The sequence below is a fragment of the Leptodactylus fuscus genome, unplaced genomic scaffold (genome assembly GCF_031893055.1).
Source record: "Leptodactylus fuscus isolate aLepFus1 unplaced genomic scaffold, aLepFus1.hap2 HAP2_SCAFFOLD_476, whole genome shotgun sequence".
NCBI classification, from domain to species: domain Eukaryota; kingdom Metazoa; phylum Chordata; class Amphibia; order Anura; family Leptodactylidae; genus Leptodactylus; species Leptodactylus fuscus.
The window spans coordinates 4,590-76,678 of record NW_027440502.1 but is presented as its reverse complement, the minus strand read 5'-3'; the positions used below and the strand labels follow the sequence as shown (position 1 = coordinate 76,678).

At 47.0% G+C, this 72,089-nt stretch overlaps 1 long non-coding RNA gene across 1 annotated transcript; it reads right to left on the bottom strand.

Annotated features, from left to right (window-relative positions):
- Positions 1–41,454: 41,454 nt before the first annotated feature.
- LOC142188548 (uncharacterized) lies at positions 41,455–48,389 on the bottom strand. The gene is made up of 3 exons (XR_012712988.1): positions 48,310–48,389; positions 47,706–47,733; positions 41,455–41,498 (listed from the first exon to the last, which is right to left on the bottom strand). It is a non-coding gene; the product is annotated as an uncharacterized LOC142188548 (long non-coding RNA).
- Positions 48,390–72,089: the final 23,700 nt, after the last annotated feature.

Sequence of the window (72,089 nt, the reverse complement as noted above, 5' to 3'; positions counted from 1 at the left end):
CATGTATAAGTGCAGGAGCGGCGAGCTCCACCCCCTATATAGATGTACCCCAGGACTCAGCAGCGCCATCTACCTGCTGTCTGGTACATGTATGAGTACAGGAGCGGCGAGCTCCACCCCCTATATAGATGTACCCCAGGACGCAGCAGCGCCATCTACCTGCTGACTGTCTGGTACATGTATGAGTACAGGAGCGGCGAGCTCCACCCCCTATATAGATGTACCCCAGGACTCAGCAGCGCCATCTACCTGCTGACTGTCTGGTACATGTATGAGTACAGGAGCTCCACCCCCTATATAGATGTACCCCAGGACGCAGCAGCGCCATCTACCTGCTGCCTGTCTGGTACATGTATGAGTACAGGAGCGGCGAGCTCCACCCCCTATATAGATGTACCCCAGGACTCAGCAGCGCCCCCTACCTGCTGACTGTCTGGTACATGTATGAGTGCAGGAGCTCCACCCCCTATATAGATGTGCCCCAGGACTCAGCAGCGCCATCTACCTGCTGACTGTCTGGGACATGTATGAGTACAGGAGCGGCGAGCTCCACCCCCTATATAGATGTGCCCCAGGACTCAGCAGCGCCATCTACCTGCTGACTGTCTGCTACATGTATGAGTACAGGAGCTCCACCCCCTATATAGATGTGCCCCAGGACCCAGCAGCGCCCCCTACCTGCTGACTGTCTGGTACATGTATGAGTGCAGGAGCTCCACCCCCTATATAGATGTACCCCAGGACCCAGCAGCGCCATCTACCTGCTGACTGTCTGGTACATGTATGAGTGCAGGAGCGGGAGCTCCACCCCCTATATAGATGTACCCCAGGACTCAGCAGCGCCATCTACCTGCTGACTGTCTGGTACATGTATGAGTGCAGGAGCTCCACCCCCTATATAGATGTACCCCAGGACTCAGCAGCGCCATCTACCTGCTGACTGTCTGGTACATGTATGAGTGCAGGAGCGGCGAGCTCCACCCCCTATATAGATGTACCCCAGGACTCAGCAGCGCCATCTACCTGCTGACTGTCTGGTACATGTATGAGTACAGGAGCGGCGAGCTCCACCCCCTATATAGATGTACCCCAGGACTCAGCAGCGCCATCTACCTGCTGACTGTCTGGTACATGTATGAGTGCAGGAGCGGCGAGCTCCACCCCCTATATAGATGTACCCCAGGACTCAGCAGCGCCATCTACCTGCTGACTGTCTGGTACATGTATGAGTGCAGGAGCGGCGAGCTCCACCCCCTATATAGATGTACCCCAGGACTCAGCAGCGCCATCTACCTGCTGACTGTCTGGTACATGTATGAGTGCAGGAGCGGGAGCTCCACCCCCTATATAGATGTACCCCAGGACTCAGCAGCGCCCCCTACCTGCTGACTGTCTGGTACATGTATGAGTACAGGAGCTCCACCCCCTATATAGATGTACCCCAGGACTCAGCAGCGCCCCCTACCTGCTGACTGTCTGGTACATGTATGAGTACAGGAGCTCCACCCCCTATATAGATGTACCCCAGGACTCAGCAGCGCCCCCTACCTGCTGACTGTCTGGTACATGTATGAGTGCAGGAGCTCCACCCCCTATATAGATGTACCCCAGGACTCAGCAGCGCCATCTACCTGCTGACTTTCTGGTACATGTATGAGTGCAGGAGCGGCGAGCTCCACCCCCTATATAGATGTACCCCAGGACTCAGCAGCGCCATCTACCTGCTGACTGTCTGGTGCATGTATGAGTGCAGGTGCTCCACCCCCTATATAGATGTACCCCAGGACTCAGCAGCGCCATCTACCTGCTGCCTGTCTGGTACATGTATGAGTACAGGTGCTCCACCCCCTATATAGATGTACCCCAGGACTCAGCAGCGCCATCTACCTGCTGACTGTCTGGTACATGTATGAGTACAGGAGCGGCGAGCTCCCCCCCCCCCCTATATAGATGTACCCCAGGACTCAGCAGCGCCATCTACCTGCTGACTGTCTGGTACATGTATGAGTACAGGAGCTCCACCCCCTATATAGATGTACCCCAAGACTCAGCAGCGCCATCTACCTGCTGACTGTCTGGTACATGTATGAGTGCAGGAGCGGCGAGCTCCACCCCCTATATAGATGTACCCCAGGACTCAGCAGCGCCATCTACCTGCTGACTGTCTGGTACATGTATGAGTACAGGAGCGGCGAGCTCCACCCCCTATATAGATGTACCCCAGGACTCAGCAGCGCCATCTACCTACTGACTATCTGGTACATGTATGAGTGCAGGAGCGGCGAGCTCCACCCCCTATATAGATGTACCCCAGGACTCAGCAGCGCCATCTACCTGCTGACTGTCTGGTACATGTATGAGTACAGGAGCGGCGAGCTCCACCACCTATATAGATGTACCCCAGGACTCAGCAGCGCCCCCTACCTGCTGCATGTCTGGTACATGTATGAGTGCAGGAGCGGCGAGCTCCACCCCCTATATAGATGTACCCCAGGACTCAGCAGCGCCATCTACCTGCTGACATGTATGAGTACAGGAGCGGCGAGCTCCACCCCCTATATAGATGTACCCCAGGACTCAGCAGCGCCCCCTACCTGCTGACTGTCTGGGACATGTATGAGTGCAGGAGCGGCGAGCTCCACCCCCTATATAGATGTACCCCAGGACTCAGCAGCGCCCCCTACCTGCTGACTGTCTGGGACATGTATGAGTGCAGGAGCGGCGAGCTACACCCCCTATATAGATGTACCCCAGGACTCAGCAGCGCCCCCTACCTGCTGACTGTCTGGTACATGTATAAGTACAGGAGCGGCGAGCTCCACCCCCTATATAGATGTACCCCAGGACTCAGCAGCGCCATCTACCTGCTGACTGTCTGGTACATGTATAAGTACAGGAGCGGCGAGCTCCACCCCCTATATAGATGTACCCCAGGACTCAGCAGCGCCATCTACCTGCTGACTGTCTGGTACATGTATGAGTGCAGGAGCGGGAGCTCCACCCCCTATATAGATGTACCCCAGGACTCAGCAGCGCCATCTACCTGCTGACTGTCTGGTACATGTATAAGTACAGGAGCGGCGAGCTCCACCCCCTATATAGATGTACCCCAGGACTCAGCAGCGCCATCTACCTGCTGACTGTCTGGTACATGTATAAGTACAGGAGCGGCGAGCTCCACCCCCTATATAGATGTACCCCAGGACTCAGCAGCGCCATCTACCTGCTGACTGTCTGGTACATGTATGAGTACAGGAGCGGCGAGCTCCACCCCCTATATAGATGTACCCCAGGACTCAGCAGCGCCCCCTACCTGCTGACTGTCTGGTACATGTATGAGTGCAGGAGCGGCGAGCTCCACCCCCTATATAGATGTACCCCAGGACTCAGCAGCGCCATCTACCTGCTGACTGTCTGGTACATGTATGAGTGCAGGAGCTCCACCCCCTATATAGATGTACCCCAGGACTCAGCAGCGCCCCCTACCTGCTAACTGTCTGGTACATGTATGAGTACAGGAGCGGCGAGCTCCACCCCCTATATAGATGTACCCCAGGGCTCAGCAGCGCCATCTACCTGCTGACTGTCTGGGACATGTATAAGTACAGGAGCGGCGAGCTCCACCCCCTATATAGATGTACCCCAGGACTCAGCAGCGCCATCTACCTGCTGACTGTCTGGTACATGTATGAGTGCAGGAGCTCCACCCCCTATATAGATGTGCCCCAGGACTCAGCAGCGCCATCTACCTGCTGACTGTCTGGTACATGTATGAGTACAGGAGCGGCGAGCTCCACCCCCTATATAGATGTACCCCAGGACTCAGCAGCGCCATCTACCTGCTGACTGTCTGGTACATGTATGAGTACAGGAGCGGCGAGCTCCACCCCCTATATAGATGTACCCCAGGACTCAGCAGCGCCATCTACCTGCTGACTGTCTGGTACATGTATGAGTGCAGGAGCGGTGAGCTCCACCCCCTATATAGATGTACCCCAGGACTCAGCAGCGCCATCTACCTGCTGACTGTCTGGTACATGTATGAGTGCAGGAGCGGGAGCTCCACCCCCTATATAGATGTACCCTAGGACTCAGCAGCGCCATCTACCTGCTGACTGTCTGGTACATGTATGAGTACAGGAGCTCCACCCCCTATATAGATGTACCCCAGGACTCAGCAGCGCCCCCTACCTGCTGACTGTCTGGTACATGTATGAGTGCAGGAGCGGGAGCTCCACCCCCTATATAGATGTACCCCAGGACTCAGCAGCGCCCCCTACCTGCTGACTGTCTGGTACATGTATGAGTACAGGAGCGGCGAGCTCCACCCCCTATATAGATGTACCCCAGGACTCAGCAGCGCCATCTACCTGCTGACTGTCTGGTACATGTATGAGTGCAGGAGCTCCACCCCCTATATAGATGTACCCCAGGACTCAGCAGCGCCATCTACCTGCTGACTGTCTGGTACATGTATGAGTACAGGAGCTCCATCCCCTATATAGATGTACCCCAGGACTCAGCAGCGCCATCTACCTGCTGACTGTCTGGTACATGTATGAGTGCAGGAGCTCCACCCCCTATATAGATGTGCCCCAGGACCCAGCAGCGCCATCTACCTGCTGACTGTCTGGTACATGTATGAGTGCAGGAGCTCCACCCCCCTATATAGATGTGCCCCAGGACTCAGCAGCGCCATCTACCTGCTGACTGTCTGGTACATGTATGAGTGCAGGAGCGGCGAGCTCCACCCCCTATATAGATGTACCCCAGGACTCAGCAGCGCCCTCTACCTGCTGACTGTCTGGTACATGTATGAGTGCAGGAGCGGCGAGCTCCACCCCCTATATAGATGTACCCCAGGACTCAGCAGCGCCCCCTACCTGCTGACTGTCTGGTACATGTATGAGTACAGGAGCGGCGAGCTCCACCCCCTATATAGATGTGCCCCAGGACTCAGCAGCGCCATCTACCTGATGACTGTCTGGTACATGTATGAGTACAGGAGCGGCGAGCTCCACCCCCTATATAGATGTGCCCCAGGACTCAGCAGTGCCCCCTACCTGCTGACTGTCTGGTACATGTATGAGTACAGGAGCGGCGAGCTCCACCCCCTATATAGATGTACCCCAGGACGCAGCAGCGCCATCTATCTGCTGACTGTCTGGTACATGTATGAGTGCAGGAGCGGCGAGCTCCACCCCCTATATAGATGTGCCCCAGGACTCAGCAGCGCCCCCTACCTGCTGACTGTCTGGTACATGTATGAGTGCAGGAGCTCCACCCCCTATATAGATGTACCCCAGGACTCAGCAGCGCCCCCTACCTGCTGACTGTCTGGTACATGTATGAGTACAGGAGCTCCACCCCTATATACATGTACCCCAGGACTCAGCAGCGCCATCTACCTGCTGACTGTCTGGTACATGTATGAGTACAGGAGCAGCGAGCTCCACCCCCTATATAGATGTACCCCAGGACTCAGCAGCACCATCTACCTGCTGACTGTCTGGTACATGTATGAGTGCAGGAGCGGCGAGCTCCACCCCCTATATAGATGTACCCCAGGACTCAGCAGCGCCATCTACCTGCTGACTGTCTGGTGCATGTATGAGTACAGGTGCTCCACCCCCTATATAGATGTACCCCAGGACTCAGCAGCGCCATCTACATGCTGACTGTCTGGTACATGTATGAGTACAGGAGCGGCGAGCTCCCCCCCCCCTATATAGATGTACCCCAGGACTCAGCAGCGCCCCCTACCTGCTGACTGTCTGGTACATGTATGAGTACAGGAGCGGTGAGCTCCACCCCCTATATAGATGTACCCCAGGACTCAGCAGCGCCATCTACCTGCTGACTGTCTGGTACATGTATGAGTGCAGGAGCGGCGAGCTCCACCCCCTATATAGATGTACCCCAGGACTCAGCAGCGCCATCTACCTGCTGACTGTCTGGTACATGTATGAGTGCAGGAGCTCCACCCCCTATATAGATGTACCCCAGGACTCAGCAGCGCTATCTACCTGCTGACTGTCTGGTACATGTATGAGTACAGGAGCGGCGAGCTCCACCCCCTATATAGATGTACCCCAGGACTCAGCAGCGCCATCTACCTGCTGACTGTCTGGTACATGTATGAGTACAGGAGCGGTGAGCTCCACCCCCTATATAGATGTACCCCAGGACTCAGCAGCGCCATCTACCTGCTGACTGTCTGGTACATGTATGAGTACAGGAGCGGCGAGCTCCACCCCCTATATAGATGTACCCCAGGACTCAGCAGCGCCATCTACCTGCTGACTGTCTGGTACATGTATGAGTACAGGAGCTCCACCCCCTATATAGATGTACCCCAGGACTCAGCAGCGCCCCCTACCTGCTGCCTGTCTGGTACATGTATGAGTACAGGAGCTCCACCCCCTATATAGATGTACCCCAGGACTCAGCAGCGCCATCTACCTGCTGACTGTCTGGTACATGTATGAGTACAGGAGCTCCACCCCCTATATAGATGTACCCCAGGACTCAGCAGCGCCATCTACCTGCTGACTGTCTGGTACATGTATGAGTACAGGAGCGGCGAGCTCCACCCCCTATATAGATGTACCCCAGGACTCAGCAGCGCCATCTACCTGCTGACTGTCTGGTACATGTATGAGTACAGGAGCTCCACCCCCTATATAGATGTGCCCCAGGACTCAGCAGCGCCATCTACCTGCTGACTGTCTGGTACATGTATGAGTACAGGAGCTCCACCCCCTATATAGATGTACCCCAGGACTCAGCAGCGCCATCTACCTGCTGACTGTCTGGTACATGTATGAGTGCAGGAGCGGCGAGCTCCACCCCCTATATAGATGTGCCCCAGGACTCAGCAGCGCCATCTACCTGCTGACTGTCTGGTACATGTATGAGTACAGGAGCTCCACCCCCTATATAGATGTACCCCAGGACTCAGCAGCGCCATCTACCTGCTGACTGTCTGGTACATGTATGAGTGCAGGAGCTCCACCCCCTATATAGATGTGCCCCAGGACTCAGCAGCGCCATCTACCTGCTGACTGTCTGGTACATGTATGAGTACAGGAGCTCCACCCCCTATATAGATGTACCCCAGGACTCAGCAGCGCCCCCTACCTGCTGCCTGTCTGGTACATGTATGAGTACAGGAGCTCCACCCCCTATATAGATGTACCCCAGGACTCAGCAGCGCCATCTACCTGCTGACTGTCTGGTACATGTATGAGTACAGGAGCTCCACCCCCTATATAGATGTACCCCAGGACTCAGCAGCGCCATCTACCTGCTGACTGTCTGGTACATGTATGAGTACAGGAGCGGCGAGCTCCACCCCCTATATAGATGTACCCCAGGACTCAGCAGCGCCATCTACCTGCTGACTGTCTGGTACATGTATGAGTGCAGGAGCTCCACCCTCTATATAGATGTACCCCAGGACTCAGCAGCGCCATCTACCTGCTGACTGTCTGGTACATGTATGAGTGCAGGAGCTCCACCCCCTATATAGATGTACCCCGGGACTCAGCAGCGCCATCTACCTGCTGACTGTCTGGTACATGTATGAGTGCAGGAGCGGCGAGCTCCACCCCCTATATAGATGTGCCCCAGGACTCAGCAGCGCCATCTACCTGCTGACTGTCTGGTACATGTATGAGTACAGGAGCTCCACCCCCTATATAGATGTGCCCCAGGACTCAGCAGCGCCATCTACCTGCTGACTGTCTGGTACATTCTCATCTTGGCAGTCCTGGGAATACCGAGGACTCAGAGGACATCTGTCAGGGGGATTTCTCCAACTGGATCCATCTGTGGAGGCACAAAGTGATACATTGATTGTATGGCATGAGGAGATGATGGGAGTTGTAGTATCTGGAGGACCCTCAGACCCTCCTTACACTGCTGATCAGTCCAGGAATCCGTCTCCTCTTCTGCTTCATCTATAACCTCAATCTTAATGTCCATCAGATCTTCATTCTAAATAGAGGAGAAATAATGTGAAATGGTCTTTGTTTCGGTGACTTTATGGTCAGGGTTTGGTGAGACTTTAGCGCCCCCTACCTGCTGACTGTCTGGGACATTCTCCTCCGGGCAGTCCTGGGAATACAGAAGACTCAGGGGACATCTCTCGGGGGGATTTCTCCTACTGGATCCATCTGTGGAGACACAAACACACAGTGACGGAATACATGAGCTGCTCTAGATCTACTACCTGCACAGCTGTGCCGCATTGTCCTCCAGTGGCCTGGAAAGAAAGTTCTAGAATAGAAGGTCTAGCAGGACCATTTGGGATGTGGAGGCGGCTCTACCTGTACCTGTAATCTTGTTCACACCTAATACTAATAAAGCGAGGTCCATCAGAGATCAAAATGTGCCAGAGCTCCGATCGCGCTGACCGCTGACTACCTCACATTACAATGTTGAACCTAGAGAGAGTCAAGCAGCAGAGGTGCCGATGTAGATGAAGGTGGTAGTTGTCTCCCTGGGGCACACCCTGGTGTAGGTCTTCTGGTAGATGGAGATTGAAGTGCCCTTAATGTTCGATATGGGAAGAATATGCAAATCTGTCTTCCATGATGTAATTAGGAAACCAATAGAGGGCGCTCACTGGAATGTGCAAGCCTGTCTTCCCTGATGTAGTTGGGAAGACAGAATTCCAGTGAAATAACCCAATAGCGGCTGCTCCCTTTTGCGTCATGCCCAACCTTCCAAGAGGCCTTTGTTTTGCAATGACGCTGGGATTATTACCAGGTATAGGCTCTCAATCGAGGACAGCTGTTTCGATGTACTTGCATCTCTTCAGCTCAATGTAGAGAGGACTATAACCTAGTAGAGGTGAGAGGCTTAGACAGGGTTCGGGGGATATTGTCACTCCTTAAGGAGAGACCACCATATAGGTGTGTGGAGACTCATTAAGCCTTTAGCACTCCACTTCGCAAAGGACCATGGGAAGAATATGCAAATCTGTCTTCCACGATGTAATTGGGAAGTCAGATGCTGCCTCTGTTAATGTTCGATACAAAGAGTCCCCTGACCCTCAGCCCCTCCTCTAGTCCCCTGACCCTCGGCCCCTCCTCTAGTCCCCTGACCCTCGGCCCCTCCTCTAGTCCCCTGACCCTCGGCCCCTCCTCTAGTCTCCTGACCCTCGGCCCCTCCTCTAGTCTCCTGACCCTCGGCCCCTCCTCTAGTCTCCTGACCCTCGGCCCCTCCTCTAGTCTCCTGACCCTCGGCCCCTCCTCTAGTCTCCTTACCCTCGGCCCCTCCTCTAGTCTCCTTACCCTCGGCCCCTCCTCTAGTCCCCTGACCCTCGTCCCCTCCTCTAGTCCCCTGACCCTCGGCCCCTCCTCTAGTCCCCTGACCCTCGGCCCCTCCTCTAGTCCCTTGACCCTCGGCCCCTCCTCTAGTCTCCTTACCCTCGGCCCCTCCTCTAGTCTCCTTACCCTCGGAACCTCCTCTAGTCTCCTTACCCTCGGCCCCTCCTCTAGTCTCCTTACCCTCAGCCCCTCCTCTAGTCTCCTGACCCTCAGCCTCTCCTCTAGTCCCCTGACCCTCGGCCCCTCCTCTAGTCCCCTGACCCTCGGCCCCTCCTCTAGTCCCCTGACCCTCAGCCCCTCCTCTAGTCTCCTGACCCTCAGCCCCTCCTCTAGTCCCCTGACCCTCGGCCCCTCCTCTAGTCCCCTGACCCTCGGCCCCTCCTCTAGTCCCCTGACCCTCGGCCCCTCCTCTAGTCCCCTGACCCTCGGCCCCTCCTCTAGTCCCCTGACCCTCAGCCCCTCCTCTAGTCCCCTGACCCTCAGCCCCTCCTCTAGTCCCCTGACCCTCAGTCCCTCCTCTAGTCCCCTGACCCTCAGTCCCTCCTCTAGTCCCCTGACCCTCGGCCCCTCCTCTAGTCTCCTGACCCTCAGCCCCTCCTCTAGTCCCCTGACCCTCAGTCCCTCCTCTAGTCTCCTTACCCTCGGCCCCTCCTCTAGTCCCCTGACCTTCAGCCCCTCTTCTAGTCTCCTTACCCTCGGCCCCTCCTCTAGTCTCCTTACCCTCGGCCCCTCCTCTAGTCTCCTGACCCTCGGCCCCTCCTCTAGTCTCCTTACCCTCGGCCCCTCCTCTAGTCCCCTGACCTTCAGTGTCTCCTCTAGTCTCCAGACCCTCAGTGTCTCCTCTAGTCTCCTTACCCTCGGCCCCTCCTCTAGTCTCCTTACCCTCGGCCCCTCCTCTAGTCTCCTTACCCTCGGCCCCTCCTCTAGTCTCCTTACCCTCGGCCCCTCCTCTAGTCCCCTGACCTTCAGCCCCTCTTCTAGTCTCCTTACCCTCGGCCCCTCCTCTAGTCTCCTTACCCTCGGCCCCTCCTCTAGTCTCCTGACCCTCGGCCCCTCCTCTAGTCTCCTTACCCTCGGCCCCTCCTCTAGTCCCCTGACCTTCAGTGTCTCCTCTAGTCTCCAGACCCTCAGTGTCTCCTCTAGTCTCCTTACCCTCGGCCCCTCCTCTAGTCTCCTTACCCTCGGCCCCTCCTCTAGTCTCCTGACCCTCGGCCCCTCCTCTAGTCTCCTTACCCTCGGCCCCTCCTCTAGTCCCCTGACCCTCGGCCCCTCCTCTAGTCCCCTGACCTTCAGTGTCTCCTCTAGTCTCCAGACCCTCAGTGTCTCCTCTAGTCTCCTGACCCTCAGCCCCTCCTCTAGTCTTCTGACCCTTAGCCCCTCCTCTAGACTCTTGACCCTCAGCCCCTCCTCTAGTCCCTTGACCCTCAGCCCCTCCTCTAGTCTCCTGACCCTCGGCCCCTCCTCTACTCTCATGACCCTCAGTCCCTCCTCTAGTCCCCTGACCCTCAGTCCCTCCTCTAGTTTCCTGACCCTCGGCCCCTCCTCTAGTCCCCTGACCCTCAGCCCCTCCTCTAGTCTCATAACCCTCAGTCCCTCCTCTAGTCCCCTGACCCTCGGCCCCTCCTCTAGTCTCCTGACCCTTGGCCCCTCCTCTAGTCCCCTGACCCTCGGCCCCTCCTCTAGTCTCCTGACCCTCAGCCCCTCCTCTAGTCTCCTTACCCTCTGCCCCTCCTCTAGTCCCCTGACCCTCGGCCCCTGACCCTCGGCCCCTCCTCTAGTCTCCTTACCCTCAGCCCCTCCTCTAGTCCCCTGACCCTCAGGCCCTCCTCTAGTCTCTTGACCCTCAGTGTCTCCTCTAGTCTCCTGACCCTCAGCCCCTCCTCTAGTCTTCTGACCCTCAGCCCCTCCTCTAGTCCCCTGACCCTCAGCCCCTCCTCTAGTCCCCTGACCCTCAGCCCCTCCTCTAGTCTCTTGACCCTCAGTGTCTCCTCTAGTCCCCTGACCCTCGGCCCCTCCTCTAGTCCCCTGACCCTCGGCCCCCTCCTCTAGTCTCATGACCCTCAGCCTCTCCTCTAGTCCCCTGACCCTCGGCCCCTCCTAAAGTCCCCTGACCCTCAGCCCCTCCTCTAGTCCCCTGACCCTCAGCCCCTCCTCTAGTCCCCTGACCCTCAGCCCCTCCTCTAGTCCCCTGACCCTCAGCCCCTCCTCTAGTCCCCTGACCCTCAGCCCCTCCTCTAGTCCCCTGACCCTCAGCCTCTCCTCTAGTCTCCTGGCCCTCAGCCCCTCCTCTAGTCCCCTGACCCTCAGTCCCTCCTCTAGTCCCCTGACCCTCAGCCCCTCCTCTAGTCCCCTGACCCTCAGCCCCTCCTCTAGTCTCCTGGCCCTCAGCCCCTCCTCTAGTCCCCTGACCCTCGGCCCTCCTCTATTCTCCTGGCCCTCAGCCCCTCCTCTAGTCCCCTGACCCTCGGCCCCCTCCTCTAGTCCCCTGACCCTCGGCCCTCCTCTAGTCTCATGACCCTCGGCCCCTCCTCTAGTCCCCTGACCCTCGGCCCCTCCTCTAGTCCCCTGACCCTCGGCCCCTCCTCTAGTCCCCTGACCCTCAGTGTCTCCTCTAGTCTCCAGACCCTCAGTGTCTCCTCTAGTCTCCTGACCCTCAGCCCCTCCTCTAGTCTTCTGACCCTTAGCCCCTCCTCTAGACTCTTGACCCTCAGCCCCTCCTCTAGTCCCCTGACCCTCAGCCCCTCCTCTAGTCTCCTGACCCTCGGCCCCTCCTCTACTCTCATGACCCTCAGTCCCTCCTCTAGTCCCCTGACCCTCAGTCCCTCCTCTAGTTTCCTGACCCTCGGCCCCTCCTCTAGTCCCCTGACCCTCAGCCCCTCCTCTAGTCTCATAACCCTCAGTCCCTCCTCTAGTCCCCTGACCCTCGGCCCCTCCTCTAGTCTCCTGACCCTCGGCCCCTCCTCTAGTCCCCTGACCCTCAGCCCCTCCTCTAGTCTCCTGACCCTCTGCCCCTCCTCTAGTCCCCTGACCCTCGGCCCCTCCTCTAGTCTCCTTACCCTCAGCCCCTCCTCTAGTCCCCTGACCCTCAGGCCCTCCTCTAGTCTCTTGACCCTCAGTGTCTCCTCTAGTCTCCTGACCCTCAGCCCCTCCTCTAGTCTTCTGACCCTCAGCCCCTCCTCTAGTCCCCTGACCCTCGGCCCCTCCTCTAGTCCCCTGACCCTCGGCCCCTCCTCTAGTCTCCTTACCCTCGGCCCCTCCTCTAGTCTCCTTACCCTCGGCCCCTCCTCTAGTCTCCTTACCCTCGGCCCCTCCTCTAGTCTCCTGACCCTCGGCCCCTCCTCTAGTCTCCTTACCCTCGGCCCCTCCTCTAGTCTCCTGACCCTCGGCCCCTCCTCTTGTCTCCTGACCCTCGGCCCCTCCTCTAGTCTCCTTACCCTCGGCCCCTCCTCTAGTCTCCTTACCCTCGGCCCCTCCTCTAGTCCCTACCCGTCGCCCTCGGCCCCTCCTCTAGTCCCCTGACCCTCGGCCCCTCCTCTAGTCCCCTGACCCTCGGCCCCTCCTCTAGTCCCCTGACCCTCGGCCCCTCCTCTAGTCCCCTGACCCTAGGCCCCTCCTCTAGTCCCCTGACCCTCGGCCCCTCCTCTAGTCCCTTGACCCTCGGCCCCTGACCCTCGGCCCCTCCTCTAGTCTCCTTACCCTCAGCCCCTCCTCTAGTCCCCTGACCCTCAGGCCCTCCTCTAGTCTCTTGACCCTCAGTGTCTCCTCTAGTCTCCTGACCCTCAGCCCCTCCTCTAGTCTTCTGACCCTCAGCCCCTCCTCTAGTCCCCTGACCCTCAGCCCCTCCTCTAGTCCCCTGACCCTCAGCCCCTCCTCTAGTCTCTTGACCCTCAGTGTCTCCTCTAGTCCCCTGACCCTCGGCCCCTCCTCTAGTCCCCTGACCCTCGGCCCCTCCTCTAGTCTCCTGACCCTCAGCCCCTCCTCTAGTCCCCTGACCCTCAGTCCCTCCTCTAGTCTCCTTACCCTCGGCCCCTCCTCTAGTCCCCTGACCTTCAGCCCCTCTTCTAGTCTCCTTACCCTCGGCCCCTCCTCTAGTCTCCTTACCCTCGGCCCCTCCTCTAGTCTCCTGACCCTCGGCCCCTCCTCTAGTCTCCTTACCCTCGGCCCCTCCTCTAGTCCCCTGACCCTCGGCCCCTCCTCTAGTCCCCTGACCTTCAGTGTCTCCTCTAGTCTCCAGACCCTCAGTGTCTCCTCTAGTCTCCTTACCCTCGGCCCCTCCTCTAGTCTCCTTACCCTCGGCCCCTCCTCTAGTCTCCTGACCCTCGGCCCCTCCTCTAGTCTCCTTACCCTCGGCCCCTCCTCTAGTCCCCTGACCCTCGGCCCCTCCTCTAGTCCCCTGACCTTCAGTGTCTCCTCTAGTCTCCAGACCCTCAGTGTCTCCTCTAGTCTCCTGACCCTCAGCCCCTCCTCTAGTCTTCTGACCCTTAGCCCCTCCTCTAGACTCTTGACCCTCAGCCCCTCCTCTAGTCCCTTGACCCTCAGCCCCTCCTCTAGTCTCCTGACCCTCGGCCCCTCCTCTACTCTCATGACCCTCAGTCCCTCCTCTAGTCCCCTGACCCTCAGTCCCTCCTCTAGTCCCCTGACCCTCGGCCCCTCCTCTAGTCTCCTTACCCTCGGCCCCTCCTCTAGTCTCCTTACCCTCGGCCCCTCCTCTAGTCCCCTGACCCTCGGCCCCTCCTCTAGTCCCCTGACCCTCGGCCCCTCCTCTAGTCCCCTGACCCTCGGCCCCTCCTCTAGTCCCCTGACCCTCGGCCCCTCCTCTAGTCTCCTGACCCTCGGCCCCTCCTCTAGTCCCCTGACCCTCGGCCCCTCCTCTAGTCCCCTGACCCTCGGCCCCTCCTCTAGTCCCCTGACCCTAGGCCCCTCCTCTAGTCCCCTGACCCTAGGCCCCTCCTCTAGTCCCCTGACCCTCGGCCCCTCCTCTAGTCCCTTGACCCTCGGCCCCTGACCCTCGGCCCCTCCTCTAGTCTCCTTACCCTCAGCCCCTCCTCTAGTCCCCTGACCCTCAGGCCCTCCTCTAGTCTCTTGACCCTCAGTGTCTCCTCTAGTCTCCTGACCCTCAGCCCCTCCTCTAGTCTTCTGACCCTCAGCCCCTCCTCTAGTCCCCTGACCCTCAGCCCCTCCTCTAGTCCCCTGACCCTCAGCCCCTCCTCTAGTCTCTTGACCCTCAGTGTCTCCTCTAGTCCCCTGACCCTCGGCCCCTCCTCTAGTCCCCTGACCCTCGGCCCCTCCTCTAGTCTCATGACCCTCAGCCTCTCCTCTAGTCCCCTGACCCTCGGCCCCTCCTAAAGTCCCCTGACCCTCGGCCCCTCCTAAAGTCCCCTGACCCTCAGCCCCTCCTCTAGTCCCCTGACCCTCAGCCCCTCCTCTAGTCCCCTGACCCTCAGCCCCTCCTCTAGTCCCCTGACCCTCAGCCTCTCCTCTAGTCTCCTGGCCCTCAGCCCCTCCTCTAGTCCCCTGACCCTCAGTCCCTCCTCTAGTCCCCTGACCCTCAGCCCCTCCTCTAGTCCCCTGACCCTCAGCCCCTCCTCTAGTCTCCTGGCCCTCGGCCCCTCCTCTAGTCCCCTGACCCTCGGCCCCTCCTCTAGTCCCCTGACCCTCGGCCCTCCTCTAGTCTCATGACCCTCGGCCCCTCCTCTAGTCCCCTGACCCTCGGCCCTCCTCTAGTCTCATGACCCTCAGCCCCTCCTCTAGTCCCCTGACCCTCAGCCCCTCCTCTAGTCCCCTGACTCTCAGTGTCTCCTCTAGTCTCCTGACCCTCAGCCCCTCCTCTAGTCCCCTGACCCTCAGCCCCTCCTCTAGTCCCCTGACCCTCAGCCCCTCCTCTAGTCCCCTGACCCTCAGTCCCTCCTCTAGTCCCCTGACCCTCAGCCCCTCCTCTAGTCCCCTGACCCTCGGCCCCTCCTCTAGTCCCCTGACCCTCGGCCCCTCCTCTAGTCCCCTGACCCTCGGCCCTCCTCTAGTCTCATGACCCTCAGCCCCTCCTCTAGTCTCATGACCCTCAGCCCCTCCTCTAGTCCCCTGACCCTCAGCCCCTCCTCTAGTCCCCTGATCCTCAGCCCCTCCTCTAGTCCCCTGATCCTCGGCCCCTCCTCTAGTCCCCTGACCCTCGGCCCTCCTCTAGTCTCATGACCCTCAGCCCCTCCTCTAGTCTCATGACCCTCAGCCCCTCCTCTAGTCCCCTGACCCTCAGCCCCTCCTCTAGTCCCCTGACCCTCAGCCCCTCCTCTAGTCCCCTGATCCTCAGCCCCTCCTCTAGTCCCCTGATCCTCGGCCCCTCCTCTAGTCCCCTGACCCTCGGCCCTCCTCTAGTCTCATGACCCTCAGCCCCTCCTCTAGTCTCATGACCCTCAGCCCCTCCTCTAGTCCCCTGACCCTCAGCCCCTCCTCTAGTCCCCTGACTCTCAGTGTCTCCTCTAGTCTCCTGACCCTCAGCCCCTCCTCTAGTCCCCTGACCCTCAGCCCCTCCTCTAGTCTCCTTACCCTCAGCCCCTCCTCTAGTCCCCTGACCCTCAGCCCCTCCTCTAGTCCCCTGACCCTCAGCCTCTCCTCTAGTCTCCTGGCCCTCAGCCCCTCCTCTAGTCCCCTGACCCTCAGTCCCTCCTCTAGTCCCCTGACCCTCAGCCCCTCCTCTAGTCCCCTGACCCTCAGCCCCTCCTCTAGTCTCCTGGCCCTCAGCCCCTCCTCTAGTCCCCTGACCCTCGGCCCTCCTCTATTCTCCTGGCCCTCAGCCCCTCCTCTAGTCCCCTGACCCTCGGCCCCTCCTCTAGTCCCCTGACCCTCGGCCCTCCTCTAGTCTCATGACCCTCGGCCCCTCCTCTAGTCCCCTGACCCTCGGCCCCTCCTCTAGTCCCCTGACCCTCAGCGTCTCCTCTAGTCTCCAGACCCTCAGTGTCTCCTCTAGTCTCCTGACCCTCAGCCCCTCCTCTAGTCTTCTGACCCTTAGCCCCTCCTCTAGTCCCCTGACCCTCAGCCCCTCCTCTAGTCTCCTGACCCTCGGCCCCTCCTCTACTCTCATGACCCTCAGTCCCTCCTCTAGTCCCCTGACCCTCAGTCCCTCCTCTAGTTTCCTGACCCTCGGCCCCTCCTCTAGTCCCCTGACCCTCAGCCCCTCCTCTAGTCTCATAACCCTCAGTCCCTCCTCTAGTCCCCTGACCCTCGGCCCCTCCTCTAGTCTCCTGACCCTCGGCCCCTCCTCTAGTCTCCTTACCCTCGGCCCCTCCTCTAGTCTCCTTACCCTCGGCCCCTCCTCTAGTCTCCTTACCCTCGGCCCCTCCTCTAGTCCCCTGACCCTCGGCCCCTCCTCTAGTCCCCTGACCCTCGGCCCCTCCTCTAGTCCCCTGACCCTCGGCCCCTCCTCTAGTCCCCTGACCCTCGGCCCCTCCTCTAGTCCCCTGACCCTAGGCCCCTCCTCTAGTCCCCTGACCCTCGGCCCCTCCTCTAGTCCCTTGACCCTCGGCCCCTGACCCTCGGCACCTGACCCTCGGCCCCTCCTCTAGTCTCCTTACCCTCAGCCCCTCCTCTAGTCCCCTGACCCTCAGGCCCTCCTCTAGTCTCTTGACCCTCAGTGTCTCCTCTAGTCTCCTGACCCTCAGCCCCTCCTCTAGTCTTCTGACCCTCAGCCCCTCCTCTAGTCCCCTGACCCTCAGCCCCTCCTCTAGTCCCCTGACCCTCAGCCCCTCCTCTAGTCTCTTGACCCTCAGTGTCTCCTCTAGTCCCCTGACCCTCGGCCCCTCCTCTAGTCCCCTGACCCTCGGCCCCTCCTCTAGTCTCCTGACCCTCAGCCCCTCCTCTAGTCCCCTGACCCTCAGTCCCTCCTCTAGTCTCCTTACCCTCGGCCCCTCCTCTAGTCCCCTGACCTTCAGCCCTCTCTTCTAGTCTCCTTACCCTCGGCCCCTCCTCTAGTCTCCTTACCCTCGGCCCCTCCTCTAGTCTCCTGACCCTCGGCCCCTCCTCTAGTCTCCTTACCCTCGGCCCCTCCTCTAGTCCCCTGACCCTCGGCCCCTCCTCTAGTCCCCTGACCCTCGGCCCCTCCTCTAGTCCCCTGACCTTCAGTGTCTCCTCTAGTCTCCAGACCCTCAGTGTCTCCTCTAGTCTCCTTACCCTCGGCCCCTCCTCTAGTCTCCTTACCCTCGGCCCCTCCTCTAGTCTCCTGACCCTCGGCCCCTCCTCTAGTCTCCTTACCCTCGGCCCCTCCTCTAGTCCCCTGACCCTCGGCCCCTCCTCTAGTCCCCTGACCTTCAGTGTCTCCTCTAGTCTCCAGACCCTCAGTGTCTCCTCTAGTCTCCTGACCCTCAGCCCCTCCTCTAGTCTTCTGACCCTTAGCCCCTCCTCTAGACTCTTGACCCTCAGCCCCTCCTCTAGTCCCTTGACCCTCAGCCCCTCCTCTAGTCTCCTGACCCTCGGCCCCTCCTCTACTCTCATGACCCTCAGTCCCTCCTCTAGTCCCCTGACCCTCAGTCCCTCCTCTAGTCCCCTGACCCTTGGCCCCTCCTCTAGTCTCCTTACCCTCGGCCCCTCCTCTAGTCTCCTTACCCTCGGCCCCTCCTCTAGTCCCCTGACCCTCGGCCCCTCCTCTAGTCCCCTGACCCTCGGCCCCTCCTCTAGTCCCCTGACCCTCGGCCCCTCCTCTAGTCCCCTGACCCTCGGCCCCTCCTCTAGTCCCCTGACCCTCGGCCCCTCCTCTAGTCCCCTGACCCTCGGCCCCTCCTCTAGTCCCCTGACCCTCGGCCCCTCCTCTAGTCTTCTGACCCTCAGCCCCTCCTCTAGTCCCCTGACCCTCAGCCCCTCCTCTAGTCCCCTGACCCTCAGCCCCTCCTCTAGTCCCCTGACCCTCAGCCCCTCCTCTAGTCCCCTGACCCTCAGCCCCTCCTCTAGTCTTCTGACCCTCAGCCCCTCCTCTAGTCCCCTGACCCTCAGCCCCTCCTCTAGTCCCCTGACCCTCAGCCCCTCCTCTAGTCTCTTGACCCTCAGTGTCTCCTCTAGTCTCCTGACCCTCAGCCCCTCCTCTAGTCTTCTGACCCTCAGCCCCTCCTCTAGTCCCCTGACCCTCAGCCCCTCCTCTAGTCCCCTGACCCTCAGCCCCTCCTCTAGTCTCTTGACCCTCAGTGTCTCCTCTAGTCCCCTGACCCTCGGCCCCTCCTCTAGTCCCCTGACCCTCGGCCCCTCCTCTAGTCTCTTGACCCTCAGTGTCTCCTCTAGTCTCCTGACCCTCAGCCCCTCCTCTAGTCTTCTGACCCTCAGCCCCTCCTCTAGTCCCCTGACCCTCAGCCCCTCCTCTAGTCCCCTGACCCTCAGCCCCTCCTCTAGTCTCTTGACCCTCAGCGTCTCCTCTAGTCCCCTGACCCTCGGCCCCTCCTCTAGTCCCCTGACCCTCGGCCCCTCCTCTAGTCTCATGACCCTCAGCCTCTCCTCTAGTCCCCTGACCCTCGGCCCCTCCTAAAGTCCCCTGACCCTCGGCCCCTCCTAAAGTCCCCTGACCCTCAGCCCCTCCTCTAGTCACCTGACCCTCAGCCCCTCCTCTAGTCCCCTGACCCTCAGCCCCTCCTCTAGTCCCCTGACCCTCAGCCCCTCCTCTAGTCCCCTGACCCTCAGCCTCTCCTCTAGTCTCCTGGCCCTCAGCCCCTCCTCTAGTCCCCTGACCCTCAGTCCCTCCTCTAGTCCCCTGACCCTCAGCCCCTCCTCTAGTCCCCTGACCCTCAGCCCCTCCTCTAGTCTCCTGGCCCTCGGCCCCTCCTCTAGTCCCCTGACCCTCGGCCCCTCCTCTAGTCCCCTGACCCTCGGCCCTCCTCTAGTCTCATGACCCTCGGCCCCTCCTCTAGTCCCCTGACCCTCGGCCCTCCTCTAGTCTCATGACCCTCAGCCCCTCCTCTAGTCCCCTGACCCTCAGCCCCTCCTCTAGTCCCCTGACTCTCAGTGTCTCCTCTAGTCTCCTGACCCTCAGCCCCTCCTCTAGTCCCCTGACCCTCAGCCCCTCCTCTAGTCCCCTGACCCTCAGCCCCTCCTCTAGTCCCCTGACCCTCAGCCCCTCCTCTAGTCCCCTGACCCTCAGCCCCTCCTCTAGTCCCCTGACCCTCGGCCCCTCCTCTAGTCCCCTGACCCTCGGCCCCTCCTCTAGTCCCCTGACCCTCGGCCCTCCTCTAGTCTCATGACCCTCAGCCCCTCCTCTAGTCTCATGACCCTCAGCCCCTCCTCTAGTCCCCTGACCCTCAGCCCCTCCTCTAGTCCCCTGATCCTCAGCCCCTCCTCTAGTCCCCTGATCCTCGGCCCCTCCTCTAGTCCCCTGACCCTCGGCCCTCCTCTAGTCTCATGACCCTCAGCCCCTCCTCTAGTCTCATGACCCTCAGCCCCTCCTCTAGTCCCCTGACCCTCAGCCCCTCCTCTAGTCCCCTGACTCTCAGTGTCTCCTCTAGTCTCCTGACCCTCAGCCCCTCCTCTAGTCCCCTGACCCTCAGCCCCTCCTCTAGTCTCCTTACCCTCAGCCCCTCCTCTAGTCCCCTGACCCTCAGCCCCTCCTCTAGTCCCCTGACCCTCAGCCTCTCCTCTAGTCTCCTGGCCCTCAGCCCCTCCTCTAGTCCCCTGACCCTCAGTCCCTCCTCTAGTCCCCTGACCCTCAGCCCCTCCTCTAGTCCCCTGACCCTCAGCCCCTCCTCTAGTCTCCTGGCCCTCAGCCCCTCCTCTAGTCCCCTGACCCTCGGCCCTCCTCTATTCTCCTGGCCCTCGGCCCCTCCTCTAGTCCCCTGACCCTCGGCCCCTCCTCTAGTCCCCTGACCCTCGGCCCTCCTCTAGTCTCATGACCCTCGGCCCCTCCTCTAGTCCCCTGACCCTCGGCCCCTCCTCTAGTCCCCTGACCCTCGGCCCCTCCTCTAGTCCCCTGACCCTCGGCCCTCCTCTATTCTCCTGGCCCTCAGCCCCTCCTCTAGTCCCCTGACCCTCGGCCCCTCCTCTAGTCCCCTGACCCTCGGCCCTCCTCTAGTCTCATGACCCTCGGCCCCTCCTCTAGTCCCCTGACCCTCGGCCCCTCCTCTAGTCCCCTGACCCTCGGCCCCTCCTCTAGTCCCCTGACCCTCAGTGTCTCCTCTAGTCTCCAGACCCTCAGTGTCTCCTCTAGTCTCCTGACCCTCAGCCCCTCCTCTAGTCTTCTGACCCTTAGCCCCTCCTCTAGACTCTTGACCCTCAGCCCCTCCTCTAGTCCCCTGACCCTCAGCCCCTCCTCTAGTCTCCTGACCCTCGGCCCCTCCTCTACTCTCATGACCCTCAGTCCCTCCTCTAGTCCCCTGACCCTCAGTCCCTCCTCTAGTTTCCTGACCCTCGGCCCCTCCTCTAGTCCCCTGACCCTCAGCCCCTCCTCTAGTCTCATAACCCTCAGTCCCTCCTCTAGTCCCCTGACCCTCGGCCCCTCCTCTAGTCTCCTGACCCTCGGCCCCTCCTCTAGTCCCCTGACCCTCAGCCCCTCCTCTAGTCTCCTGACCCTCTGCCCCTCCTCTAGTCCCCTGACCCTCGGCCCCTGACCCTCGGCCCCTCCTCTAGTCTCCTTACCCTCAGCCCCTCCTCTAGTCCCCTGACCCTCAGGCCCTCCTCTAGTCTCTTGACCCTCAGTGTCTCCTCTAGTCTCCTGACCCTCAGCCCCTCCTCTAGTCTTCTGACCCTCAGCCCCTCCTCTAGTCCCCTGACCCTCGGCCCCTCCTCTAGTCCCTTGACCCTCGGCCCCTCCTCTAGTCTCCTTACCCTCGGCCCCTCCTCTAGTCTCCTTACCCTCGGCCCCTCCTCTAGTCTCCTTACCCTCGGCCCCTCATCTAGTCTCCTGACCCTCGGCCCCTCCTCTTGTCTCCTTACCCTCGGCCCCTCCTCTAGTCTCCTGACCCTCGGCCCCTCCTCTAGTCTCCTGACCCTCGGCCCCTCCTCTAGTCTCCTTACCCTCGGCCCCTCCTCTAGTCCCCTGACCCTCGGCCCCTCCTCTAGTCCCCTGACCCTCGGCCCCTCCTCTAGTCCCCTGACCCTCGGCCCCTCCTCTAGTCCCCTGACCCTCGGCCCCTCCTCTAGTCCCCTGACCCTAGGCCCCTCCTCTAGTCCCCTGACCCTCGGCCCCTCCTCTAGTCCCTTGACCCTCGGCCCCTGACCCTCGGCCCCTCCTCTAGTCTCCTTACCCTCAGCCCCTCCTCTAGTCCCCTGACCCTCAGGCCCTCCTCTAGTCTCTTGACCCTCAGTGTCTCCTCTAGTCTCCTGACCCTCAGCCCCTCCTCTAGTCTTCTGACCCTCAGCCCCTCCTCTAGTCCCCTGACCCTCAGCCCCTCCTCTAGTCCCCTGACCCTCAGCCCCTCCTCTAGTCTCTTGACCCTCAGTGTCTCCTCTAGTCCCCTGACCCTCGGCCCCTCCTCTAGTCCCCTGACCCTCGGCCCCTCCTCTAGTCTCCTGACCCTCAGCCCCTCCTCTAGTCCCCTGACCCTCAGTCCCTCCTCTAGTCTCCTTACCCTCGGCCCCTCCTCTAGTCCCCTGACCTTCAGCCCCTCTTCTAGTCTCCTTACCCTCGGCCCCTCCTCTAGTCTCCTTACCCTCGGCCCCTCCTCTAGTCTCCTGACCCTCGGCCCCTCCTCTAGTCTCCTTACCCTCGGCCCCTCCTCTAGTCCCCTGACCCTCGGCCCCTCCTCTAGTCCCCTGACCTTCAGTGTCTCCTCTAGTCTCCAGACCCTCAGTGTCTCCTCTAGTCTCCTTACCCTCGGCCCCTCCTCTAGTCTCCTTACCCTCGGCCCCTCCTCTAGTCTCCTGACCCTCGGCCCCTCCTCTAGTCTCCTTACCCTCGGCCCCTCCTCTAGTCCCCTGACCCTCGGCCCCTCCTCTAGTCCCCTGACCTTCAGTGTCTCCTCTAGTCTCCAGACCCTCAGTGTCTCCTCTAGTCTCCTGACCCTCAGCCCCTCCTCTAGTCTTCTGACCCTTAGCCCCTCCTCTAGACTCTTGACCCTCAGCCCCTCCTCTAGTCCCTTGACCCTCAGCCCCTCCTCTAGTCTCCTGACCCTCGGCCCCTCCTCTACTCTCATGACCCTCGGTCCCTCCTCTAGTCCCCTGACCCTCAGTCCCTCCTCTAGTCCCCTGACCCTCGGCCCCTCCTCTAGTCTCCTTACCCTCGGCCCCTCCTCTAGTCTCCTTACCCTCGGCCCCTCCTCTAGTCCCCTGACCCTCGGCCCCTCCTCTAGTCCCCTGACCCTCGGCCCCTCCTCTAGTCCCCTGACCCTCGGCCCCTCCTCTAGTCCCCTGACCCTCGGCCCCTCCTCTAGTCCCCTGACCCTCGGCCCCTCCTCTAGTCCCCTGACCCTCGGCCCCTCCTCTAGTCCCCTGACCCTCGGCCCCTCCTCTAGTCCCCTGACCCTAGGCCCCTCCTCTAGTCCCCTGACCCTCGGCCCCTCCTCTAGTCCCTTGACCCTCGGCCCCTGACCCTCGGCCCCTCCTCTAGTCTCCTTACCCTCAGCCCCTCCTCTAGTCCCCTGACCCTCAGGCCCTCCTCTAGTCTCTTGACCCTCAGTGTCTCCTCTAGTCTCCTGACCCTCAGCCCCTCCTCTAGTCTTCTGACCCTCAGCCCCTCCTCTAGTCCCCTGACCCTCAGCCCCTCCTCTAGTCCCCTGACCCTCAGCCCCTCCTCTAGTCTCTTGACCCTCAGTGTCTCCTCTAGTCCCCTGACCCTCGGCCCCTCCTCTAGTCCCCTGACCCTCGGCCCCTCCTCTAGTCTCATGACCCTCAGCCTCTCCTCTAGTCCCCTGACCCTCGGCCCCTCCTAAAGTCCCCTGACCCTCAGCCCCTCCTCTAGTCCCCTGACCCTCAGCCCCTCCTCTAGTCCCCTGACCCTCAGCCCCTCCTCTAGTCCCCTGACCCTCAGCCCCTCCTCTAGTCCCCTGACCCTCAGCCTCTCCTCTAGTCTCCTGGCCCTCAGCCCCTCCTCTAGTCCCCTGACCCTCAGTCCCTCCTCTAGTCCCCTGACCCTCAGCCCCTCCTCTAGTCCCCTGACCCTCAGCCCCTCCTCTAGTCTCCTGGCCCTCAGCCCCTCCTCTAGTCCCCTGACCCTCGGCCCCTCCTCTAGTCCCCTGACCCTCGGCCCTCCTCTAGTCTCATGACCCTCGGCCCCTCCTCTAGTCCCCTGACCCTCGGCCCTCCTCTAGTCTCATGACCCTCAGCCCCTCCTCTAGTCCCCTGACCCTCAGCCCCTCCTCTAGTCCCCTGACTCTCAGTGTCTCCTCTAGTCTCCTGACCCTCAGCCCCTCCTCTAGTCCCCTGACCCTCAGCCCCTCCTCTAGTCCCCTGACCCTCAGCCCCTCCTCTAGTCCCCTGACCCTCAGCCCCTCCTCTAGTCCCCTGACCCTCAGCCCCTCCTCTAGTCTCCTGGCCCTCAGCCCCTCCTCTAGTCCCCTGACCCTCGGCCCCTCCTCTAGTCCCCTGACCCTCGGCCCTCCTCTAGTCTCATGACCCTCGGCCCCTCCTCTAGTCCCCTGACCCTCGGCCCTCCTCTAGTCTCATGACCCTCAGCCCCTCCTCTAGTCTCCTGACCCTCAGCCCCTCCTCTAGTCCCCTGACCCTCAGCCCCTCCTCTAGTCCCCTGACCCTCAGCCCCTCCTCTAGTCCCCTGACCCTCAGTCCCTCCTCTAGTCCCCTGACCCTCGGCCCCTCCTCTAGTCCCCTGACCCTCGGCCCCTCCTCTAGTCCCCTGACCCTCGGCCCCTCCTCTAGTCCCCTGACCCTCGGCCCCTCCTCTAGTCCCCTGACCCTCGGCCCTCCTCTAGTCTCATGACCCTCAGCCCCTCCTCTAGTCTCATGACCCTCAGCCCCTCCTCTAGTCCCCTGACCCTCAGCCCCTCCTCTAGTCCCCTGATCCTCAGCCTCTCCTCTAGTCCCCTGACCCTCGGCCCTCCTCTAGTCTCATGACCCTCAGCCCCTCCTCTAGTCTCATGACCCTCAGCCCCTCCTCTAGTCCCCTGACCCTCAGCCCCTCCTCTAGTCCCCTGACCCTCAACCCCTCCTCTAGTCTCCTGACCCTCAGCCCCTCCTCTAGTCTCATGACCCTCAGCCCCTCCTCTAGTCCCCTGACCCTCAACCCCTCCTCTAGTCTCCTGACCCTCAGCCTCTCCTCTAGTCTCCTGACCCTCAGCCCCTCCTCTAGTCCCCTGACCCTCAGCCCCTCCTCTAGTCCCCTGACCCTCAGCCCCTCCTCTAGTCCCCTGACCCTCAGCCCCTCCTCTAGTCCCCTGACCCTCAGCCCCTCCTCTAGTCCCCTGACCCTCAGCCCCTCCTCTAGTCCCCTGACCCTCAGCCCCTCCTCTAGTCCCCTGACCCTCAGTCCCTCCTCTAGTCCCCTGACCCTCAGCCCCTCCTCTAGTCCCCTGACCCTCAGCCCCTCCTCTAGTCCCCTGACCCTCAGCCCCTCCTCTAGTCCCCTGACCCTCAGTCCCTCCTCTAGTCCCCTGACCCTCGGCCCCTCCTCTAGTCCTCGTGTGATATTGTGATATTGGATATGATGAGACCATGTACAGAAATAACCAGTAGAATGGCCGCTCTCCTTAGTGGGTTGTGAATCGGTCACAAAACCGGCCGGATTTGTCTATGTCTCGTCGGTGTGTTATGTCCATGTAATATCAGAAATTATTTTTTCAATTTTGAATATGCTCGTGTCTTGTGTTGTCAAAGAACTTTTTATGGATACGATGGTTTATTATAAAAGGCTAAGTTTTATACAGAAAATAAAATACTTGTTGGATGAAAACTTTGTTCTTGTGCATAGTTACTTCGTCTTTACCCAGTGGCCCGTGCATGTGTATATATGGGAGTAGTGGCTGTGAACTGCATTCTGGGTGTTTGCCTATATGGTAATGCCCAGACGTCACGTGGTCCGGTATATTACCACATAGGCCTGAAGCCTGCTAGGATTAAAGAGGATCACTCATGGGTTTGGGCAAAGGCAGTGTTATATACCGCTGGAGAGCAGACCGTGCGCTGAATTCAGTATTGGCATTCCTGATCTGTTCCCCGAGTGAAGAGCTATAAGTGCCGGAACCGAAACTCTACACAGGAACGTCCTTCTGCCAAGCAGCGCCTATCGCACTATAACCTGTAGATAGGACACTATATACAATCTGCTGCTCTATAACCTGTAGATAGGACACTATATACAATCTGCTCCTCTATAACCTGTAGATAGGACACTATATACAATCTGCTCCTCTATAACCTGTAGATAGGACACTATATACAATCTGCTCCTCTATAACCTGTAGATAGGACACTATATACAATCTGCTCCTCTATAACCTGTAGATAGGACACTATATACAATCTGCTCCTCTATACCCTGTAGATAGGACACTATATACAATCTGCTCTATAACCTGTAGATAGGACACTATATACAATCTGCCCCTCTATAACCTGTAGATAGGACACTATATACAATCTGCTCTATAACCTGTAGATAGGACACTAAATACAATCTGCCCCTCTATAACCTGTAGATAGGACACTATATACAATCTGCTCCTCTATAACCTGTAGATAGGACACTATATACAATCTGCTGCTCTATAACCTGTAGATAGGACACTATATACAATCTGCTCCTCTATAACCTGTAGATAGGACACTATATACAATCTGCTCCTCTATAACCTGTAGATAGGACACTATATACAATCTCCTCTATAACCTGTAGATAGGACACTATATACAATCTGCTCTATAACCTGTAGATAGGACACTATATACAATCTGCCCCTCTATAACCTGTAGATAGGACACTATATACAATCTGCTCCTCTATAACCTGTAGATAGGACACTATATACAATCTGCTCCTGTATAACCTGTAGATAGGGCACTATATACAATCTGCTCTATAACCTGTAGATAGGACACTATATACAATCTGCTCTTCTATAACCTGTAGATAGGACACTATATACAATCTGCTCTATAACCTGTAGATAGGACACTATATACAATCTGCTCTATAACCTGTAGATAGGACACTATATACAATCTGCTCCTCTATAACCTGTAGATAGGACACTATATACAATCTGCTCTTCTATAACCTGTAGATAGGACACTATATACAATCTGCTCTATAACCTGTAGATAGGACACTATATACAATCTGCTCTATAACCTGTAGATAGGACACTATATACAATCTGCTGCTCTATAACCTGTAGATAGGACACTATATACAATCTGCTGCTCTATAACCTGTAGATAGGACACTATATACAATCTGCTCCTCTATAACCTGTAGATAGGACACTATATACAATCTGCTCCTCTATAACCTGTAGATAGGGCACTATATACAATCTGCTCCTCTATAACCTGTAGATAGAACACTATATACAATCTGCTCTATAACCTGTAGATAGGACACTATATACAATCTGCTCCTCTATAACCCGTAGATAGGACACTATATACAATCTGCTCTATACCCTGTAGATAGGACACTATATACAATCTGCTGCTCTAAAACCTGTAGATAGGACACTATATACAATCTGCTGCTCTATAACCTGTAGATAGGACACTATATACAATCTGCTCCTCTATAACCTGTAGATAGGACACTATATACAATCTGCCCCTCTATAACCTGTAGATAGGACACTATATACAATCTGCTCTATAACCTGTAGATAGGACACTATATACAATCTGATCCTCTATAACCTGTAGATGGGACACTATATACAATCTGCTCCTGTATAACCTGTAGATAGGACACTATATACAATCTGCCCCTCTATACCCTGTAGATAGGACACTATATACAATCTGCTCTATAACCTGTAGATAGGACACTATATACAATCTCCTCTATAACCTGTAGATAGGACACTATATACAATCTGCTCCTCTATAACCTGTAGATAGGACACTATATAAAATCTGCTGCTCTATAACCTGTAGATAGGACACTATATACAATCTGCTCCTCTATAACCTGTAGATAGGACACTATATACAATCTGCTCTATACCCTGTAGATAGGACACTATATACAATCTGCTGCTCTATAACCTGTAGATAGGACACTATATACAATCTGCCCCTCTATAACCTGTAGATAGGACACTATATACAATCTGCTCTATACCCTGTAGATAGGACACTATATACAATCTGCTCTATACCCTGTAGATAGGACACTATATACAATCTGCTGCTCTATACCTGTAGATAGGACACTATATACAATCTGCTCCTCTATAACCTGTAGATAGGACACTATATACAATCTGCTCCTCTATAACCTGTAGATAGGACACTATATACAATCTGCTCTATAACCTGTAGATAGGACACTATATACAATCTGCTCTATACCCTGTAGATAGGACACTATATACAATCTGCTCTATACCCTGTAGATAGGACACTATATACAATCTGCTGCTCTATACCTGTAGATAGGACACTATATACAATCTGCTCCTCTATAACCTGTAGATAGGACACTATATACAATCTGCTGCTCTATAACCTGTAGATAGGACACTATATACAATCTGCTCTATAACCTGTAGATGGGACACTATATACAATCTGCTCCTGTATAACCTGTAGATGGGACACTATATACAATCTGCTCCTGTATAACCTGTAGATAGGACACTATATACAATCTGTCCCTCTATACCCTGTAGATAGGACACTATATACAATCTGCTCCTCTATAACCTGTAGATAGGACACTATATACAATCTGCTCCTCTATAACCTGTAGATAGGACACTATATACAATCTGCTCTATAACCTGTAGATAGGACACTATATACAATCTGCTCCTCTATAACCTGTAGATAGGACACTATATACAATCTGCTCCTCTATAACCTGTAGATAGGACACTATATACAATCTGCTCTATAACCTGTAGATAGGACACTATATACAATCTGCCCCTCTATAACCTGTAGATAGGACACTATATACAATCTGCTCCTCTATAACCTGTAGATAGGACACTATATACAATCTGCTCTATAACCTGTAGATAGGACACTATATACAATCTACCCCTCTATAACCTGTAGATAGGACACTATATACAATCTGCTCCTCTATAACCTGTAGATAGGACACTATATACAATCTGCCCCTCTATAACCTGTAGATAGGACACTATATACAATCTGCTCCTCTATAACCTGTAGATAGGACACTATATACAATCTGCTCTATAACCTGTAGATAGGACACTATATACAATCTGCCCCTCTATAACCTGTAGATAGGACACTATATACAATCTGCTCCTCTATAACCTGTAGATAGGACACTATATACAATCTGCTCTATAACTTATAGATAGGAAACTATATACAATCTGCCCCTCTATAACCTGTAGATAGGACACTATATACAATCTGCCCCTCTATAACCTGTAGATAGGACACTATATACAATCTGCCCCTCTATAACCTGTAGATAGGACACTATATACAATCTGCTCCTCTATAACCTGTAGATAGGACACTATATACAATCTGCTCTTCTATAACCTGTAGATAGGACACTATATACAATCTGCTCTATAACCTGTAGATAGGACACTATATACAATCTGCTCCTCTATAACCTGTAGATAGGACACTATATACAATCTGCCCCTCTATAACCTGTAGATAGGACACTATATACAATCTGCTCCTCTATAACCTGTAGATAGGACACTATATACAATCTGCTCCTCTATAACCTGTAGATGGGACACTATATACAATCTGCCCCTCTATAACCTGTAGATAGGACACTATATACAATCTGCTCCTCTATAACCTGTAGATAGGACACTATATACAATCTGCCCCTCTATAACCTGTAGATAGGACACTATATACAATCTGCTCCTCTATAACCTGTAGATAGGACACTATATACAATCTGCTCCTCTATAACCTGTAGATGGGACACTATATACAATCTGCCCCTCTATAACCTGTAGATAGGACACTATATACAATCTGCTCCTCTATAACCTGTAGATAGGACACTATATACAATCTACTCCTCTATAACCTGTAGATAGGACACTATATACAATTTGCCCCTCTATAACCTGTAGCTAGGACACTATATACAATCTGCCCCTCTATAACCTGTAGATAGGACACTATATACAATCTGATCCTCTATAACCTGTAGATAGGACACTATATACAATCTGCTCCTCTATAACCTATAGATAGGACACTATATACAATCTGCCCCTCTATAACCTGTAGATAGGACACTATATACAATCTGCTCCTCTATAACCTGTAGATAGGACACTATATACAATCTGCTCTATAACCTGTAGATAGGACACTATATACAATCTGCTCCTCTATAACCTGTAGATAGAACACTATATACAATCTGCTCTATAACCTGGAGATAGGACACTATATACAATCTCCTCTATAACCTGTAGATAGGACACTATATACAATCTGCTCCTCTATAACCTGTAGATAGGACACTATATACAATCTGCTCTATAACCTGTAGATAGGACACTATATACAATCTGCTGCTCTATAACCTGTAGATAGGACACTATATACAATCTGCTCCTGTATAACCTGTAGATAGGACACTATATACAATCTGCTCTATAACTTGTAGATAGGAAACTATATACAATCTGACCCTCTATAACCTGTAGATAGGACACTATATACAATCTGCCCCTCTATAACCTGTAGATAGGACACTATACAATCTGCTCTATATCCTGTAGATAGGACACTATATACAATCTGCTGCTCTATAACCTGTAGATAGGACACTATATACAATCTGCTCCTCTATAACCTGTAGATAGGACACTATATACAATCTGCTTAATAACTTGTAGATAGGAAACTATATACAATCTGCCCCTCTATAACCTGTAGATAGGACACTATATACAATCTGCCCCTCTATAACCTGTAGATAGGACACTATATACAATCTGCTCCTCTATAACCTGTAGATAGGACACTATATACAATCTGCCCCTCTATAACCTGTAGATAGGACACTATATACAATCTGCTGCTCTATAACCTGTAGATAGGACACTATATACAATCTGCTCCTCTATAACCTGTAGATAGGACACTATATACAATCTGCTCTATAATCTGTAGATAGGACACTATATACAATCTGCCCCTCTATAACCTGTAGATAGGACACTATATACAATCTGCCCCTCTATAACCTGTAGATAGGACACTATATACAATCTGCTCCTCTATAACCTGTAGATTAGGACACTATATACAATCTGCTCCTCTATAACCTGTAGATTGGACACTATATACAATCTGCTCCTCTATAAACTGTAGATAGGACACTATATACAATCTGCTCCTCTATAACCTGTAGATAGGACACTATATACAATCTGCTCCTCTATAACCTGTAGATTGGACACTATATACAATCTGCTCCTCTATAAACTGTAGATAGGACACTATATACAATCTGCTCCTCTATAACCTGTAGATAGGACACTATATACAATCTGCTGTATAACCTGTAGATAGGACACTATATACAATCTGCTCCTCTATAACCTGTAGATAGGACACTATATACAATCTGCTCTATAACCTGTAGATAGGACACTATATACAATCTGCTCCTCTATAACCTGTAGATAGGACACTATATACAATCTGCTCTATAACCTGTAGATAGGACACTATATACAATCTGCTCCTCTATAACCTGTAGATAGGACACTATATACAATCTGCTCCTCTATACCCTGTAGATAGGACACTATATACAATCTGCTCTATAACCTGTAGATAGGACACTATATACAATCTGCTCTATAACCTGTAGATAGGACACTATATACAATCTGCTCCTCTATAACCTGTAGATAGGACACTATATACAATCTGCTCCTCTATAACCTGTAGATAGGACACTATATACAATCTGCTCCTCTATAACCTGTAGATAGGACACTATATACAATCTACTCCTCTATAACCTGTAGATAGGACACTGTCACGGGATGGTTAGAGTCTATACTATAGGCAATGTGTAATATATATTTCATGTGGAATGTATTCTCTAACCTGTTGTATACATCAATGTGTAGTTGGCTGATTGGGGTCTAGTGTGTTAGCACATTGTATGCAAATACCTCTAACTAGTGAGGACCAGTGAGGACAATGGGTGGAGATAATCTGATCAGTGTCTCCAAGAAGATGTTGGACGGTGCATTGTCCACAGGAGACAGGGAGTCTGCTCTCCTTGGTATAGGTGAGGGGGGAAGGATCTGTGACTCAGCCCTCCCCCACCCACAGATAGAGGAAGTAACAGTCTTAGTATATAGTTGTAGCTGGCAGTTAGTATGGGTTAGCCGGCCTGTGCACAGCTCTGCAGAGAGCCAGAATTTAGTTACAGGACCAAGGAACCAAAGTTATCATTGGATTGTGACTTCTGTGGACTTATTGTTATTACGGTTGATGTGACCGCCGCCGGCTACTAACTTTGTGGATTACAATAAATTGCTGTTGTCTCCCGACCTCTTGCGTCCGTGTTGATTCAAAAGACCTTCCGGAGGAAGACGTATACCTTTGCTCCGTGACAACTGGTTGGCAGCGGTGGGATCAACAGCGGATAGCGAGATGGACTACAGCAGCCCAGCGATTAATGGAGCCACAACCTCAGAATACAGGAACTGGACTATGGCAAGTCTACAAGTAAGGGCCCGGGAACTAAACCTGAGTTACCAGGGAAGAACGAAAGAGCAACTGATCGAGGCACTGGAGGAGATGACCCTGCAAAGCGACCATGAGGAGGGCTGCCCCCAGGAGACTGGAGAGATACGGGAGTGGCAGGTACAGACCCAAAAGAGCAGATGGGTTGTTTTGTATGAGGAGGAATTGGCAGTGCTGGGGCTAGGAGCAACTGCAGAGCAAAGGAGTAGAGCATTACAGAGGGCTCAGGAAACGGAGAAGGAGGAACAGAGAATGGCGCATGAAAAGGAAAGAATGGCGCATGAAATGCGAATGGCTGAGATAACTATGAGGAATTATAATCAAACGTCGACCCCCAGCCCAACAGTGAGAGAACCACCATATGTCTCCCATAAACACTTCAAGACCTTTGAGGAAGCGGCTGGGGATGTGATGGATATTTTCAGGACTTCGAACACCAGTGCCACCTGATGGAAGTCCCAGAGAAGGATTGGGTCCGGTATCTGGTGGGGCACCTACGAGATGGGGCTGCGGAAGCTCTCAGAGCCATGGACCCTAGTGATCAGCGGGACTATGAGGCCATTAAAAGAGCGGTGCAGAAGTATTATGCAGTCACTCCAGAGACCTACCGAGTTCAGTTCCGCTCTTTGTCTTACAATGGGGGAAGCTCCTTCCACATGTTCGCCCACAAGTTGAAGCAAGCATGCAAGCGCTGGCTAGAAGGAGAGGAGGCTGTCACAGTCGATAAGATCCTCCAAGTCATACTTAAGGAACAGTTCTTTTCCCAGTGCCCCGCTGAGATCCGTGAGTGGGTGCTGGAACGGAACCCAGCCACAGTGGAGCAAGCTGCTTCCCTTGCAGATGAGGGCCTGACCATCAAGCCGCAGTGGAAGAGGTTGTTTGCAGAGGAGCGGAAAACTACCACAGTCCGCCAGACACCCTTCATCCAGCCACCCACCTTTCGTGCCCGGCCTCAGGATTACAATTCCCCCTCTACCCCTGCCCCAGCCCATCGGCCTCCAGCTATGAACAACCCTGTCCCTAGACAACGACCTACTGGAAGAATGCTAGAGCGCAGATGTTTTGGGTGCGGGCGGCCTGGACATTTGCAAGCTAGTTGCCCTGTTAACATGGGGGCACGGGCCACCGTGGCATCCCGGCCTATTCACTACCTGGGAACCACTCCTAGGACAGAAAGTTTGGCCCCATTTCCAGATGACTCCATGAATGACCCATCTGTTCCACCTCCAGGGGTCTATGGGATTCAGCCCTCCGCCACACATCCCGCAAACCCTCAGCGGAAGCACTTGCAGGAGGTCCTACTGGATGGCCGAACAGTTGTTGGATTCCGGGACTCGGGAGCTTTCCTAACGGTAGCGGACCCCCGAGTTGTGCGACCCGAGGCCCTAGAGGAGGGTCCTGGCATTTCTATCAAGTTGGCAGGGGGTACTCAAAGACGTATTCCTAAAGCTACCGTGGAACTCGACTATGGTTATGGACCAAAACGATGCACAATTGGTGTGATGAGCGGGCTGCCGGCCGATGTTCTGTTAGGCAACGATGTTGGAAATCTACAGTGCCACTTTGTGGGAGCAGTGACCCGAAGCCAAGCTCAGAGAGACGCCAACATGGATCCACCGGATTTTCTGCCAGATGCCAGCCCTTCAACCCTACAACTTTACCATTCAGCACCGCCGAGGGAACCAACACCAGAACGCGGATGGGTTATCCCGGCAGGAGGACATATGAGCTATAGAGACTGATGTGCATTCCCCAATTTACCTGTGTAGGCCAATTGTGTCATGCACATGTTTTGAGAGGGGGAGGGGTTGTCACGGGATGGTTAGAGTCTATACTATAGGCAATGTGTAATATATATTTCATGTGGAATGTATTCTCTAACCTGTTGTATACATCAATGTGTAGTTGGCTGATTGGGGTCTAGTGTGTTAGCACATTGTATGCAAATACCTCTAACTAGTGAGGACCAGTGAGGACAATGGGTGGAGATAATCTGATCAGTGTCTCCAAGAAGATGTTGGACGGTGCATTGTCCACAGGAGACAGGGAGTCTGCTCTCCTTGGTATAGGTGAGGGGGGAAGGATCTGTGACTCAGCCCTCCCCACCCACAGATAGAGGAAGTAACAGTCTTAGTATATAGTTGTAGCTGGCAGTTAGTATGGGTTAGCCGGCCTGTGCACAGCTCTGCAGAGAGCCAGGATATAGTTACAGGACCAAGGAACCAAAGCTATCATTGGATTGTGACTTCTGTGGACTTATTGTTATTACGGTTGATGTGACCGCCGCCGGCTACTAACTTTGTGGATTACAATAAATTGCTGTTGTCTCCCGACCTCTTGCGTCCGTGTTGATTCAAAAGACCTTCCGGAGGAAGACGTATACCTTTGCTCCGTGACAGACACTATATACAATCTGCCCCTCTATAACCTGTAGATAGGACACTATATACAATCTGCCCCTCTATAACCTGTAGATAGGACACTATATACAATCTGATCCTCTATAACCTGTAGATAGGACACTATATACAATCTGCTCTATAACCTGTAGATAGGACACTATATACAATCTGCTCTATAACCTGTAGATAGGACACTATATACAATCTGCTCTTCTATAACCTGTAGATAGGACACTATATACAATCTGCTCCTCTATAACCTGTAGATAGGACACTATATACAATCTGCTCTATAACCTGTAGATAGGACACTATATACAATCTGCTCTATAACCTGTAGATAGGACACTATATACAATCTCCTCTATAACCTGTAGATAGGACACTATATACAATCTGCTCCTCTATAACCTGTAGATAGGACACTATATACAATCTGCCCTATAACCTGTAGATAGGACACTATATACAATCTGCCCCCCTATAACCTGTAGATAGGACACTATATACAATTTGCTCTATACCCTGTAGATAGGACACTATATACAATCTGCTCTTCTATAACCTGTAGATAGGACACTATATACAATCTGCTCTTCTATAACCTGTAGATAGGACACTATATACAATCTGCCCTATAACCTGTAGATAGGACACTATATACAATCTGCTCCTCTATAACCTGTAGATAGGACACTATATACAATCTGCTCTATAACCTGTAGATAGGACACTATATACAATCTGCTCCTCTATAACCTGTAGATAGGACACTATATACAATCTGCTCTATAACCTGTAGATAGGACACTATATACAATCTCCTCTATAACCTGTAGATAGGACACTATATACAATCTCCTCTATAACCTGTAGATAGGACACTATATACAATCTGCTCTATAACCTGTAGATAGGACACTATATACAATCTGCTCTATAACCTGTAGATAGGACACTATATACAATCTGCTCCTCTATAACCTGTAGATGGGACATTATATACAATCTGCCCCTCTATAACCTGTAGATAGGACACTATATACAATCTGCTCTATAACCTGTAGATAGGACACTATATACAATCTGCTCCTCTATAACCTGTAGATAGGACACTATATACAATCTCCTCTATAACCTGTAGATAGGACACTATATACAATCTGCCCCTCTATAACCTGTAGATAGGACACTATATACAATCTGATCCTCTATAACCTGTAGATAGGACACTATATACAATCTGCTCCTCTATAACCTGTAGATAGGACACTATATACAATCTGCTCCTCTATAACCTGTAGATGGGACACTATATACAATCTGCCCCTCTATAACCTGTAGATAGGACACTATATACAATCTGCTCTATAACCTGTAGATAGGACACTATATACAATCTGCTCCTCTATAACTTGTAGATAGGACACTATATACAATCTGCTCCTCTATAACCTGTAGATGGGACACTATATACAATCTGCCCCTCTATAACCTGTAGATAGGACACTATATACAATCTGCCCCTCTATAACCTGTAGATAGGACACTATATACAATCTGCCCCTCTATAACCTGTAGATAGGACACTATATACAATCTGATCCTCTATAACCTGTAGATAGGACACTATATACAATCTGCTCCTCTATAACCTGTAGATAGGACACTATATACAATCTGCCCCTCTATAACCTGTAGATAGGACACTATATACAATCTGCTCCTCTATAACCTGTAGATAGGACACTATATACAATCTGCTCTATAACCTGTAGATAGGACACTATATACAATCTGCTCTTCTATAACCTGTAGATAGGACACTATATACACTCTGCTCCTCTATAACCTGTAGATAGGACACTATATACAATCTGCTCTATAACCTGTAGATAGGACACTATATACAATCTGCTCTATAACCTGTAGATAGGACACTATATACAATCTGCCCCCCTATAACCTGTAGATAGGACACTATATACAATTTGCTCTATACCCTGTAGATAGGACACTATATACAATCTGCTCTATAACCTGTAGATAGGACACTATATACAATCTGCTCCTCTATAACCTGTAGATAGGACACTATATACAATCTGCTCTATAACCTGTAGATAGGACACTATATACAATCTCCTCTATAACCTGTAGATAGGACACTATATACAATCTCCTCTATAACCTGTAGATAGGACACTATATACAATCTGCTCTATAACCTGTAGATAGGACACTATATACAATCTGCTCTATAACCTGTAGATAGGAAACTACATACAATCTCCTCTATAACCTGTAGATAGGACACTATATACAATCTGCTCCTCTATAACCTGTAGATGGGACACTATATACAATCTGCCCCTCTATAACCTGTAGATAGGACACTATATACAATCTGCTCTATAACCTGTAGATAGGACACTATATACAATCTGCTCCTCTATAACCTGTAGATAGGACACTATATACAATCTGCTCCTCTATAACCTGTAGATGGGACACTATATACAATCTGCCCCTCTATAACCTGTAGATAGGACACTATATACAATCTTCTCTATAACCTGTAGATAGGACACTATATACAATCTGCTCCTCTATAACCTGTAGATAGGACACTATATACAATCTGCTCCTCTATAACCTGTAGATGGGACACTATATACAATCTGCCCCTCTATAACCTGTAGATAGGACACTATATACAATCTTCTCTATAACCTGTAGATGGGACACTATATACAATCTGCCCCTCTATAACCTGTAGATAGGACACTATATACAATCTGCCCCTCTATAACCTGTAGATAGGACACTATATACAATCTGCTCTATAACCTGTAGATAGGACACTATATACAATCTGCTCTATAACCTGTAGATAGGACACTATATACAATCTCCTCTATAACCTGTAGATAGGACACTATATACAATCTGCTCCTCTATAACCTGTAGATAGGACACTATATACAATCTGCCCCTCTATAACCTGTAGATAGGACACTATATACAATCTGCTCCTCTATAACCTGCAGATAGGACACTATATACAATCTGCTCCTCTATAACCTGCAGATAGGACACTATATACAATCTGCTCCTCTATAACCTGTAGATAGGACACTATATACAATCTGCTCTATAACCTGGAGATAGGACACTATATACAATCTGCTCCTCTATAACCTGTAGATAGGACACTATATACAATCTGTTCTATAACCTGTAGATAGGACACTATATACAATCTGCTCTATAACCTGGAGATAGGACACTATATACAATCTGCTCTATAACCTGGAGATAGGACACTATATACAATCTGCTCTATAACCTGTAGATAGGACACTATATACAATCTGCTCTATACCCTGTAGATAGGACACTATATACAATCTGCTCTATAACCTGTAGATAGGACACTATATACAATCTGCTCCTCTATAACCTGTAGATAGGACACTATATACAATCTGCTCTATACCCTGTAGATAGGACACTATATACAATCTGCTCTATAACCTGTAGATAGGACACTATATACAATCTGCTCCTCTATAACCTGTAGATAGGACACTATATACAATCTGCTCTAAAACCTGTAGATAGGACACTATATACAATCTGCTCCTCTATAACCTGTAGATAGGACACTATATACAATCTGCTCCTCTATAACCTGTAGATAGGACACTATATACAATCTGCTCTATAACCTGTAGATAGGACACTATATACAATCTGCTCTTCTATAACCTGTAGATAGGACACTATATACAATCTGCTCTATAACCTGTAGATAGGACACTATATACAATCTGCTCCTCTATAACCTGTAGATAGGACACTATATACAATCTGCTCTATACCCTGTAGATAGGACACTATATACAATTTGCTCTATAACCTGTAGATAGGACACTATATACAATCTGCTCTATAACCTGTAGATAGGACACTATATACAATCTGCTCCTCTTTAACCTGTAGATAGGACACTATATACAATCTGCTCTTCTATAACCTGTAGATAGGACACTATATACAATCTGCTCTATAACCTGTAGATAGGACACTATATACAATCTGCTCCTCTATAACCTGTAGATAGGACACTATATACAATCTGCTCCTCTATAACCTGTAGATAGGACGCTATATACAATCTGCTCCTCTATAACCTGTAGATAGGACACTATATACAATCTGCTCCTCTATAACCTGTAGATAGGACACTATATACAATCTGCTCTATAACCTGTAGATAGGACACTATATACAATCTGCTCCTCTATAACCTGTAGATAGGACACTATATACAATCTGCTCCTCTATAACCTGTAGATAGGACACTATATACAATCTGCTCTATAACCTGTAGATAGGACACTATATACAATCTGCTCCTCTATAACCTGTAGATAGGACACTATATACAATCTGCTCCTCTATAACCTGTAGATAGGACACTATATACAATCTGCTCTATAAACTGTAGATAGGACACTATATACAATCTGCATTATAACCTGTAGATAGGACACTATATACAATCTGCTCCTCTATAACCTGTAGATAGGACACTATATACAATCTGCTCCTGTATAACCTGTAGATAGGACACTATATACAATCTGCTCCTGTATAACCTGTAGATAGGACACTATATACAATCTGCTCTATAACCTGTAGATAGGACACTATATAAAATCTGCTCCTCTATAACCTGTAGATAGGACACTATATACAATCTGCCCCTCTATAACCTGTAGATAGGACACTATATACAATCTGCTCCTCTATAACCTGTAGATAGGACACTATATACAATCTGCTCCTCTATAACCTGTAGATAGGACACTATATACAATCTGCTCCTCTATAACCTGTAGATAGGACACTATATACAATCTGCTCCTCTATAACCTGTAGATAGGACACTATATTCAATCTGCCCCTCTATAACCTGTAGATAGGACACTATATACAATCGCTCCTCTATAACCTGTAGATAGGACACTAATATACAATCTGCTCTATAACCTGTAGATAGGACACTATATACAATCTGCTCCTCTATAACCTGTAGATAGGACACTATATACAATCTGCTCCTCTATAACCTGTAGATAGGACACTATATACAATCTGCTCCTCTATAACCTGTAGATAGGACACTATATACAATCTGCTCCTCTATAACCTGTAGATAGGACACTATATACAATCTGCTCCTCTATAACCTGTAGATAGGACACTATATACAATCTGCCCTCTATAACCTGTAGATAGGACACTATATACAATCTGCTCCTCTATAACCTGTAGATAGGACACTATATACAATCTGCCCTCTATAACCTGTAGATAGGACACTATATACAATCCGCTCCTCTATAACCTGTAGATAGGACACTATATACAATCTGCTCTATAACCTGTAGATAGGACACTATATACAATCTGCTCTATAACCTGTAGATAGGACACTATATACAATCTGCTCTATAACCTGTAGATAGGACACTATATACAATCTGCCCTCTATAACCTGTAGATAGGACACTATATACAATCTGCTCTATAACCTGTAGATAGGACACTATATACAATCTGCTCCTCTATAACCTGTAGATAGGACACTATATACAATCTGCTCCTCTATAACCTGTAGATAGGACACTATATACAATCTGCCCTCTATAACCTGTAGATAGGACACTATATACAATCTGCCCCTCTATAACCTGTAGATAGGACACTATATACAATCTGCTCTATAACCTGTAGATAGGACACTATATACAATCTGCTCTATAACCTGTAGATAGGACACTATATACAATCTGCTCCTCTATAACCTGTAGATAGGACACTATATACAATCTGCTCTATAACCTGTAGATAGGACACTATATACAATCTGCTCCTCTATAACCTGTAGATAGGACACTATATACAATCTGCCTCTATAACCTGTAGATAGGACACTATATACAATCTGCTCCTCTATAACCTGTAGATAGGACACTATATACAATCTGCTCCTCTATAACCTGTAGATAGGACACTATATACAATCTGCTCCTCTATAACCTGTAGATAGGACACTATATACAATCTGCTCCTCTATAACCTGTAGATAGGACACTATATACAATCTGCTCTTCTATAACCTGTAGATAGGACACTATATACAATCTGCTCTATAACCTGTAGATAGGACACTATATACAATCTGCTCCTCTATAACCTGTAGATAGGACACTATATACAATCTGCTCCTCTATAACCTGTAGATAGGACGCTATATACAATCTGCTCCTCTATAACCTGTAGATAGGACACTATATACAATCTGCTCTATAACCTGTAGATAGGACACTATATACAATCTGCTCTATAACCTGTAGATAGGACACTATATACAATCTGCTCTATAACCTGTAGATAGGACACTATATACAATCTGCTCCTCTATAACCTGTAGATAGGACACTATATACAATCTGCTCCTCTATAACCTGTAGATAGGACACTATATACAATATGCTCCTCTATAACCTGTAGATAGGACACTATATACAATCTGCTCCTCTATAAACTGTAGATAGGACACTATATACAATCTGCTCTATAACCTGTAGATAGGACACTATATACAATCTTCCCCTCTATAACCTGTAGATAGGACACTATATACAATCTGCTCTTCTATAACCTGTAGATAGGACACTATATACAATCTGCTCCTGTATAACCTGTAGATAGGACACTATATACAATCTGCTCTATAACCTGTAGATAGGACACTATATACAATCTGCTCTATAACCTTTAGATAGGACACCATATACAATCTGCTCTATAACCTTTAGATAGGACACTATATACAATCTGCTCCTCTATAACCTGTAGATAGGACACTATGTACAATCTGCTCTATAACCTGTAGATAGGACACTATATACAATCTGCTCTATAACCTGTAGATAGGACACTATATACAATCTGCTCTATAACCTGTAGATAGGACACTATATACAATCTGCTCCTCTATAACCTGTAGATAGGACACTATATACAATCTGCTCTTCTATAACCTGTAGATAGGACACTATATACAATCTGCTCCTCTATAACCTGTAGATAGGACACTATATACAATCTGCTCCTCTATAACCTGTAGATAGGACACTATATACAATCTGCTCTATAACCTGTAGATAGGACACTATATACAATCTGCTCTATAACCTGTAGATAGGACACTATATACAATCTGCTTCTCTATAACCTGTAGATAGGACACTATATACAATCTGCTCTATAACCTGTAGATAGGACACTATATACAATCTGCACCTCTATAACCTGTAGATAGGACACTATATACAATCTGCCCCTCTATAACCTGTAGATAGGACACTATATACAATCTGCTCCTCTATAACCTGTAGATAGGACACTATATACAATCTGCTCTTCTATAACCTGTAGATAGGACACTATATACAATCTGCTCCTGTATAACCTGTAGATAGGACACTATATACAATCTGCTCTATAACCTGTAGATAGGACACTATATACAATCTGCTCTATAACCTGTAGATAGGACACTATATACAATCTGCTCCTCTATAACCTGTAGATAGGACACTATATACAATCTGCTCTATAACCTGTAGATAGGACACTATATACAATCTGCTCTATAACCTGTAGATAGGACACTATATACAATCTGCTCCTCTATAACCTGTAGATAGGACACTATATACAATCTGCCCTTCTATAACCTGTAGATAGGACACTATATACAATCTGCTCCTCTATAACCTGTAGATAGGACACTATATACAATCTGCTCTATACCCTGTAGATAGGACAGTATATACAATCTGCTCCTCTATAACCTATAGATAGGACACTATATACAATCTGCTCTTCTATAACCTGTAGATAGGACACTATATACAATCTGCCCCTCTATAACCTGTAGATAGGACACTATATACAATCTGCTCTTCTATAACCTGTAGATAGGACACTATATACAATCTGCTCCTGTATAACCTATAGATAGGACACTATATACAATCTGCTCTTCTATAACCTGTAGATAGGACACTATATACAATCTGCTCCTCTATAACCTGTAGATAGGACACTATATACAATCTGATCTATAACCTGTAGATAGGACACTATATACAATCTGCTCTATAACCTGTAGATAGGACACTATATACAATCTGCTCCTCTATAACCTGTAGATAGGACACTATATACAATCTGCTCTATAACCTGTAGATAGGACACTATATATAATCTGCTCCTCTATAACCTGTAGATAGGACACTATATACAATCTGCTCCTCTATAACCTGTAGATAGGACACTATATACAATCTGCTCTATAACCTGTAGATAGGACACTATATACAATCTGCTCTATACCCTGTAGATAGGACACTATATACAATCTGCTCTATAACCTGTAGATAGGACACTATATACAATCTGCTCCTCTATAACCTGTAGATAGGACACTATATACAATCTGCTCTATATAGTTTAGATAGGACACTATATACAATCTGCTCTATAACCTGTAGATAGGACACTATATACAATCTGCTCTATAACCTGTAGATAGGACACTATATACAATCTGCTCTATAGCCTGGAGATAGGACACTATATACAATCTCCTCTATAACCTGTAGATAGGACACTATATACAATCTCCTCTATAACCTGTAGATAGGACACTATACACAATCTGCTCCTCTATAACCTGTAGATAGGACACTATATACAATCTGCTCCTGTATAACCTGTAGATAGGACACTATATACAATCTGCTCCTCTATAACCTGTAGATAGGACACTATATACAATCTGCTCTATAAACTGTAGATAGGACACTATATACAATCTGCTCCTGTATAACCTGTAGATAGGACACTATATACAATCTGCTCTTCTATAACCTGTAGATAGGACACTATATACAATCTGCCCCTCTATAACCTGTAGATAGGACACTATATACAATCTGCTCCTCTATAACCTGTAGATAGGACACTATATACAATCTGCTCCTCTATAACCTGTAGATAGGACACTATATACAATCTGCTCTATAACCTGTAGATAGGACACTATATACAATCTGCTCTATAACCTGTAGATAGGACACTATATACAATCTGCTCCTCTATAACCTGTAGATAGGACACTATATACAATCTGCTCCTCTATAAACTGTAGATAGGACACTATATACAATCTGCCCCTCTATAACCTGTAGATAGGACACTATATACAATCTGCTCCTCTATAAACTGTAGATAGGACACAATATACAATCTGCCCCTCTATAACCTGTAGATAGGACACTATATACAATCTGCTCCTCTATAAACTGTAGATAGGACACTATATACAATCTGCTCTATAACCTGTAGATAGGACACTATATACAATCTGCTCTATAACCTGTAGATAGGACACTATATACAATCTGCTCCTCTATAACCTATAGATAGGACACTATATACAATCTGCCCCTCTATAACCTGTAGATAGGATATTATATACAATCTGCCCCTCTATAACCTATAGATAGGACACTATATACAATCTGCTCTATAACCTGTAGATAGGACACTATATACAATCTGCCCCTCTATAACCTGTAGATAGGACACTATATACAATCTGCTCCTCTATAACCTATATATAGGACACTATATACAATCTGCCCCTCTATAACCTGTAGATAGGACACTATATACAATCTGTTCTATACCCTGTAGATAGGACACTATATACAATCTGCTCTTCTATAACCTGTAGATAGGACACTATATACAATCTGCCCCTCTATAACCTGTAGATAGGACACTATATACAATCTGCCCCTCTATAACCTGTAGATAGGACACTATATACAATCTGTTCTATACCCTGTAGATAGGACACTATATACAATCTGCTCTTCTATAACCTGTAGATAGGACACTATATACAATCTGCCCCTCTATAACCTGTAGATAGGACACTATATACAATCTGCCCCTCTATAACCTGTAGATAGGACACTATATACAATCTGCTCCTCTATAAACTGTAGATAGGACACAATATACAATCTGCCCCTCTATAACCTGTAGATAGGACACTATATACAATCTGCTCCTCTATAAACTGTAGATAGGACACTATATACAATCTGCTCTATAACCTGTAGATAGGACACTATATACAATCTGCTCTATAACCTGTAGATAGGACACTATATACAATCTGCTCCTCTATAACCTGTAGATAGGACACTATATACAATCTGCTCCTCTATAAACTGTAGATAGGACACTATATACAATCTGCCCCTCTATAACCTATAGATAGGACACTATATACAATCTGCCCCTCTATAACCTGTAGATAGGATATTATATACAATCTGCCCCTCTATAACCTATAGATAGGACACTATATACAATCTGCTCTATAACCTGTAGATAGTACACTATATACAATCTGCCCCTCTATAACCTGTAGATAGGACACTATATACAATCTGCTCCTCTATAACCTATATATAGGACACTATATACAATCTGCCCCTCTATAACCTGTAGATAGGACACTATATACAATCTGTTCTATACCCTGTAGATAGGACACTATATACAATCTGCTCCTCTATAACCTGTAGATAGGACACTATATACAATCTGCCCCTCTATAACCTGTAGATAGGACACTATATACAATCTGCTCCTCTATAACCTGTAGATAGGACACTATATACAATCTGCTCCTCTATAACCTGTAGATAGGACACTATATACAATCTGCTCTATAACCTGTAGATAGGACACTATATACAATCTGCTCCTCTATAACCTGTAGATAGGACACTATATACAATCTGCTCCTCTATAACCTGTAGATAGGACACTATATACAATCTGCTCTATAACCTGTAGATAGGACACTATATACAATCTGCTCCTCTATAACCTGTAGATAGGACACTATATACAATCTGCTCCTCTATAACCTGTAGATAGGACACTATATACAATCTGCCCCTCTATAACCTGTAGATAGGACACTATATACAATCTGCTCCTCTATAACCTGTAGATAGGACACTATATACAATCTGCTCCTCTATAACCTGTAGATAGGACACTATATACAATCTGCTCTATAACCTGTAGATAGGACACTATATACAATCTGCTCCTCTATAACCTGTAGATAGGACACTATATACAATCTGCTCCTCTATAACCTGTAGATAGGACACTATATACAATCTGCTCTATAAACTGTAGATAGGACACTATATACAATCTGCATTATAACCTGTAGATAGGACACTATATACAATCTGCTCCTCTATAACCTGTAGATAGGACACTATATACAATCTGCTCCTGTATAACCTGTAGATAGGACACTATATACAATCTGCTCCTGTATAACCTGTAGATAGGACACTATATACAATCTGCTCTATAACCTGTAGATAGGACACTATATAAAATCTGCTCCTCTATAACCTGTAGATAGGACACTATATACAATCTGCCCCTCTATAACCTGTAGATAGGACACTATATACAATCTGCTCCTCTATAACCTGTAGATAGGACACTATATACAATCTGCTCCTCTATAACCTGTAGATAGGACACTATATACAATCTGCTCCTCTATAACCTGTAGATAGGACACTATATACAATCTGCTCCTCTATAACCTGTAGATAGGACACTATATACAATCTGCCCCTCTATAACCTGTAGATAGGACACTATATACAATCCGCTCCTCTATAACCTGTAGATAGGACACTATATACAATCTGCTCTATAACCTGTAGATAGGACACTATATACAATCTGCTCCTCTATAACCTGTAGATAGGACACTATATACAATCTGCTCCTCTATAACCTGTAGATAGGACACTATATACAATCTGCTCCTCTATAACCTGTAGATAGGACACTATATACAATCTGCTCCTCTATAACCTGTAGATAGGACACTATATACAATCTGCTCCTCTATAACCTGTAGATAGGACACTATATACAATCTGCCCCTCTATACCCTGTAGATAGGACACTATATACAATCCGCTCCTCTATAACCTGTAGATAGGACACTATATACAATCTGCTCTATAACCTGTAGATAGGACACTATATACAATCCGCTCCTCTATAACCTGTAGATAGGACACTATATACAATCTGCTCCTCTATAACCTGTAGATAGGACACTATATACAATCTGCTCTATAACCTGTAGATAGGACACTATATACAATCTGCTCTATAACCTGTAGATAGGACACTATATACAATCTGCTCTATAACCTGTAGATAGGACACTATATACAATCTGCTCTATAACCTGTAGATAGGACACTATATACAATCTGCTCCTCTATAACCTGTAGATAGGACACTATATACAATCTGCTCCTCTATAACCTGTAGATAGGACACTATATACAATCTGCCCCCCTATAACCTGTAGATAGGACACTATATACAATCTGCCCCTCTATAAACTGTAGATAGGACACTATATACAATCTGCTCTATAACCTGTAGATAGGACACTATATACAATCTGCTCTATAACCTGTAGATAGGACACTATATACAATCTGCTCCTCTATAACCTGTAGATAGGACACTATATACAATCTGCTCTATAACCTGTAGATAGGACACTATATACAATCTGCTCCTCTATAACCTGTAGATAGGACACTATATACAATCTCCTCTATAACCTGTAGATAGGACACTATATACAATCTGCTCCTCTATAACCTGTAGATAGGACACTATATACAATCTGCCCCTCTATAACCTGTAGATAGGACACTATATACAATCTGCTCCTCTATAACCTGTAGATAGGACACTATATACAATCTGCTCCTCTATAACCTGTAGATAGGACACTATATACAATCTGCTCTTCTATAACCTGTAGATAGGACACTATATACAATCTGCTCTATAACCTGTAGATAGGACACTATATACAATCTGCTCCTCTATAACCTGTAGATAGGACACTATATACAATCTGCTCCTCTATAACCTGTAGATAGGACGCTATATACAATCTGCTCCTCTATAACCTGTAGATAGGACACTATATACAATCTGCTCTATAACCTGTAGATAGGACACTATATACAATCTGCTCTATAACCTGTAGATAGGACACTATATACAATCTGCCCCTGTATAACCTGTAGATAGGACACTATATACAATCTGCTCCTCTATAACCTGTAGATAGGACACTATATACAATCTGCTCCTCTATAACCTGTAGATAGGACACTATATACAATATGCTCCTCTATAACCTGTAGATAGGACACTATATACAATCTGCTCCTCTATAAACTGTAGATAGGACACTATATACAATCTGCTCTATAACCTGTAGATAGGACACTATATACAATCTTCCCCTCTATAACCTGTAGATAGGACACTATATACAATCTGCTCTTCTATAACCTGTAGATAGGACACTATATACAATCTGCTCCTGTATAACCTGTAGATAGGACACTATATACAATCTGCTCTATAACCTGTAGATAGGACACTATATACAATCTGCTCTATAACCTTTAGATAGGACACCATATACAATCTGCTCTATAACCTTTAGATAGGACACTATATACAATCTGCTCCTCTATAACCTGTAGATAGGACACTATGTACAATCTGCTCTATAACCTGTAGATAGGACACTATATACAATCTGCTCTATAACCTGTAGATAGGACACTATATACAATCTGCTCTATAACCTGTAGATAGGACACTATATACAATCTGCTCCTCTATAACCTGTAGATAGGACACTATATACAATCTGCTCTTCTATAACCTGTAGATAGGACACTATATACAATCTGCTCCTCTATAACCTGTAGATAGGACACTATATACAATCTGCTCCTCTATAACCTGTAGATAGGACACTATATACAATCTGCTCTATAACCTGTAGATAGGACACTATATACAATCTGCTCTATAACCTGTAGATAGGACACTATATACAATCTGCTTCTCTATAACCTGTAGATAGGACACTATATACAATCTGCTCTATAACCTGTAGATAGGACACTATATACAATCTGCACCTCTATAACCTGTAGATAGGACACTATATACAATCTGCCCCTCTATAACCTGTAGATAGGACACTATATACAATCTGCTCCTCTATAACCTGTAGATAGGACACTATATACAATCTGCTCTTCTATAACCTGTAGATAGGACACTATATACAATCTGCTCCTGTATAACCTGTAGATAGGACACTATATACAATCTGCTCTATAACCTGTAGATAGGACACTATATACAATCTGCTCTATAACCTGTAGATAGGACACTATATACAATCTGCTCCTCTATAACCTGTAGATAGGACACTATATACAATCTGCTCTATAACCTGTAGATAGGACACTATATACAATCTGCTCTATAACCTGTAGATAGGACACTATATACAATCTGCTCCTCTATAACCTGTAGATAGGACACTATATACAATCTGCCCTTCTATAACCTGTAGATAGGACACTATATACAATCTGCTCCTCTATAACCTGTAGATAGGACACTATATACAATCTGCTCTATACCCTGTAGATAGGACAGTATATACAATCTGCTCCTCTATAACCTATAGATAGGACACTATATACAATCTGCTCTTCTATAACCTGTAGATAGGACACTATATACAATCTGCCCCTCTATAACCTGTAGATAGGACACTATATACAATCTGCTCTTCTATAACCTGTAGATAGGACACTATATACAATCTGCTCCTGTATAACCTATAGATAGGACACTATATACAATCTGCTCTTCTATAACCTGTAGATAGGACACTATATACAATCTGCTCCTCTATAACCTGTAGATAGGACACTATATACAATCTGATCTATAACCTGTAGATAGGACACTATATACAATCTGCTCTATAACCTGTAGATAGGACACTATATACAATCTGCTCCTCTATAACCTGTAGATAGGACACTATATACAATCTGCTCTATAACCTGTAGATAGGACACTATATATAATCTGCTCCTCTATAACCTGTAGATAGGACACTATATACAATCTGCTCCTCTATAACCTGTAGATAGGACACTATATACAATCTGCTCTATAACCTGTAGATAGGACACTATATACAATCTGCTCTATACCCTGTAGATAGGACACTATATACAATCTGCTCTATAACCTGTAGATAGGACACTATATACAATCTGCTCCTCTATAACCTGTAGATAGGACACTATATACAATCTGCTCTATATAGTTTAGATAGGACACTATATACAATCTGCTCTATAACCTGTAGATAGGACACTATATACAATCTGCTCTATAACCTGTAGATAGGACACTATATACAATCTGCTCTATAGCCTGGAGATAGGACACTATATACAATCTCCTCTATAACCTGTAGATAGGACACTATATACAATCTCCTCTATAACCTGTAGATAGGACACTATACACAATCTGCTCCTCTATAACCTGTAGATAGGACACTATATACAATCTGCTCCTGTATAACCTGTAGATAGGACACTATATACAATCTGCTCCTCTATAACCTGTAGATAGGACACTATATACAATCTGCTCTATAAACTGTAGATAGGACACTATATACAATCTGCTCCTGTATAACCTGTAGATAGGACACTATATACAATCTGCTCTTCTATAACCTGTAGATAGGACACTATATACAATCTGCCCCTCTATAACCTGTAGATAGGACACTATATACAATCTGCTCCTCTATAACCTGTAGATAGGACACTATATACAATCTGCTCCTCTATAACCTGTAGATAGGACACTATATACAATCTGCTCTATAACCTGTAGATAGGATACTATATACAATCTGCTCCTCTATAACCTGTAGATAGGACACTATATACAATCTGCTCCTCTATAAACTGTAGATAGGACACTATATACAATCTGCCCCTCTATAACCTGTAGATAGGACACTATATACAATCTGCTCCTGTATAACCTGTAGATAGGACACTATATACAATCTGCTCCTCTATAACCTGTAGATAGGACACTATATACAATCTGCCCCTCTATACCCTGTAGATAGGACACTATATACAATCTGCTCTATAACCTGTAGATTGGACACTATATACAATCTGCTCCTCTATAACCTGTAGATAGGACACTATATACAATCTGCCCCTCTATACCCTGTAGATAGGACACTATATACAATCTGCTCCTCTATAACCTGTAGATAGGACACTATATACAATCTGCTCCTCTATAACCTGTAGATAGGACACTATATACAATCTGCCCCTCTATAACCTGTAGATAGGACACTATATGCAATCTGCTCCTCTATAAACTGTAGATAGGACACTATATACAATCTGCTCCTCTATAACCTGTAGATAGGACACTATATACAATCTGCACCTCTATAACCTGTAGATAGGACACTATATACAATCTGCTCCTCTATAACCTGTAGATAGGACACTATATACAATCTGCTCCTCTATAACCTGTAGATAGGACACTATATACAATCTGCTCTATAACCTGTAGATAGGACACTATATACAATCTGCTCCTCTATAACCTGTAGATAGGACACTATACACAATCTGCTCTATAACCTGTAGATAGGACACTATATACAATCTGCTCCTCTATAACCTGTAGATAGGACACTATATACAATCTGCTCTATAACCTGTAGATAGGACACTATATACAATCTGCTCCTCTATAACCTGTAGATAGGACACTATATACAATCTGCTCCTCTATAACCTGTAGATAGGACACTATATACAATCTGCTCCTCTATAACCTGTAGATAGGACACTATATACAAGCTGCTCTTCTATAACCTGTAGATAGGACACTATATACAATCTGCTCTATAACCTGTAGATAGGACACTATATACAATCTGCTCCTCTATAACCTGTAGATAGGACGCTATATACAATCTGCTCCTCTATAACCTGTAGATAGGACGCTATATACAATCTGCTCCTCTATAACCTGTAGATAGGACACTATATACAATCTGCTCCTCTATAACCTGTAGATAGGACACTATATACAAGCTGCTCTTCTATAACCTGTAGATAGGACACTATATACAATCTGCTCTATAACCTGTAGATAGGACACTATATACAATCTGCTCCTCTATAACCTGTAGATAGGACGCTATATACAATCTGCTCCTCTATAACCTGTAGATAGGACGCTATATACAATCTGCTCCTCTATAACCTGTAGATAGGACACTATATACAAGCTGCTCTTCTATAACCTGTAGATAGGACACTATATACAATCTGCTCTATAACCTGTAGATAGGACACTATATACAATCTGCTCTATACCCTGTAGATAGGACAGTATATACAATCTGCTCCTCTATAACCTGTAGATAGGACACTATATACAATCTGCTCTTCTATAACCTGTAGATAGGACACTATATACAATCTGCTCCTCTATAAACTGTAGATAGGACACTATATACAATCTGCTCTATAACCTGTAGATAGGACACTATATACAATCTGCTCCTCTATAACCTGTAGATAGGACACTATATACAATCTGCTCTATATAGTTTAGATAGGACACTATATACAATCTGCTCTATAACCTGTAGATAGGACACTATATACAATCTGCTCTATAACCTGTAGATAGGACACTATATACAATCTGCTCTATAACCTGGAGATAGGACACTATATACAATCTCCTCTATAACCTGTAGATAGGACACTATATACAATCTCCTCTATAACCTGTAGATAGGACACTATACACAATCTGCTCCTCTATAACCTGTAGATAGGACACTATATACAATCTGCTCCTGTATAACCTGTAGATAGGACACTATATACAATCTGCTCCTCTATAACCTGCAGATAGGACACTATATACAATCTGCTCTATAAACTGTAGATAGGACACTATATACAATCTGCTCCTGTATAACCTGTAGATAGGACACTATATACAATCTGCTCTTCTATAACCTGTAGATAGGACACTATATACAATCTGCTCTATAACCTGTAGATAAGACACTATATACAATCTGCTCCTCTATAACCTGTAGATAGGACACTATATACAATCTGCTCCTCTATAAACTGTAGATAGGACACTATATACAATCTGCTCCTCTATAACCTGTAGATAGGACACTATATACAATCTGCTCTTCTATAACCTGTAGATAGGACACTATATACAATCTGCTCTATAACCTGTAGATAAGACACTATATACAATCTGCCCCTGTATAACCTGTAGATAGGACACTATATACAATCTGCTCTTCTATAACCTGTAGATAGGACACTATATACAATCTGCTCTATAACCTGTAGATAAGACACTATATACAATCTGCTCCTCTATAACCTGTAGATAGGACACTATATACAATCTGCTCCTCTATAACCTGTAGATAGGACATTATATACAATCTGCTCCTCTATAACCTGTAGATAGGACACTATATACAATCTGCTCCTCTATAACCTGTAGATAGGACATTATATACAATCTGCTCCTCTATAACCTGTAGATAGGACACTATATACAATCTGCTCTATAACCTGTAGATAGGACACTATATACAATCTGCTCCTCTATAACCTGTATATAGGACACTATATACAATCTGCCCCTCTATACCCTGTAGATAGGACACTATATACAATCTGCTCCTCTATACCCTGTAGATAGGACACTATATACAATCTGCCCCTCTATACCCTGTAGATAGGACACTATATACAATCTGCTCTTCTATAACCTGTAGATAGGACACTATATACAATCTGCTCTATAACCTGTAGATAAGACACTATATACAATCTGCCCCTGTATAACCTGTAGATAGGACACTATATACAATCTGCTCTTCTATAACCTGTAGATAGGACACTATATACAATCTGCTCCTCTATAACCTGTAGATAGGACACTATATACAATCTGCTCTATAACCTGTAGATAGGACACTATATACAATCTGCTCCTCTATACCCTGTAGATAGGACACTATATACAATCTGCCCCTCTATACCCTGTAGATAGGACACTATATACAATCTGCTCCTCTATAACCTGTAGATAGGACACTATATACAATCTGCTCCTCTATAACCTGTAGATAGGACACTATATACAATCTGCTCTATAACCTGTAGATAGGACACTGTATACAATCTGCCCCTCTATAACCTGTAGATAGGACACTATATGCAATCTGCTCCTCTATAAACTGTAGATAGGACACAATATACAATATGCACCTCTATAACCTGTAGATAGGACACTATATACAATCTGCTCCTCTATAACCTGCAGATAGGACACTATATACAATCTGCTCCTCTATAACCTGTAGATAGGACACTATATACAATCTGCTCTATAACCTGTAGATAGGACATTATATACAATCTGCTCCTCTATAACCTGTAGATAGGACACTATATACAATCTGCACCTCTATAACCTGTAGATAGGACACTATATACAATCTGCTCCTGTATAACCTGTAGATAGGACACTATATACAATCTGCTCTATAACCTGTAGATAGGACACTATATACAATCTGCTCTATAACCTGTAGATAGGACACTATATACAATCTGCTCCTCTATAACCTGTAGATAGGACACTATATACAATCTGCTCCTCTATAAACTGTAGATAGGACACTATATACAATCTGCCCCTCTATAAACTGTAGATAGGACACTATATACAATCTGCTCCTCTATAACCTGTAGATAGGACACTATATACAATCTGCTCCTCTATAACCTGTAGATAGGACACTATATACAATCTGCTCTATAACCTGTAGATAGGACACTATATACAATCTGCTCCTCTATAACCTGTAGATAGGACACTATATACAATCTGCTCCTCTATAACCTGTAGATAGGACACTATATACAATCTGCTTCTCTATAACCTGTAGATAGGACACTATATACAAGCTGCTCTTCTATAACCTGTAGATAGGACACTATATACAATCTGCTCTATAACCTGTAGATAGGACACTATATACAATCTGCTCCTCTATAACCTGTAGATAGGACGCTATATACAATCTGCTCCTCTATAACCTGTAGATAGGACACTATATACAATCTGCTCCTCTATAACCTGTAGATAGGACACTATATACAATCTGCACCTCTATAACCTGTAGATAGGACACTATATACAATCTGCTCCTCTATAACCTGTAGATAGGACACTATATACAATCTGCCCCTCTATAACCTGTAGATAGGACACTATATACAATCTGCTCCTCTATAACCTGTAGATAGGACACTATATACAATCTGCTCTTCTATAACCTGTAGATAGGACACTATATACAATCTTCCCCTCTATAACCTGTAGATAGGACACTATATACAATCTGCTCTTCTATAACCTGTAGATAGGACACTATATACAATCTGCTCCTGTATAACCTGTAGATAGGACACTATATACAATCTGCTCTATAACCTGTAGATAGGACACTATATACAATCTGCTCTATAACCTGTAGATAGGACACTATATACAATCTGCTCCTCTATAACCTGTAGATAGGACACTATATACAATCTGCTCTATAACCTGTAGATAGGACACTATATACAATCTGCTCTATAACCTGTAGATAGGACACTATATACAATCTGCTCCTCTATAACCTGTAGATAGGACACTATATACAATCTGCCCCTCTATAACCTGTAGATAGGACACTATATACAATCTGCTCCTCTATAACCTGTAGATAGGACACTATATACAATCTGCTCTATACCCTGTAGATAGGACAGTATATACAATCTGCTCCTCTATAACCTATAGATAGGACACTATATACAATCTGCTTTTCTATAACCTGTAGATAGGACACTATATACAATCTGCCCCTCTATAACCTGTAGATAGGACACTATATACAATCTGATCTATAACCTGTAGATAGGACACTATATACAATCTGCTCTATAACCTGTAGATAGGACACTATATACAATCTGCTCCTCTATAACCTGTAGATAGGACACTATATACAATCTGCTCCTCTATAACCTGTAGATAGGACACTATATACAATCTGCTCCTCTATAACCTGTAGATAGGACACTATATACAATCTGCTCTATAACCTGTAGATAGGACACTATATACAATCTGCTCCTCTATAACCTGTAGATAGGACACTATATACAATCTGCTCTATATAGTTTAGATAGGACACTATATACAATCTGCTCTATAACCTGTAGATAGGACACTATATACAATCTGCTCTATAACCTGTAGATAGGACACTATATACAATCTGCTCTATAACCTGGAGATAGGACACTATATACAATCTCCTCTATAACCTGTAGATAGGACACTATATACAATCTCCTCTATAACCTGTAGATAGGACACTATACACAATCTGCTCCTCTATAACCTGTAGATAGGACACTATATACAATCTGCTCCTGTATAACCTGTAGATAGGACACTATATACAATCTGCTCCTCTATAACCTGCAGATAGGACACTATATACAATCTGCTCTATAAACTGTAGATAGGACACTATATACAATCTGCTCCTGTATAACCTGTAGATAGGACACTATATACAATCTGCTCTTCTATAACCTGTAGATAGGACACTATATACAATCTGCTCTATAACCTGTAGATAAGACACTATATACAATCTGCTCCTCTATAACCTGTAGATAGGACACTATATACAATCTGCTCCTCTATAAACTGTAGATAGGACACTATATACAATCTGCTCCTCTATAACCTGTAGATAGGACACTATATACAATCTGCTCTTCTATAACCTGTAGATAGGACACTATATACAATCTGCTCTATAACCTGTAGATAAGACACTATATACAATCTGCCCCTGTATAACCTGTAGATAGGACACTATATACAATCTGCTCTTCTATAACCTGTAGATAGGACACTATATACAATCTGCTCTATAACCTGTAGATAAGACACTATATACAATCTGCTCCTCTATAACCTGTAGATAGGACACTATATACAATCTGCTCCTCTATAACCTGTAGATAGGACATTATATACAATCTGCTCCTCTATAACCTGTAGATAGGACACTATATACAATCTGCTCCTCTATAACCTGTAGATAGGACATTATATACAATCTGCTCCTCTATAACCTGTAGATAGGACACTATATACAATCTGCTCTATAACCTGTAGATAGGACACTATATACAATCTGCTCCTCTATAACCTGTATATAGGACACTATATACAATCTGCCCCTCTATACCCTGTAGATAGGACACTATATACAATCTGCTCCTCTATAACCTGTAGATAGGACACTATATACAATCTGCTCCTCTATAAACTGTAGATAGGACACTATATACAATCTGCCCCTCTATAACCTGTAGATAGGACACTATATACAATCTGCTCTATAACCTGTAGATAGGACACTATATACAATCTGCTCCTCTATAACCTGTAGATAGGACACTATATACAATCTGCCCCTCTATAACCTGTAGATAGGACACTATATACAATCTGCTCCTCTATAAACTGTAGATAGGACACTATATACAATCTGCTCCTCTATAACCTGTAGATAGGACACTATATACAATCTGCTCTTCTATAACCTGTAGATAGGACACTATATACAATCTGCTCTATAACCTGTAGATAAGACACTATATACAATCTGCCCCTGTATAACCTGTAGATAGGACACTATATACAATCTGCTCTTCTATAACCTGTAGATAGGACACTATATACAATCTGCTCCTCTATAACCTGTAGATAGGACACTATATACAATCTGCTCTATAACCTGTAGATAGGACACTATATACAATCTGCTCCTCTATACCCTGTAGATAGGACACTATATACAATCTGCCCCTCTATACCCTGTAGATAGGACACTATATACAATCTGCTCCTCTATAACCTGTAGATAGGACACTATATACAATCTGCTCCTCTATAACCTGTAGATAGGACACTATATACAATCTGCTCTATAACCTGTAGATAGGACACTGTATACAATCTGCCCCTCTATAACCTGTAGATAGGACACTATATGCAATCTGCTCCTCTATAAACTGTAGATAGGACACAATATACAATATGCACCTCTATAACCTGTAGATAGGACACTATATACAATCTGCTCCTCTATAACCTGCAGATAGGACACTATATACAATCTGCTCCTCTATAACCTGTAGATAGGACACTATATACAATCTGCTCTATAACCTGTAGATAGGACATTATATACAATCTGCTCCTCTATAACCTGTAGATAGGACACTATATACAATCTGCACCTCTATAACCTGTAGATAGGACACTATATACAATCTGCTCCTGTATAACCTGTAGATAGGACACTATATACAATCTGCTCTATAACCTGTAGATAGGACACTATATACAATCTGCTCTATAACCTGTAGATAGGACACTATATACAATCTGCTCCTCTATAACCTGTAGATAGGACACTATATACAATCTGCTCCTCTATAAACTGTAGATAGGACACTATATACAATCTGCCCCTCTATAAACTGTAGATAGGACACTATATACAATCTGCTCCTCTATAACCTGTAGATAGGACACTATATACAATCTGCTCCTCTATAACCTGTAGATAGGACACTATATACAATCTGCTCTATAACCTGTAGATAGGACACTATATACAATCTGCTCCTCTATAACCTGTAGATAGGACACTATATACAATCTGCTCCTCTATAACCTGTAGATAGGACACTATATACAATCTGCACCTCTATAACCTGTAGATAGGACACTATATACAATCTGCTCCTCTATAACCTGTAGATAGGACACTATATACAATCTGCTCCTGTATAACCTGTAAATAGGACACTATATACAATCTGCTCTATAACCTGTAGATAGGACACTATATACAATCTGCTCCTCTATAACCTGTAGATAGGACACTGTCACGGGATGGTTAGAGTCCGGCAATAGGCAATGTGTAATATATATTTCATGTGGAATGTATTCTCTAACCTGTTATATACATCAATGTGTAGTTGGCTGATTAGGGTCTAGTGTGTTAGCACATTGTATGCAAATACCTCTAACTAGTGAGGACAATGGGTGGAGATAATCTGATCAGTGTCTCCAAGAAGATGTTGGATGGTGCATTGTTCAAAAGAGACAGGGAGTCTGCTCTCCTTGGCATAGGTGAGGGGGGAAGGATCTGTGACTCAGCCCTTCCCACCTCCAGATATAGGAAGTAACAGTTTAGTATATAGATGTAGCTAGCAGTTAGTATGTGTTAGCCGGCCTGTGCACAGCTCTGCAGAGAGCCAGGATATAGTTACAGGACCAAGGAACCAAAGTTATCATTGGATTGTGACTTCTGTGGACTTATTGTTATTACGGTTGATGTGACCGCCGCCGGCTACTAACTTTGTGGATTACAATAAATTGCTGTTGTCTCCCGACCTCTTGCGTCCGTGTTGATTCAAAAGACCATCCGGAGGAAGACGTATACCTTTGCTCCGTGACAACTGGTTGGCAGCGGTGGGATCAACAGCGGACAGCGAGATGGACTACAGCAGCCCAGCGATTAATGGAGCCACAACCTCAGAATACAGGAACTGGACTATGGCAAGTCTACAAGTAAGGGCCCGGGAACTAAACCTGAGTTACCAGGGAAGAACGAAAGATCAACTGATCGAGGCACTGGAGGAGATGACCCTGCAAAGCGACCATGAGGAGGGCTGCCCCCAGGAGACAGTAGAGATACGGGAGTGGCAGGTACAGACCCAAAAGAGCAGATGGGTTGTTTTGTATGAGGAGGAATTGGCAGTGCTGGGGCTAGGAGCAACTGCAGAGCAAAGGAGTAGAGCATTACAGAGGGCTCAGGAAACGGAGAAGGAGGAACAGAGAATGGCGCATGAAAAGGAAAGAATGGCGCATGAAATGCGAATGGCTGAGATAACTACGCGGAATTATAATCAAACGTCGACCCCCAGCCCAACAGTGAGAGAACCACCATATGTCTCCCATAAACACTTCAAGACCTTTGATGAAGCGGCTGGGGATGTTGATGGATATTTTCAGGACTTCGAACACCAGTGCCGCCTGATGGAAGTCCCAGAGAAGGATTGGGTCCGGTATCTGGTGGGGCACCTACGAGATGGGGCTGCGGAAGCTCTCAGAGCCATGGACCCTAGTGATCAGCGGGACTATGAGGCCATTAAAAGAGCGGTGCAGAAGTATTATGCAGTCACTCCAGAGACCTACCGAGTTCAGTTCCGCTCTTTGTCTTACAATGGGGGAAGCTCCTTCCACATGTTCGCCCACAAGTTGAAGCAAGCATGCAAGCGCTGGCTAGAAGGAGAGGAGGCTGTCACAGTCGATAAGATCCTCCAAGTCATACTTAAGGAACAGTTCTTTTCCCAGTGCCCCGCTGAGATCCGTGAGTGGGTGCTGGAACGGAACCCAGCCACAGTGGAGCAAGCTGCTTCTCTTGCAGATGAGGGCCTGACCATCAAGCCGCAGTGGAAGAGGTTGTTTGCAGAGGAGCGGAAAACTACCACAGTCCGCCAGACACCCTTCAGCCAGCCACCCACCTTTCGTGTCCGGCCTCAGGATTACAATTCCCCCTCTACCCCTGCCCCAGCCCATCGGCCTCCAGCTATGAACAACCCTGTCCCTAGACAACGACCCACTGGAAGAATGCTAGAGCGCAGATGTTTTGGGTGCGGGCGGCCTGGACATTTGCAAGCTAGTTGCCCTGCTAACATGGGGGCACGGGCCACCGTGGCATCCCGGCCTATTCACTACCTGGGAACCACCCCTAGGACAGAAAGTTTGGCCCCATTTCCAGATGACTCCATGAATGACCCATCTGTTCCACCTCCAGGGGTCTATGGGATTCAGCCCTCCGCCACACATCCCGCAAACCTTCAGAGGAAGCACTTGCAGGAGGTCCTACTGGATGGCCGAACAGTTGTTGGATTCCAGGACTCGGGAGCTTTCCTAACGGTAGCGGACCCCCGAGTTGTGCGACCCGAGGCCCTAGAGGAGGGCCCTGGCATTTCTATCAAGTTGGCAGGGGGTACTCGGAAACGTATTCCTAAAGCTACCGTGGAACTCGACTATGGTTATGGACCAAAACGATGCACAATTGGTGTGATGAGCGGGCTGCCGGCCGATGTTCTGTTAGGCAACGATGTTGGAAATCTACAGTGCCACTTTGTGGGAGCAGTGACCCGAAGCCAAGCTCAGGGAGAAGCCAACATGGATCCACCGGATTTTCTGACAGATGCCAGCCCTTCAACCCTACAACTTTACCATTCAGTACCGCCGAGGGAGCCAACACCAGAACGCGGATGGGTTATCCCGGCAGGAGGACATATGAGCTATAGAGACTGATGTGCATTCCCCAATTTACCTGTGTAGGCCAATTGTGTCATGCACATGTTTTGAGAGGGGGAGGGGTTGTCACGGGATGGTTAGAGTCTATACTATAGGCAATGTGTAATATATATTTCATGTGGAATGTATTCTCTAACCTGTTGTAAACATCAGTGTGTAGTTGGCTGATTCGGGTCTAGTGTGTTAGCACATTGTATGCAAATACCTCTAACTAGTGAGGACCAGTGAGGACAATGGGTGGAGATAATCTGATCAGTGTCTCCAAGAAGATGTTGGACTGTGCATTGTTCAAAAGAGACAGGGAGTCTGCTCTCCTTGGCATAGGTGAGGGGGGAAGGATCTGTGACTCAGCCCTTCCCACCCCCAGGTATAGGAAGTAACAGTTTAGTATATAGATGTAGCTAGCAGTTAGTATGTGTTAGCCGGCCTGTGCACAGCTCTGCAGAGAGCCAGGATATAGTTACAGGACCAAGGAACCAAAGTTATCATTGGATTGTGACTTCTGTGGACTTATTGTTATTACGGTTGATGTGACCGCCGCCGGCTACTAACTTTGTGGATTACAATAAATTGCTGTTGTCTCCCGACCTCTTGCGTCCGTGTTGATTCAAAAGACCATCCGGAGGAAGACGTATACCTTTGCTCCGTGACAGACACTATATACAATCTGCCCCTCTATACCCTGTAGATAGGACACTATATACAATCTGCCCCTCTATACCCTGTAGATAGGACACTATATACAATCTGCTCCTCTATAACCTGTAGATAGGACACTATATACAATCTGCTCTATAACCTGTAGATAGGACACTGTATACAATCTGCTCCTCTATAACCTGTAGATAGGACACTATATACAATATGCACCTCTATAACCTGTAGATAGGACACTATATACAATCTGCTCCTCTATAACCTGCAGATAGGACACTATATACAATCTGCTCCTCTATAACCTGTAGATAGGACACTATATACAATCTGCTCTATAACCTGTAGATAGGACATTATATACAATCTGCTCCTCTATAACCTGTAGATAGGACACTATATACAATCTGCACCTCTATAACCTGTAGATAGGACACTATATACAATCTGCTCCTGTATAACCTGTAGATAGGACACTATATACAATCTGCTCTATAACCTGTAGATAGGACACTATATACAATCTGCTCTATAACCTGTAGATAGGACACTATATACAATCTGCTCCTCTATAACCTGTAGATAGGACACTATATACAATCTGCTCCTCTATAAACTGTAGATAGGACACTATATACAATCTGCTCCTCTATAACCTGTAGATAGGACACTATATACAATCTGCTCTATAACCTGTAGATAGGACACTATATACAATCTGCTCTATAACCTGTAGATAGGACACTATATACAATCTGCTCTATAACCTGTAGATAGGACACTATATACAATCTGCTCCTCTATAACCTGTAGATAGGACACTATATACAATCTGCTCCTCTATAAACTGTAGATAGGACACTATATACAATCTGCTCCTCTATAACCTGTAGATAGGACACTATATACAATCTGCTCTATAAACTGTAGATAGGACACTATATACAATCTGCCCCTCTATAAACTGTAGATAGGACACTATATACAATCTGCTCCTCTATAACCTGTAGATAGGACACTATATACAATCTGCTCCTCTATAACCTGTAGATAGGACACTATATACAATCTGCTCTATAACCTGTAGATAGGACACTATATACAATCTGCTCCTCTATAACCTGTAGATAGGACACTATATACAATCTGCTCCTCTATAACCTGTAGATAGGACACTATATACAATCTGCACCTCTATAACCTGTAGATAGGACACTATATACAATCTGCTCCTGTATAACCTGTAAATAGGACACTATATACAATCTGCTCTATAACCTGTAGATAGGACACTATATACAATCTGCCCCTCTATAACCTGTAGATAGGACACTATATACAATCTGCTCCTCTATAAACTGTAGATAGGACACTATATACAATCTGCTCTATAACCTGTAGATAGGACACTATATACAATCTGCTCCTCTATAAACTGTAGATAGGACACTATATACAATCTGCCCCTCTATAAACTGTAGATAGGACACTATATACAATCTGCCCCTCTATAAACTGTAGATAGGACACTATATACAATCTGCTCCTCTATAACCTGTAGATAGGACACTATATACAATCTGCTCCTCTATAACCTGTAGATAGGACACTATATACAATCTGCCCCTTTATAACCTGTAGATAGGACACTATATACAATCTGCTCCTGTATAACCTGTAGATAGGACACTATATACAATCTGCTCCTGTATAACCTGTAGATAGGACACTATATACAATCTGCTCCTCTATAACCTGTAGATAGGACACTATATACAATCTGCTCTATAACCTGTAGATAGGACACTATATACAATCTGCTCCTCTATAACCTGTAGATAGGACACTATATACAATCTGCTCTATAACCTGTAGATAGGACACTATATACAATCTGCTCTATAACCTGTAGATAGGACACTATATACAATCTGCCCCTCTATACCCTGTAGATAGGACACTATATACAATCTGCTCCTCTATAACCTGTAGATAGGACACTATATACAATCTGCTCCTCTATAAACTGTAGATAGGACACTATATACAATCTGCCCCTCTATAACCTGTAGATAGGACACTATATACAATCTGCTCCTCTATAACCTGTAGATAGGACACTATATACAATCTGCTTCTCTATAACCTGTAGATAGGACAACTATATACAAGCTGCTCTTCTATAACCTGTAGATAGGACACTATATACAATCTGCTCTATATCCTGTAGATAGGACACTATATACAATCTGCTCCTCTATAACCTGTAGATAGGACACTATATACAATCTGCTCCTCTATAACCTGTAGATAGGACACTATATACAATCTGCTCTATAACCTGTAGATAGGACACTATATACAATCTGCCCCTCTGATTAACCTGTAGATAGGACACTATATACAATCTGCTCTATAACCTGTAGATAGGACACTATATACAATCTGCCCCTCTATAACCTGTAGATAGGACACTATATACAATCTGCTCCTCTATAAACCTGTAGATAGGACACAATATACAATCTGCCCCTCTATAACCTGTAGATAGGACACTATATACAATCTGCTCCTCTATAACCTGTAGATAGGACACTATAATACAATCTGCTCTATAACCTGTAGATAGGACACTATATACAATCTGCTCTATAACCTGTAGATAGGACACTATATACAATCTGCTCCTCTATAACCTGTAGATAGACACTATATACAATCTGCTCCTCTATAAACTGTAGATAGGACACTATATACAATCTGCCCCTCTATAACCTATAGATAGGACACTATATACAATCTGCCCTCTATAACCTGTAGATAGGACTATTATATACAATCTGCCCCTCTATACCTATAGATAGGACACTATATACAATCTGCTCTATAACCTGTAGATAGGACACTGATATACAATCTGCCCTCTATAACCTGTAGATAGGACACTATATACAATCTGCTCTCTATAACCTATATATAGGACACTATATACAATCTGCCCCTCTATAACCTGTAGATAGGACACTATATACAATCTGCTCCTCTATAACCTGTAGATAGGACACTATATACAATCTGCCCCTCTATAACCTGTAGATAGGACACTATATACAATCTGCTCCTCTATAACCTGTAGATAGGACACTATATACATATCTGCTCCTCTATAACCTGTAGATAGGACACTATATACAATCTGACCTCTATAACCTGTAGATAGGACACTATATACAATCTGCTCTATACCCTGTAGATAGGACACTATATACAATCTGCTCCTCTATAACCTGTAGATAGGACACTATATACAATCTGCCTCTATAACCTGTAGATAGGACACTATATACAATCTGCTCCTCTATAACTGTAGATAGGACACTATATACAATCTGCTCCTCTATAACCTGTAGATAGGGACACTATATACAATCTGCCCCTCTATAACCTGTAGATAGGACACTATATACAATCTGCTCCTCTATAACCTGTAGATAGGACACTATATACAATCTGCTCCTCTATAACCTGTAGATAGGACACTATATACAATCTGCTCTATAACCTGTAGATAGGACACTATATACAATCTGCTCCTCTATAACCTGTAGATAGGACACTATATACAATCTGCTCCTCTTAACCTGTAGATAGGACACTATATACAATCTGCTCTATAAACTGTAGATAGGACACTATATACAATCTGCATTATAAACCTGTAGATAGGACACTATATACAATCTGCTCTCTATAACCTGTAGATAGGACACTATATACAATCTGCTCCTGTATAAACCTGTAGATAGGACACTATATACAATCTGCTCCTGTATAACCTGTAGATAGGACACTATATACAATCTGCTCCTCTATAACCTGTAGATAGGACACTATACAATCTGCCCTCTATAACCTGTAGATAGGACACTATATACAATCTGCTCCTCTATAAACTGTAGATAGGACACTATATACAATCTGCCCCTCTATAACCTATAGATAGGACACTATATACAATCTGCCCTCTATAACCTGTAGATAGGATATTATATACAATCTGCCCCTCTATAACCTATAGATAGGACACTATATTACAATCTGCTCTATAACCTGTAGATAGGACACTATATACAATCTGGCCCCTCTATAACCTGTAGATAGGACACTATATACAATCTGCTCCTCTATAACCTATATATAGGACACTATATACAATCTGCCCTCTATAACCTGTAGATAGGACACTATATACAATCTGCTCCTCTATAACCTGTAGATAGGACACTATATACAATCTGCCCTGCTATAACCTGTAGATAGGACACTATATACAATCTGCTCCTCTATAACCTGTAGATAGGACACTATATACAATCTGCTCCTCTATAACCTGTAGATAGGACACTATATACAATCTGCTCTATAACCTGTAGATAGGACACTATATACAATCTGCTCTATACCCTGTAGATAGGACACTATATACAATCTGCTCCTCTATAACCTGTAGATAGGAACACTATATACAATCTGCTCTATAACCTGTAGATAGGACACTATATACAATCTGCTCCTCTATAACCTGTAGATAGGACACTATATACAATCTGCTCCTCTATAACCTGTAGATAGGACACTATATACAATCTGCCCTCTATAACCTGTAGATAGGACACTATATACAATCTGCTCCTCTATAACCTGTAGATAGGACACTATATACAATCTGTTCCTCTATAACCTGTAGATAGGACACTATATTACATCTGCCTCTATAACCTGTAGATAGGACACTATATACAATCTGCTCCTCTATAACCTGTAGATAGGACACTATATACAATCTGCTCCTCTATAACCTGTAGATAGGACACTATATACAATCTGCTCTATAAACTGTAGATAGGACACTATATACAATCTGCATTATAACCTGTAGATAGGACACTATATACAATCTGCTCCTCTATAACTGTAGATAGGACACTATATACAATCTGCTCCTGTATAACCTGTAGATAGGACACTATATACAATCTGCTCCTGTATAACCTGTAGATAGGACACTATATACAATCTGCTCTATAACCTGTAGATAGGACACTATATACAATCTGCTCCTCTATAAACTGTAGATAGGACACTATATACAATCTGCCCTCTATAACCTGTAGATAGGACACTATATACAATCTGCTCCTCTATAACTGTAGATAGGACACTATATACACAATCTGCTCCTCTATAACCTGTAGATAGGACACTATATACAATCTGCTCTATAACTGTAGATAGGACACTATATACAATCTGCTCCTCTATAACCTGTAGATAGGACACTATATACAATCTGCTCCTCTATAACCTGTAGATAGGACACTATATACAATCTGCACCTCTATAACCTGTAGATAGGACACTATATACAATCTGCTCCTCTATAACCTGTAGATAGGACACTATATACAATCTGCTCCTGTATAACCTGTAAATAGGACACTATATACAATCTGCTCTATAACCTGTAGATAGGACACTATATACAATCTGCTCCTCTATACCTGTAGATAGGACACTGTCCACGGGATGGTAGAGTCACGGCAATAGGCAATGTGTAATATATATTTCATGTGGAATGTATTCTCTAACCTGTTATATACATCAGTGTGTAGTTGGCTGATTCGGGTCTAGTGTGTTAGCACATTGTATGCAAATACCTCTAACTAGTGAGGGACAATGGGTGGAGATAATCTGATCAGTGTCTCAAGAAGATGTTGGATGGTGCATTGTTCAAAGAGACAGGGAGTCTGCTCTCCTTGGCATAGGTGAGGGGGGAAGGATCTGTGACTCAGCCCTTCCCACCTCCAGATATAGGAAGTAACAGTTTAGTATATAGATGTAGCTAGCAGTTAGTATGTGTTAGCCGGCCTGTGCACAGCTCTGCAGAGAGCCAGGATATAGTTTACAGGACCAAGGAACCAAAGTTATCATTGGATTGTGACTTCTGTGGACTTATTGTTATTACGGTTGATGTGACCGCCGCCGGCTACTAACTTTGTGGATTACAATAAATTGCTGTTGTCTCCCGACCTCTTGCGTCCGGTTGATTCAAAAGACCATCCGGAGGAAGACGTATACCTTTGCTCCGTGACAACTGGTTGGCAGCGGTGGGATCAACAGCGGACAGCGAGATGGACTACAGCAGCCCAGCGATTAATGGAGCCACAACCTCAGAATACAGGAACTGGACTAGTGGCAAGTCTACAAGTAAGGGCCCGGGAACTAAAACCTGAGTTACCAGGGAAGAACGAAAGATCAACTGATCGAGGCACTGAGGAGATGACCCTGCAAAGCGACCATGAGGAGGGCTGCCCCAGGAGACAGTAGAGATACGGGAGTGGCAGTACAGACCCAAAAGAGCAGATGGGTTGTTTTGTATGAGGAGGAATTGGCAGTGCTGGGGCTAGGAGCAACTGCAGAGCAAAGGAGTAGAGCATTACAGAGGGCTCAGGAAACGGAGAAGGAGGAACAGAGAATGGCGCATGAAAAGGAAAGAATGCGCATGAAAATGCGAATGGGCTGAGATAACTACGCGGAATTATAATCAAACGTCGACCCCCAGCCCAACAGTGAGAGAACCACCATAGTGTCTCGCCATAAACACGTTCAAGACTTTGATGAAGCGGCTGGGGATGTTGATGGGGTATTTTTCAGGACTTGCGAACACGCAGTGCCGCCTGATGGGAAGTCCCAGAGAAGGATTGGGTCGGTATCTGTGGGGCACCTACGAGATGGGGCTGCGGAAGCTCTCAGAGCCATGGACCCTAGTGATCAGCGGGACTATGAGGCCATTAAAAGAGCGGTGCAGAAGTATTATGCAGTCCACTCCAGAGTCCTACCGAGTTCAGTTCCGCTCTTTGTCTTACAATGGGGGAAGCTCCTTCCACATGTTCGCCCACAAGTTGAAGCAAGCATGCAAGCGCTGGCTAGAAGGAGAGGAGGCTGTCACAGTCGATAAGATCCTCCAAGTCATACTTAAGGAACAGTTCTTTTCCCAGTGCCCCGCTGAGATCCGTGAGTGGGTGCTGGAACGGAACCCAGCCACAGTGGAGCAAGCTGCTTCTCTTGCAGATGAGGGCCTGACCATCAAGCCGCAGTGGAAGAGGTTGTTTGCAGAGGAGCGGAAAACTACCACAGTCCGCCAGACACCCTTCAGCCAGCCACCCACCTTTCGGTGTCCGGCCTCAGGATTACAATTCCCCCTCTACCCCTGCCCCAGCCCATCGGCTCCAGCTATGAACAACCCTGTCCCTAGACAACCGACCCACTGGAAGAATGCTAGAGCGCAGATGTTTTGGGTGCGGGCGGCCTGGACATTTGCAAGCTAGTTGCCCTGCTAACATGGGGGCACGGGCCACGTGGCATCCCGGCCTATTCACTACCTGGGAACCACCCCTAGGACAGAAGTTTGCCCCATTTCCAGATGACTCCATGAATGACCATCTGTTCCACCTCCAGGGGTCTATGGGATTCAGCCCACCGCCACACATCCCGCAAACCTTCAGAGGAAGCACTTGCAGGAGGTCCTACTGGATGGCCCGAACAGTTGTTGGATTCAGGACTCGGGAGCTTTCCCTAACGGTAGCGACCCCCGAGTTGTGCGACCCGAGGCCCTAGAGGAGGGCCCTGGCATTTCTATCAAGTTGGCAGGGGGTACTCGGAAACGTATTCCTAAAGCTACCGTGGAACTCGACTATGGTTATGGACCAAAACGATGCACAATGGTGTGATGAGCGGGCTGCGGCCGATGTTCTGTTAGGCAACGATGTTGGAAATCTACAGTGCCACTTTGTGGGAGCAGTGACCCGAAGCCAAGCTCAGGAGAAGCCAACATGGATCCACCGGATTTTCTGACAGATGCCAGCCCTTCAACCCTACAACTTTACCATTCAGTACCGCCGAGGGAGCCAACACCAGAACGCGGATGGGTTATCCCGGCAGGAGGACATATGAGCTATAGAGACTGATGTGCATTCCCCAATTTACCTGTGTAGGCCAATTGTGTCATGCACATGTTTTGAGAGGGGGAGGGGTTGTCACGGGATGGTTAGAGTCTATACTATAGGCAATGTGTAATATATATTTCATGTGGAATGTATTCTCTAACCTGTTGTAAACATCAGTGTGTAGTTGGCTGATTCGGGTCTAGTGTGTTAGCACATTGTATGCAAATACCTCTAACTAGTGAGGACCAGTGAGGACAATGGGTGGAGATAATCTGATCAGTGTCTCCAAGAAGATGTTGGACTGTGCATTGTTCAAAAGAGACAGGGAGTCTGCTCTCCTTGGCATAGGTGAGGGGGGAAGGATCTGTGACTCAGCCCTTCCCACCCCCAGGTATAGGAAGTAACAGTTTAGTATATAGATGTAGCTAGCAGTTAGTATGTGTTAGCCGGCCTGTGCACAGCTCTGCAGAGAGCCAGGATATAGTTACAGGACCAAGGAACCAAAGTTATCATTGGATTGTGACTTCTGTGGACTTATTGTTATTACGGTTGATGTGACCGCCGCCGGCTACTAACTTTGTGGATTACAATAAATTGCTGTTGTCTCCCGACCTCTTGCGTCCGTGTTGATTCAAAAGACCATCCGGAGGAAGACGTATACCTTTGCTCCGTGACAGACACTATATACAATCTGCCCCTCTATACCCTGTAGATAGGACACTATATACAATCTGCCCCTCTATACCCTGTAGATAGGACACTATATACAATCTGCTCCTCTATAACCTGTAGATAGGACACTATATACAATCTGCTCTATAACCTGTAGATAGGACACTGTATACAATCTGCTCCTCTATAACCTGTAGATAGGACACTATATACAATCTGCCCCTCTATAACCTGTAGATAGGACACTATATACAATCTGCCCCTCTATAACCTGTAGATAGGACACTATATGCAATCTGCTCCTCTATAACCTGTAGATAGGACACTATATACAATCTGCTCCTCTATAACCTGTAGATAGGACACTATATACAATATGCACCTCTATAACCTGTAGATAGGACACTATATACAATCTGCTCCTCTATAAACCTGCAGATAGGACACTATATACAATCTGCTCCTCTATAACCTGTAGATAGGACACTATATACAATCTGCTCTATAACCTGTAGATAGGACATTATATACAATCTGCTCCTCTATAACCTGTAGATAGGACACTATATACAATCTGCACCTCTATAACCTGTATATAGGACACTATATACAATCTGCTCCTGTATAACCTGTAGATAGGACACTATATACAATCTGCTCTATAACCTGTAGATAGGACACTATATACAATCTGCTCTATAACCTGTAGATAGGACATCTATATCCAATCTGCTCCTCTATAACCTGTAGATAGGACACTATATACAATCTGCTCCTCTATAAACTGTAGATAGGACACTATATACAATCTGCTCCTCTATAACCTGTAGATAGGACACTATATACAATCTGCTCTATAACCTGTAGATAGGACACTATATACAATTGCTCTATAACCTGTAGATAGGACACTATATACAATCTGCTCTATAACCTGTAGATAGGACACTATATACAATCTGCTCCTCTATAACTGTAGATAGGACACTATATACAATCTGCTCCTCTATAAACTGTAGATAGGACACTATATACAATCTGCTCCTCTATAACCTGTAGATAGGACACTATACAATCTGCTCTATACCTGTAGATAGGACACTATATACAATCTGCTCCTCTATAACCTGTAGATAGGACACTATATACAATCTGCTCTATAAACTGTAGATAGGACACTATATACAATCTGCCCCTCTATAAACTGTAGATAGGACACTATATACAATCTGCTCCTCTATAACCTGTAGATAGGACACTATATACAATCTGCTCCTCTATAACCTGTAGATAGGACACTATATACAATCTGCTCTATAAACCTGTAGATAGGACACTATATACAATCTGCTCCTCTATAACCTGTAGATAGGGACACTATATACAATCTGCTCCTCTATAACCTGTAGATAGGGACACTATATACAATCTGCACCTCTATAACCTGTAGATAGGACACTATATACAATCTGCTCCTGTATAAC